At 39.5% G+C, this 72,089-nt stretch overlaps 1 protein-coding gene and 1 long non-coding RNA gene across 2 annotated transcripts; one reads left to right on the top strand and one right to left on the bottom strand.

The window, feature by feature from the left end:
* Nucleotides 1-8,551: 8,551 nt before the first annotated feature.
* LOC146555565 (uncharacterized) lies at nucleotides 8,552-9,357 on the top strand. The gene is made up of 3 exons (XR_014889167.1): nucleotides 8,552-8,639; nucleotides 8,828-8,920; nucleotides 9,330-9,357. It is a non-coding gene; the product is annotated as an uncharacterized LOC146555565 (long non-coding RNA).
* Nucleotides 9,358-48,575: 39,218 nt separating this feature from the next.
* On the bottom strand, nucleotides 48,576-69,213 carry mtpn (myotrophin). The gene is made up of 4 exons (XM_085252390.1): nucleotides 68,803-69,213; nucleotides 65,567-65,680; nucleotides 64,619-64,702; nucleotides 48,576-49,982 (listed from the first exon to the last, which is right to left on the bottom strand). Exons 1-4 carry the CDS (start codon nucleotides 68,872-68,874, stop codon nucleotides 49,896-49,898), a joined length of 357 nt encoding a protein of 118 aa, XP_085108516.1. The 5' UTR covers nucleotides 68,875-69,213; the 3' UTR covers nucleotides 48,576-49,895.
* Between the last annotated feature and the right edge of the window lie 2,876 nt (nucleotides 69,214-72,089).

The following is a 72,089-nucleotide window of genomic DNA, read 5'->3' as shown; positions in this document are numbered from 1 at the left end:
TTTACGACTAGCTGGGGGCCACTAGAGACTATAAAAAGCTGAGCAACCCGTCACCATTTTGAGACATGTGCCTGACCCTCTGGTAGCATCTCTCCCGTCCGGACGTTGTAATGCTCTTACTGTTGAATTGTATGGAAATAAATGATTGTTGATTGAGCATTTATACACCGAGTATTGTCCTTCCTTCAGCCCAAAGATTCAAAGAATTGGGAGAATTCAACAGCAGAGAGGAACATGAATCGTAAGTGTTTAGGTTATTTAACCTTTCCTTTGCTAAGAACAGGAAACTGATGCGTTTACCAAAATTGGACGTCACAAAGCTCAAATCCTCTCAAGCTGCCTTGTTGACATGACAGTGAGTTCACTGTACTCAAAAAGCCTCCACAGTCACCAGATGTCAATCCAGCAGAGCATCTTTGGGATGCGGTGGAATGAGAGATTGTCATCAGGGACGTGCAGCCAACAAATCTGCAGCAACTGTGTGATTCTAACATGTCAATGCCGACCAAAATCTCAGAGGAATTTTTTCAAGCAAAAATGAAAATAATAAAAATCAGTGGCTAACTTCCTTTGAGGAAAAAATGTATTATAATATCAGACCTCCTCATCCTTTTTCTTTCTGACTTATCCATTAGTATAAACTTGCCTGCAAGCACACTGCATCAGAGGAGAGGCAGAGAGGCTGTGCTGCTGGGATCACAACACTGTGCGTGTGTCAGATTGCTTTGAACACAAAAGATTCAGCGGTGGTCTGAGCTCATAATTCATTCCCACATTTTGCGAGTAATTAAAGATCCATTGTTGTAAAAAAAGGACACCGTCCTGTTGAAGGCATTCTTGCGTCGCTGAGGGAGGTTTTAGTGTTTTTTCTGAGTAATTCTGTGCTTTTTATGTTCGAATAATGCTGACTATTCTGACTATTCCCTCTGAAACCTATGGTTTCAGCCTCAGATGGAATCACAAAATCCTTATACTTAAAGATGAAGTTGGGTCCATTTGACACAGAAGTTAAAGATGGGTTTAAAAGTGAGCTTGGAGAAATCTTATGTATATGTCGTAGTTCCACACCCCATATGCATGCATATACATAGCTAAAACCTATTTTAAGGAAGAGCAATCAACAACAATCACAAGTTTTATCTATTAAGTGCCACTTTTTCAAGTGACCTGGATAATATTTTTGATAGAGAACATGTTTTTTTAAGGAAATCTGAAAAAATGGTATTGTGACAACCTATGAATGCAAAGTCTGATAAACTAAAAAACACATCTTTCCAATGTGTTTCCTCTCTCAGCTTGTGACTGGATTTTCTCTTTGTCATTTCAGCCTCTGACAATGCTCATGCTTTGACTTTCTGAAGGCTATCTGATTTCAAAACAACATCTGGAGGGAGCTCAGCTTGAACCTGCTTTTCTTTCTTCATTGTGCGCGCATCTTTGTGACTGTCAAGCAGACACAAAGCCAACCAAATCCAAATCTCTTCCTTGTTAAAATCTCACACTTCCTTTTCCCTCCAATCCTCTCAAAGCTGTCTACCACGGCGCAAAGTGCCTTGTTAGATCTGATCTGTTGCTGCTTATCCTGCAATATCCCCAGCTTACTAAATCTGGATTATACAATTAAACTCCACAGTTTTGCATTTCAAAGCTTAAGCCCTTCATCAAAGCATAAACAACATACAGAATTATGAAAATGAACAACAGCTTAAAAAAAATTGAAGCCCGCCTGCACTGGATGTACACGTACAGAGGAGGAGCATGTATCCTCATCAGAAATACAAGAAGCTGGCTATTAGTTTACAATTTTGTGCTCATGAGCTGTTTCTCTTTTCTCTTTGGTTTCTCTTTTCAGGTTATTTACTGTGAATGCGATTCTTTCCCCTTGTCTGCCGGCTCATTCATTCGTCTCATTAGCAGTACCACTGTAAAGTCAGCTCTCAAAGCTTCCTCCATCAAGGCTTTTCCGCTGGAGCAGACTTGCTCTGGTTGCCTTCCTCATTCCCTCACATCCTCAGGAGCAGTCAGTGACAGTAAATAGCCGGGGATCTGCCTCGCTCTGCTATAAAAAGAAATTACACTGTTATGTCCAAAGTTAGGTCTTGGTCTTGATTCCCTTTGAGGTGAATTGTTTTTGCTTGTTAAAGAAGAATTGGGACCACCCAGTGGAGCAGTAAAATGTCCAGATGTCATGATCTAACGGTTATATCTGTAGTCACAGATTTTGCCAACAAATCAGTGCCTTAGAGAGCCATTGTGATTGCTCTGGGCACAAAAGTAAATGCACTAAGACAAATGTAACTTGTTCCATTTTCACAGAACAACATGCCTGTGGAAAACAGGAAGCATTGAGTTTGTGTTATGTATGTTAAGGCTGTCAGTGCGCTTCAAATAAAGGGATCAATAAACTCTCTGAAATTTTCCAATAGGTGATTGGTTACTGGAGGTTGTTGGCAGTTTCTGTGAAATTAATTGCCCGCGCCAGAATCATGCAGGGCTTGAAACCAGACATGTACCCCCCAGGTCGCTAAGGAAGTTTGTGACCAGATGCAAAAGCCTGTTGTCAGTCTGTAGCATGAAATTGGCTCTTAGGGATGGGACCCAGTTCTCTACAAGAACCGATTCCTAGTAGTCTAATTCCTTGGAATCATTAGTCTGCTTACCTATCGATCACGCTTATCGGTTCTTGTACTTGGGCTATAACGAGCTGACTTCAGTTGTTGGAGGAGGAAAAAGTAGTGGAATTTACAGCCTGGATATCGACATTGCTTTCATTTTTATTACACAAAAGGACAAGAGTGTAATGTTAATGTTCAAACTGCATCCAGGACAGAAACAACTGCATTATGTTGCTAACACAAATTTGGCTCATTGCAAGCACTCAGGTAAACCGCATGCTAATACTAAGCTAGCCAAAAAGTGAAGCGAATTCACTGAGTGAATGCCGATCTCAGCCCAGCACTGGGGTCAATGAGCAGTCATTGGTGAGCTGCGGTGAAGCCAGCCTACCACTGAACTTCATCAGGTAAGAAATGGATGAGCAGTCAGGCTGCAGTCTTTGTTTCTACCTGCACATGTTTCTACAGCAGAATCACCATGGCAATCGCTTTGTAGTTTCGTTGTGCTGGTTCTCATCACTTCTTTGCGCTCTTGGCTTTGTGTTCATAACTAAATACTAAGAAAAAAATCACATGTGTGTTCTCATTAGGGATTTGTGTGTGGATTGTAGTAGACTGTTAAATAGTAACTATGAGACGATGTGTTGCAGGTCATTTTACAGAGTAAGATGAAAGTAATGTTATGAGTAATTTATTATTTTCTCCTTGGAGTAATTAAGTAACACACTTACTTTTAATAAAACTGTTCTATGCAATATGTGTAATTCATTACTTTTTTGAGTAGTGACCTAACAAAGAGAGGAAATCCAACATGCACAAACATGCAATTTACACAAATGTAATATCTTTGATATGCTTCTTAGTGATAGTGGTAACTCAGCTGCCAGAGTGGCTATGACTCAGGAGGTAGAAGGGATCGTCTGCTTACCAGCAGTTCCTTCGTTCTGCATGCTGCATCCTTGGGAAGATGCTCAACTCCAAGTTGCCCCCAGTGAATCCATCATAGAGTATGTGGATGAATGTTAGACAAGGCTCTTGGGGATCAAATAGGAGCACTGTATAAATATGTGTGTGAATGAGGCTTGTAGTAATCGTCACTATATTTAAATGGTAAGTGTTTCTACGCAGGTCGGTGTCCTCCTTTTAAACTGTAGGAAACCGTGGGAATCAGCTTGAAAGCTGCTTTCATTAGTGTGGGAACCTCCAGCAAACACATGCCAGTTAGTTGGAGAATACATATTTTTTCCCTAGCAATGGGGTTTTGTAGGGTCTCTGACTGGTTTCTAGGTCTGTGTGATGGGCTAGTAAATTTTTTTTCAGCTGCTTTTGTTTCTCTCCAGGTGTGACCCATGAATAATTTTGAGAAAACACTGTCCAAAAATCGAAAGCAATTCCAAAGTAAATGACTTCTGCAATGGCCAATTTCCCATTGATTAGAGGTCTAAAAGATGTCATTAACATCTAGATGACATTTCTCTGTTTAAAAAAAACAGCAGCCCACATTTAAATCCCCACTTTTTTAATATGACCTACCCTTCAGAGCTAATCAATTGTTGCACAGAAACAGAGGGTTATGTTAGTTATGTTGGATTGTTGGGAGATGGTCACATACTGTGATAGTGCAGGGATATGTATAGTATTGCTTACTATGCAAATAATAATGATGGAAGCTAATTTACATTTATATAAATAGCCAAAACCTACCTTTCTTTCTTTCTAATTCTACATGGTTTTGGCTTCACTGGGGGGTGGGGGGTGCCAGTAAAAGTGACTTAATTAAGCCTTTCTCTCAACATGGGGCTGACAGGCACATAAACTATGTTAATTAGTAAGGCTTACAAAAGCTGGTAGGCATTTTTAAAACTTTGGACAATGCAAAGTAAGCTGTCCCTACTGTGATGCACTTCTGTTTAATAAAAAACTGTGCTAACGGCTTCTTATCTAAGAAATTAAACTATATTGATGTGCCTCCATTATCCCAACCAATTTTTATATACAAGCCACATCATTAAACCACTGACAAGTGAAGTGAAGCGCATCAATAGTCTCGTTATATTCCAATGTTAGCTGGAAAACTTTAGGTACTGGCATTCATATATTCATATAGTTAGGGCTGGACCAGGTGACCCTGAATCCTCCCTTAGTTATGCTGCAATAGACGTAGGCTGCCGGGGATTCCCATGATGCATTGAGTTTTTCCTTTCCAGTCACCTTTCTCACTCACTATGTGTTAATTGACCTCTCTGCATTGACAGAGACAGAGATTAGTAACAGATATGAATCTGTTACTAACCTCTGTCTCTCTTCCACAGCATGTCTTTTATCCTGTTTTCCTTCTCCCACCCCAACTGGTTGCAGCAGATGGCCCCGCCCCTCCCTGAGCCTGGTTCTGCTGGAGGTTTCTTCCTGTTAAAAGGGAGTTTTTCCTTCCCACTGTCGCCAAAGTGCTTACTCATAGGGGGTCATATGATTGTTGGGTTTTTCTCTGTATCTATTATTGTGCGATCTACTGTACAATATAAAGCGACTTGAGGCGACTTTTGTTGTGATTTGGCGCTATATAAATAAAATTGAATTGAATTGAATTAATTTGGATACTACTTTGACATGTACCACCGACATCTGACATTCTCCCGCATACACTTGCTGCAGAAGTGAACCTATTCTCACAAATTTCTGTAACAACATTGGGTCGCAGCTGTTGTGGCAACATGAGGATCTACCCTTTATTAGCTAGATGGCTTTTAGGTTGTGGCTGTTTGGTGTGTGCCTACTGCCTCTAATTATAGTCTTCCACATTTCTGCAGTCATTATACCTGCATGTTTTTTCTATTCTGCCATATAGTGGACATTGCCTTCATAAAGAAAAACTTGTTAATCAGACTATATGACAACTCTGCATCTTCATTCCCCACCTCTTTATGAAATTACTTCCTAGATTTGCTTCTTCTAAAAATGATCTGCATTGGTTTTTAATGATACTTATGAAACATAAGCTGACTTTTCTTCAAGCACTTTGTTTCCTTACTATACGGGGGCAGGTGAAGGAAATAACAACAAGACAAAGACACTGGACACCGAGGAACTGTACACCGATTTTTTTTCCACTTAAAATCCTCAAACTATTGAAACCATGCATTTTTTGTGAGGATAATCTTTGGGATTCATTGTAATCTTTCTGTGCTTGCATACTAACCCAGAAAGTGAAAAGGCACTGTCCTAAATGTGTCTCTGCTCCCCAGCATCTCTCCCTGCTCTCTATCTGTCCATCTTGCCTACTCATAACTTATTCCATTATGTTTCTCGGTTTCCTCCTCGCCCCAGCCCCCTGAGCGTTTCCCTGCCCTCTTTCCTTTCTTTGTCTTCTCTTTCATTTTCTGTTGATTTCCATCCCTCTAATCCTTCTTCTTGGTGTTAGGATGCAGGGTTTCTCAATTGCAGCTTCAAGGACAGTTTTCACGTCTAATCACAGACAATGCCTCACAGATATGACGATTGTGGGGATGACCCAGCCAGTTGTTTCTGATTATTTGTCCTCTACTGTCACGCCTCTTGCTCGGCCCTCCAGGTTGTGTTCTGGTGACCCATGGCAATGACCGTTCTCTCCCCAACAAACAGGCTCAGATACTGCACCACAGTCTAACATACTCATACAGTAAACTCATCTACATGTGTGTGATCTTGCCATATGCAAGGGATTTGCAAGCTTGTGTGGCATTTCCTATAAATTTATGCATGCTTTTGTGAATCAAGAGAATGAGGCCACCAATGGGGTTGTATAGATTTTATTTTCTCTGCTGATACTCCCCAGTGCTCAGGGGAACCCTGACCCTGGCAGTTTGCTGGCAAGCCGAGGCTCCCATTGATCACTTCTCACACAGTAAACAAACAAAGTCCCATCATCCCTTGCAGTGTCTCTGAGCAGAACAGACTCCAGGGCACAGACTGGCAACATTGGGCCTATAATCCTGCATTACCCGGCTGAGGTTTACTTTGTGCCGATAAAACTTTACTACCGTATCGTATATAAAATAAATCAAATGAAGAAAATTTATTAGATCCAAAGGTGTTATCAGCACAGACTACAGCACACACAGTATCAGAATCCCAAAAGAATTATTTTGCAATAGATGAGAAAAGATATTGGATTAGAAATAGAGTAGCTTATTTATTTATATATTAATAAAAACTCTGTTATGATCAATGATGCTGGTAATTTTAAATGATGTGTCTGGAGATGTGAATTTGTTTTTCCCTACGGGTTTAATGCTCTTCTCCAAAGAAACCCATGGGGTCAATGATTGCATTTCATGCCTTGAACTTCTCACACTGTTAACATACCCATTTAATCATACCTGAAAGTATTTTATAGGCAAAGGCAAAAATAAGAAAAAAAACTTCAATCCTTGGGATTCAAAAGACCAAAGTAGAAATCATATGATAATGACATTCAAACAATTTCTTTGTGATGTGATACTGGGCAGGTGACCTGCAATGCAGAATTGCTAAAACTGCAGTTCCTTAAATGGCCACCAGACCATATGCATTAGTTCAGGGGTGGCCAACTCCAGGCCTCGAGAGCCGGTGTCCTGCAGGTTTTAGATATCACCCTGGGTCAACACACCTGAATCAAATGATTAGTTCATTACCAGGCCTCTGGAGAACTTCAAGAAATGTTTAGGAGGTAATTTAGCCATTTAAATCAGCTGTGCTGGATCAAGGACACATCTAAAACCTGCAGGACCCCAGCTCTCGAGGCCTGGAGTTGGTCACCCCTACATTAGTTAATGCCCATCTTTACTCAAAAATACATATTTTCAAAACCTAGTAAAACTCTGGTATTTACATTTAATATGGATTAACATTACACATTTAATAGGGACATGGCTGCATACATTTAGACTGTTACTCTTTGAACATCTTAAATTTAATAACTGAAAAATAACATTGCTTGCTCTGTGATTAATTATAACCATTATTAACTATAACCAGCTTCTTGTGCCCATGAAGTCCACCCATAGAGTCTTTGGATGCACTTTGATAACCAAGCTTGCTAGCTTTGGCTGATGATTAAACGCTCAGCTCTTGTCTAATTATTGTCACTTTTTCTCAGAAAAGGCCAAGATGGTGACATACATAATGATGTTTTGAGGCTTCAAAATAGGAATTTGGAAAGGGTTTTCATATGGTCGTTAAGTGTCTCTTTTTTAATTTGACTCCATTCCAGGTAACTCTGCTCACACATATTTTGGACTAACCCCTCTATCTGAACACCAAGTTTGCTTGTTTGTGGGTGTACTCCCATCCCCCCAAGAAACCCTCACCAGCAATACGCAACATCATGCACTTACAAATGTACTTTCAGCCCTTGTACTTACATGTAAAGCAATAAGCCTATCCATCATGGGGTGGCCAACTCCAGGCCTCGAGAAGCGGTCTCCTGCAGGTTTTAGATATCACCCAGGGTCAGCACACCTGAATCAAATGATTAGTTCATTACCAGGCCTCTGGAGAACTTCAAGAAATGTTTAGGAGGTAATTTAGCCATTTAAATCAGCTGTGATGGATCAAGGACACATCTAAAACCCGCAGGACCCCAGCTCTCGAGGCCTGGAGTTGGCCACCCCTGCTATACATCTTTTAAACAGAGAATAAATATCTAATTCAAACAAAAGTCTTTATATTCAAGCAAGTGCAGAAACACCAAGAAACTTTACTTTTTTAAATTTTAAAAATTAACTGCTACATCTAATGTTTGATATACTACTAAAGCAACCCAAGAGTTTCTCAAGGCAAAGAAATTGAATAGTTAGGGTTCCTCCTCTTCTCCAGGTGCACACCTGCCTTCTCTCTGTTTCTCCTCTCCTGCTCAATCTGTCTTTCCCTATCCTGTGTCCTCCACATCTCGCTACAGATTTCATCCTGGTCCATCAGGACTAAACTGAGAGCTGAGCTGAGCTAATTGAAGAATTGGAATTGTGGAGTTTTGGAGAAACTCAACTGATCAATGAGTTGAATCAGCGCGTGAGTATAATAAAGAGACTTTGGAGAAGCTCACCCTGCGAAAGGACTTCATATAGGACTTTATTATGAACCCTTGAAACTTTGTACAACCTACCTGAGTTAATTCCAGAAAAGTTTAAGTTAGAATTCCAAGCAATATTCTTGCCTATTGTGTTCGCAAAATTTTTAATGAAATGTGTTTTTTCCAGTGCGTCTGTCTTTTGAAAATCCTAACATAACAGGAACATTTTCAGTGGCCCAGTCAGTCACCTGATCTCAACCCAACTGACAAAGCTTTTCAGGTATTAAATACAACACTAAATGCAGAAAAACCCACAAACTTGCAGCAACTAATGGCTGCTGCAGTAAAGGCAGCAGAACATTAAAAAAAAAACATTTGGTCCTATTTATGGGTGCTAGAATTGAGATTTCCCTCCAAGTACTCAAAACATTCCTTATATTTAAAGTTATATTTGTCTAATTACTTTGGGGCCTTTGGAAATGGGGGACTGTGTATAAAAATGGATGTAATTCCTAAACAGCTGATGTAATTTGTTTTTTTAAAGCTCTTTGTTTAAAGATGAAAATCTGCCCTTCAATCATGTATTGATTGTTTGCTTTAAAATCGACTATTGTGGTGTATGGAGGCAAGAGTACAAAAACTGTCTTTGTCTAACAAATTATGGGTCTAACTGTATGCTGACATTACAGCGTCTCCTTTGGGTACCCATTGCTCAAGAACCTTCATACCTACAGGTAGGAAAATTACATCCCGGAAGACACCATGTGACGCTATGCGACAGCTTGAATTGTTTTTCCTTTGAATGCCAACACATAAATATTAAGTTGTCTTGAGCACAAAAGCAAAAACTTCCACCTGTGATGATGAAGTAGCATTAAGGTGAAACTGTCTGGATGATTGGAGGCAAACTAGACATAAACAAAACACCATATAATTAAAGGTAACTATATGGTAATTAAGCCGTATACTATCAGCTTTCTTGACAACATGATGCAAACCTTTTATGTTATGAAACAAAACAACAGAGAATATACATTCTCTTTGTGTTGCTCTATTTCTGGCATAGAGGAAACTATAGTTTCTTTATTTTCCACAGTTTCCTGATTGCAAATGAGGTGACAGTGTTCTTTGTATCCTCAATTGCTCCTCGGGTTGCTTTTTTCCTCATCTCACAGCGATGTCTCCCTGCGATCAAGACGGATCAGCCTTGCAGAGAGAGGGAGAGAGAGAGAAAAGAGAGAGACCAGCCGCTGTACCATTCACACATTATTTGCACTCACTACTCTTGCACTTGACAACATAATTACCAAAGCTCAGGCCCTGTGCAATTAAAAGCCAGTGGCTGCTGACAAACGGGGGTTTGAGTTAAGGGAACATGGCAAAGATGAGTCAAGATCTCAGCAAAGGTGTTCGAAGATAGCAACTGTCCCAGTGTTTTGACAATGCTGACAGTAATAGAGGAAGGATCATGAATAACAAGGAAAAGTTTTACCATCTTAGCAACAGATGTTAGTTGCCAGACTATTTAGATTCCATTCATTAAAAGTCCTTCCAACCATAAACTTTGTTTATGAATGTGCTGAGAGAAGAGGCTGGCTGAAGGAAGTGAGGAACAGTTTGGGGGGCTTTAAATAGCAGCTTCTAATGGTTTGGCTTTTTTTGCACTATTCAGTTTAATATGACCTACAAACATTGACTTTTCAAATTACCAGATGGTCAAGGCTCACAGAATTAAACTAATGAATTATTCAGGCACCTCTCATTAATTTTAGGTCAAACATTTTAAGATTTTTCACTTACATGCTGGCCTCGGGCACTGATGTTGTGAATTGAGCATTGCCTGGAAACTGCACTACACAGCTCCATTTGTAATTACTGCAACTTGAGGTCAGGTCATTGTCAAGAACTGTGACGCTTCAACATGAGCTGTTTCTGTTTTTTCCCTCATTCAGGAAGATGAACTGGTGACCTGTCAAAAACCCAGTGTCAACTTGGACAGACCACAACTCCACCACATGAAGATGAATGGCATTTGATCATGAATTTTGAAATGCTAATAACTAGTATTTCAATGGGCAAAATCAAACACTATATCAATAAACCCATGTCATACATGCAGTCAGTGGACACTTCATTAGATACACCTTGCTTTTAGAGTTGCATTCAATTTCTCAATGCCCTGTTTTTCCTGAAGGTCCAGAATGTGCCAGGAAAATAAAAAAGGTTTTGTGTTGTTTACACCAAAGTCTGTCCCTACCATTGGAATTTCACAGGACTCATGAGTCCACGCAATGATTTTTCAGTCTTCTACTGTGTAATTGTGATAATTGCGTTGAGCCTGTGCTCATCTATTCAGACCATTCTCTCTAAAACTAATAGATCGCTGTGAAATACTATGACCAGCTCATCTTAGCAATAACCATTTCACTTTTAGTCACTTAAATAACCTCCCCCCCAATTTTGATGCTCCCCACTTCAAAATCTTCAAATAGCATGATTAGGCTTGTCTGCATGTCTAAATGCATTGTGTTGCTGCCATGTGATTGGCTGGTTAGAGCTCTGGGACGATCGTGGCTATGGGGCGATCGTGGCTATGGGGCGATCGTGGCTCAAGAGTTGGCAGTTCATCTTGTAATCGGAAGGTTGCCGGTTCGAGCCCCGGCTCCGACAGTCTCGGTCGTTGTGTCCTTGGGGAAGACACTTCACCCGTTGCCTACTGGTGGTGGTCAGAGGGCCCGGTGGCGCCAGTGTCCGGCAGCCTCGCCTCTGTCAGTGCGCCCCAGGGTAGCAATGTAGCTTGCCATCACCAGTGTGCGAATGTGGTTGTGAATGGCTGGATGACTGGATGTACTGTAAAGCGCTTTCGGGTCCTTAAGTACTAAGTAAAGCGCTATACAAATACAGGCCATTTATCATTTACTCTGTATTAATGAGCAGTTGAGCAGGTATATCCAACAAAGTGGGTGGCGAGCTTAAATATATGTATCCTGGGACTGTGTTGACTGTAAATCCAGCTTTATTTCCAAGCAAGTACAAAGAATTATCAATCAACTCTGCAGTCTCCATGAACTACGTACCACCCTTCAGTTCACTGTTTATGGTCAACTTCACTTTTTTGGTTTTCCTTATTTATTTATTTCATTTATTTATTCTTTTTGTAATTTGTACTTATTGTAGCAACCAGCCCAGCATGAAACGGCATTAGAGGATGAAAATGAGGACAGGATACCATTTGGCTAAAGCTTAAGTTGGGAAATTGGTGGTCCCCAAACAAAGCTAAAAAAAGTGTATAATTTTTTTCTGTTTGTAGGCCAATTCTGCTCCATTTTGTACAAACTGTCTATTTACTAACCTCTGTCTTTGTAATGGGACATACCTCGATGATCAAATGCAGACACTAAGAGCATCTAAGCACTCAGGCTACTGAGAAAGTATATCTATCTATATACTATCTTATGCGAGTCCTTAATAAAACAAGCGCAGGGCAGTTAAATTCATTCTGCAGGTCAGATGACTTTGTTACCAGCAGATAGAAAAGTCCCTTGGCTTGGGGGCTATTTAGATAAAGAAACACAAGCACTCACATAGGTTTGTCTGTGAGCCTGAGTGCACGAATGCAAGGCCAGGGGAAAATGACTGCCACCTGTGATGTGTGTTAAGTCTGACTAATTATGTCCCTGTATCTATTTTTATGGTAATATGTGCAACCCTTCTGTGCACTGAACATAAATCACAAATATAGTTTTTGTTTTTTAATGAAGAAAAATTACCAACTTGTGGCTGCACAGCTTGTTAGACAAACAAAATGACTCAAAGTTCCCGGTGGGCAACGTGGCTCCAACCTTTCCAAATGAGCTCTCCATCACATGTAATCAATAATTGTCAGCCCTTGCTCTGCTCTGAGTACTGCTGCTTTCAACTATTCCAAACTTTGCATTTTTTCCCTGCCTTGCCCACTGAGTCCGCAGTTAAACATTAATCAGGTGATTTGGGCCAGCAGGGCCAGTCTTTACAAATTATTTAACTGTAAACCCTTAAACAATATTTTAGAACTGAAGAGAAAATATAAGAGAGATGAAATAATGGCAGCTTTTATTAACTAAACGTTTGTGAGCAGTGAGCTCTATAATTAAGCTGACCCAATGTAAGTTTATATATCTGATACTCTGCCAGAAGTTTTGTGCTATTTTGTACTATTTGTTTACTTTAGTACAGAATCACTTCTGCAGTGTCAAAATATTCCAAACAATCAGCCCTGAAATAATATAAATTACAGTATTTCACCCCTTGAGAACTGGCTCATGATGCAGAAAGAAGAAATGTAGAATTTTCATTAGTGAGTTTATTTGTTTATTGGAATCTTTTGGACAGATATGATATTTGTTTAATTATAAAAAGGGCGAGAATTACAGCTCGGGTTGGAAAACAGCTCATCAAATGAAAAGGTAGCCAGGCATTAAAAACGAGATGTTTTGCAATATCTGGCATGCTGGTGCTTTATTGTATTTGTATCAACAGAGGAAGTTTCTTAGCGGAGTCTTGGTGTCACGTCGGGAATGGCCGATGTGTTTGAGGAGCGTGGACCCGAATGCAGACACACGAGGGACAGGACTAAAGCTGATCAAAAAGCGAGCTGTTTATTTTGGCCAATAACTACCACAAAAAGAAAAGCAAAGGCACACAAAGGTGCAAAACTAAACAATAACCTAAACTGGGAAAAAACTAACGCAGGACATGGAAAAGTTCTAATGATCACCATAAACCTAAACACGAGAAAACCAAGACTAGAGAACTATGACAGCCATAAAACAAGAGGTGAGAATAACAGACAACCTGACACCAGACAGAGGTACACAGGTCTAAAATACACAGAAAGGTAATGAGGGAAGTGGAAACACCTGGGGAAACACACCTGACACAAATGAACATGACACCACAGGGGAAGCAAAACGAAACTCACTGAACATGGAAACAAGACTTTCAAAATAAAACGGGAAACATGAAGGGACATGAACTGGGGCACGCAAGCTTGACACAAGAGACAGAAAGAGGGAGCGAGAGAGGGACACAGGAGAGAAAGGGGGAACCACATAGATGTGGAGAAAACACACGACAAACAGAAAAGACTCATAAACAAGAGACAGGTGAAACATAAACTATACTAAAACTCAACTAAATCCTAACTAATAATAACAACACAAGAACTTAGCATATTTCCAATATAACATAAGATTTAAAAAATACAAAATAAACTCAAAATGCTGGCTCACAGACCCAGCCCCTGACATTTGGCCTTCTATTCTTGAACTACACCTTTTTTCTGAAGCTGTCACGACTTTTCAAACTTGCAAGAAAAAAGAGAAAGAAGACATATTTGTTTTCTCCATACCTATTTCAGAATCTTGTAAACAAGAGCACAGATGATGTGCTCAGCTTAAAAGCTCACTCCCTAAGCAAAACTCTCAGCTGATATTTTCACACATTGCCTGTATGTTAGATGCAGTTTTTAATCAGTGGGTGACTTTGGATTTTTTTTTTTTTTTAAAGCATTAACAACAAAGCAACACTGACGATCTCACCACTTCAGTCTGAGGTTATTATAATTTAAATGGAAAGTTTAGCAGTGTTTACTCCAGAGGCAGTGATAAACAACAACAAATGACCTGCTCTCTGGAGTTAATAGAAATTGTCTTAGAGGTGAATGTGGTCAGCCCAGTAGTATGCAAAGTATTAACTGAAAATGATGAAATGTCACATAGAAACAACATTTACATCCTGAGATAAAAAGGCACGTTGCCAGTGTTATAACTGCCCCCTACTTGTTTACATCTATCTCACTTCACAGCTATTTCTGTTATTTTGTTTTTGCCAAAAGCATAAGCCAATTCCATATTTTAACTAGTTTTTTTCTTTACAGTAAAGTTTTGCTAAACAAATTTCCTGATCATACTCATACTTTAACAGGTATTGATACCTGGAAGCTACCTAGTAGTAGCAGCACGATTTGCAGGTTACTCCTGTGGAGGGCTAATAGGAACATGGAGCATGGAGCTTGCTCAAGGAGCCACAACCCTCCCATTCAGATGATCCTTTTGCATTTTGACAATCAAGAAATATTACAGTACACTCAACATGAGTGCAAGTTGTCATATGCTGTCAGGCTCACTCTCCACTTTTTGCTGCAGCGTTAAGTGGCAGTATTAGTTGGGCCACTTAGTCAATTGATGATTTATTATTTCCCTGCTCACCTTAGCTGTGTGCTTACCTTTGCCCTTCTTTGTCGCAGAATCCGCCATAGGTGTGCCAACCTGGCTCACTTCTGGAAGATCTTGCCTGTCCCACTCTCAGCCACTGAAGAATACCTACCCAAGTTCATACATAGACATCCTGAGAATCAACGGCTGAGATATTACTCTTAATATACATTATATATCCTCCCATACAGGATCCATCTTATCTTAAAATAATCAGGTCCCATCTTATCTTAATGACCTCATAGTACCATGTCTGTTGAAGGTTTCTTCCTGTTTAAAGGAAGTATTTCCTCCTCACTGTCACCAAATGCTTGGCCATAGGGAGTCATGTGATTGTTGGGGTTTTCTCTTTATTATTGCAACATAAAGTGCCTTGAGGGGACAGTTGCTGAGATTTTGTGCTATATAAATCAAATCAAATTGACTTGTTATCATTTTTAAAAGTCTGCTTCTTGTGGTGCTGAATTGTAATGTAAATCATCTGCGGTCCTGTTTTAAAAGCATACTTGAAGTCCCTTCCTTGAATAATAATCTCTGTATTTTCTCAAACTGGTGCAGTTGTTAAACTGAAAGCGTTCCTTATAAAAGACTAAACTCTTTCCAGTATGTTCTGCAGTTGTCTTGTGCACAAACCAAGTCAATGCACATTTAGGAATTTGAGTTGAGTGCTCTATTTGTAGTCAGACTGATTCTAGTTAATAAAAAAATAGCATTTTGTGATTGTTATTAACCAAAGAAAGATGGGAGTATAATTGAAATCTGATTAAGACTTTTCAGACTTCTCATCTGTGGAAATGTTGTGCTCTAAGCCTGTGCTGCAGAACTGTTAAAAATAGGTATTCAAAAGACTACCAGAACAATATTTGCGTCATTAGTTGAGCTGTCCCAGCTTGTAAATATATTTGTGATATGTTCTGGTAGTAGCTTGCTAATGAAATATTTGAATAGGTCAACAAACTTTAAGGCATAACATAAACCATAGGCAAAATAACTCTGACAGGTCCAGATGCAGATATAATGAGAGCAAGGACAGGCAGTACAAGTAAACTATTTCAACCTGTGCGTCATCCTCACCCCCACTCCTACTCCTACCTCCTCCCCACCATTAAAACCTTCTAGAAAAGGCAGATATTTTGAATAAATGGAGTGTAAATAGTTGAGATTTACAGCAAAAACAAACAAACATAACTAGAAAAATTTGCATTTCCTGCGAAAATGCAGTGTGGATGCTTTAAAGCTGAAGCTGCATGCAAAAAGTAACTGAAAAAGCTGAAAAGTTGCAGAAATTGTAAAAACTTTTCAGAAGCAAAAGAACTTTGCGAAAATGTAATAACTTAGCAGAACTGCAATATCTTAGAGGAAACATAATACTTGGCAGAAATACAATAGCATAGCAGAACTTAGCAGAAATATTGTAACTTACCAGAAACATGATAACTTCTCAAAAATACAAGAATTTAGGAGAAATAGTATAACATAACAGAAAGAATATATTTAGCCAAAAATACTTAAACATTACAGAAACACTATGATTTAGAAAAATAGTACAACATAGCAGAAATACTGTGATTTACCAGAGACACTGTGATGAACTATGAATATTGTAATTTTAAATTAATACTATGCTTTAGCACAAATACTATCATTTGACAGAAATATTATAACATAGCAGAAATACAATTATATAGCAGAAATGCTGTATTTAGAAAGAAAACTATAATATAGTAAAAATAGTATGATTTGGCAGAAATACTATATTTAGCACATATACTGTAACATGACAGAAATTCCTCCAATTAGTAGTAATACTTTAACATAACACAAATGTTATGATTTGGCACAAAAATCATGATTTGTCAAAAATACTATGATTTAGCAGAAATACTATGATTGAGCAGAAGTACTAAGATGTAGTAAAAGTACTTTGATTTAACAGAAATACAATTATGGAGGAGTAATACTTTAAAATGGGAGAAATATTGATACACACACACACACATACACAGAGCCTAAAGGGAAGAGTATTTGTGCCATGGAGTGTTAACAAGAATGTGAGGTCCATATTAGAAAAGCTGGTAAAATCATAAAGGTTTGCAAAATTGTAATAAATGATGAATATGAATAACTGGTCTGTGACAGTGTATTAATTTGTAGGGAAAAAACATGTTGACCAAGGTGGAATCGAACACACAATCTTTGGCTTGCAGACCCGTGTCATTACCAACTACGCCACTGGGAAAGAGAGCAGGCAACTTGAAAAACAGGGTGATGAGCAGTCAGAATTAGATCGCGGTAAGAGGCAAAAAACACCGTTTTTTGGAGTTACAAAACGTTGTGTAACTCAAAAACTACGGACTTTGGTGTACTTTGACTGCGATTTTCATTGCTCCTTGTACAACCGTTGCTGAGATATGACGAGAGAGGAAACGGAAGACCTCAGATATGATTGGCTGGCTGGGAAGCCGTGCAGGCCCTGATCTGTATATTTGAATGTCTGAGTCCTCACAGAGGATTGGCTGCCTGGGGACCTGGAAGAAATGTATAGAAATAGTATGATTAAGCATAAATACTACATTTAGCAGAAATACTATATTAAGCACAAATCCTATAAAAAGCAGAAATACTATATTAAGCATAAATCCTATAAAAAGCAGAAATACTGTACTATGATTTGGTAGAAAAACTATAATTAATCAGAAATACTATATTTGGCAGAAATACTATGTTTTGGCAGAAATACTATATTTACCTCAAATCCTATAAAATAGCAGAAATAGTATGATTTAGCAGAAATACTGTATTTAGCACAAGTACCAAAAAGTAGCAGAAATACTATGATTTAGCAGAAATACTATGATTGAGCAGAAGTACTAAGATGTAGTAAAAGTACTTTGATTTAACAGAAATACAATTATGGAGGAGTAATACTTTAAAATGGGAGAAATATTGATACACACACACACATACACAGAGCCTAAAGGTAAGAGTATTTGTGCCATGGAGTGTTTTTGAAACTTAACTACTTCCTCATATTTTCACATGGAGCAACCATTCAAAACTTTAAAATGGTCTCAAATTATTGGGCTATTCAGGTATAAATCAGCTTTTTCAAATCTTTTACCGTTTTACTTTTATGCCTCTTAAAGTTTTCAGTTGCAAAATTGTGATTTTTCACAAAATACATGTGTCGTTATGGTTGCTATGCTCTTGGCTTCCAGTGTGTCACTGAAGGTTTTGCAGTCTTCTCTTCATGTCTGAACAACTTCTTGCTACTTGCTCAATTTTCGCTCAACTTCCACAAATTATACATCAAAACGTAGGTATTTTTGCTGGCTTTCAAGAAATGTCACCATCATTGTTGTGGGATTATAGAATTTTTGCAAATCTCCTCAGACCAACACAAAGTCGGAAAACTCTCCATAGAAAGTCAATGGAGAGTTTGTTCAAAATCACCGCTTGATTTCTGTAATGAGAGGCATATTCGAATCGTCATATCTCCTTAACGAAGCAAAGTTAAGACATGAGGCTTGTCCCAGTATATCTTCAGACACTCCTGACGCTCACAATTCAAGAATTTCTTTCTCACCTATTACCATTCTGAAATGAGTTGGACTTGTTTGAGGGTAGGAAATTCGTCCTTCGCTCAGATTTCTTCAGATTTCAAACCCTGGAAATGAACCACTTTTTTCTCTCGTCATAACTTTTTGTTGGATTTCCACAGAGACCTGAAAATTTCCATGACTGTTCACCAAAGCCTGCTGTCTCTTACGGTGAAAGATGCTCCAAATAGATTTAGAGTTACAAAGCGTTGTTTGAGGGCAGGTCAAGGCTGTTTTTGCTTCGCTTTACTCAGTTATGGTGCATTACAAGTCAAATATCTTTAATAATTCATATTTTAATGATAAATTGTTAACACTTTAAGATTCCCCCATCTCTTCTGAACAAAACGGTGTAAGAATGACCGTTCTAGCCCCTACGGTTAGGAAATTATGGTCATTTGTTTGAGGGGAGTCGTCACTATGAGAAATAGACTGCAAAAATCCTGTGTCTCTCTGTGCTGCGTGCACCTGTTTTGGTGGGAAAAAGTACACAGCCTCTGTGGATTCAAATTCAGCAGCTCCCAGGCTGCTTGACTGAAAACATGCTTCTCTCTCCCTGTGTGTGTGTGTGTGTGTGTGTGTGTGTGTGTGTGTGTGTGTGTGTGCATGAGAGAGAGAGAGAGAGACCCACTTTAGTGCAGCATCTCATTGTTGGAAAAAAATACAATATATTCAGACTGGTTGACTGGCATAGACCCTCCGTGTGTCTCTCTCTGTGCATTTGTGTATACATATTTGATTTTGTGTGTATCTGTTGGCTGTTCCTTCTTGTTTTTTAAATGTATTTTTATTTCTTTATTTTTTTTTCACAGGTGAACAACAATTAGTTTTGTGGGAACTTAACCATGTTCCGTTTTTTTTTTTCAACTTGTCATCTTACTTTTCCAGTATTTTCACTTAAGTTATTACTATTCTGCTCAATCATAGTATTTGTTCTAAATCATTGTTATTATGCTATATTGTAGTATTTCTGCTAAACCATACTATTTCTACTATATTATATTTTTCTTTCTAAATATAGCATTTCTGCTATATAATTGTATTTCTGCTATCCTATAATATTTGTGCTAAACCAGAGTATTTGTGCTGCATCATAGTATTTCTGTCAAATTATAGTATTTGTGCTAAAACATAGTATTGATTTAAAATTACAATATTCATAGTTCATCACAGTGTCTCTGGTAAATCACAGTATTTCTGCTATGTTGTACTATTTTTCTAAATCATAGTGTTTCTGTAATGCTTAAGTATTTTTGGCTAAATATATTCTTTCTGTTATCTTATACTATTTCTCCTAAATTCTTGTATTTTTGAGAAGTTATCATGTTTCTGGTAAAATACAATATTTCTGCTAAGTTCTGCTATGATATTGTATTTCTACCAAGTATTATGTTTCCTCTAAGATATTGCAGTTCTGCTAAGTTATTCCATTTTAGCAAAGTTCCTTTGCTTCTGCAAAGTTTTTACAATTTCTGCAACTTTTCAGCTTTTTAAGCTAGTTTTTGCATGCAGCTTCAGCTTTAAAGCATCCACACTGCATTTTCGCAGGAAATGCAAATTTTTCTAGTTTTATTTGTATTTTTGCAGAAATATATGCCAACTGCATCATATAGTTTTTCACAAATAGCAATACTGAGATTTCCACAGCTTAATTTGGTTCAGCTGTCCGTTCTGCTTTAGCCATGTTTAGCCATGCCAATAACAGGGCTATAGAACTGACCCCAAAGCAGTTCAGACTTTTTACCTTTTAGTCTACAGTATGTAACTGGGCATGTGGAATGCTTCAAGTAGGAAATGGTATTAGGTATTTTTCATTTAATCAGGTCTTTAATTCCTTTTCAGGAATAAAACCAACTTAAAACAAACAGCCAAGGTACACTTGAGAGGACATGCGCTACTGCTGTTATTATTGTCATGTTTTGGTAATGTTGGGGTAGTAAATTGTGGAAGTTTCCCAGCACACGAAATCTCATAGCTAATCACTTTCTACAACTAGTGCAATTTACCATAATTTTCAGTCCTCGTAGCGGATGCTATCTCTCCATTTAGTCATCTTAAATTCTATTTTTAGCCGACACAACCTCCTCCTCTTCCTCCTGCTGCTCTCTTCTCCTTACTTCCTTATGTTATCTCATCTGAAAGCACAGAGCAGTGATCAACACCAGGAGATTGAAGCCAGTCCCCATTTCCGTCAACAAAAAAAAAAGCACTGCCTTCTGAAGCGAGGATAGAGGAGTGAAATTTATCTTTGTGCCACCCACTCCTCAAATACAAACTTCAACATTGGAACTTTCTGCCTTTATAGCACCATTGCCATTTTTTCCGAGTTATGCCGAGGTTTTAGCGTAATTTGTTTTTACATGAAATAGCAGCTGTTGAGAAGTAATGGTGGAGCTTAATGGACCAGTTGTAGTGATAAATGTGACACATGTAAGGCAAATGTCTGGGCAGAGAGACCTACACCGTGGCTATAAGCCCTAATTAGCGCTCCATTAGTTTTACAACTAGGATAGAAGGCTGATCATGTGTTAAATTCAACAGCCTGCTTACCATAATTACACCTGATGATGTGTCATGGCCTCAGCAGTCAGAAATCTGGGCAATACTGACGTCTTCCCATCAGTGCACACATTTTGCATTGAAGTGGAGCGCAAAGCTTCCTAATAATCCATTTTAATACAACATTAATGTAAGATTTATGTATAAAATGAGTCAATACTTTTTATTAAAAAAATGCCAAATGGGCCACAAGTACACAATAGTATTAGGCATGTAAGTCTTACACAAACCTTAAGCATTTACTATATGGTTTTTCTACTTCTTTTCCATATGGGAGGACAATTCTGGGCACCCAAAAGCGATAACAAATGTGAGAACAAAACAAAATCCTGCCAGAAACCTATGCCTGCTGTTCAGTTCTGTCTACTACTTGTAAAGATAATAGCCAGATGGCAGGACCACGAGGAATTAATGTGAAGTTATTTCAGAAACTAATAATCTCAAAAGAGAAGGGTGGTTGGGAAAACAGCGTCTCATCCCTTCTGTCTGTGCCACTCAGAGTAAAGTCGTTGCACCAAAGTGAATAAAAGTTAACAGAACACCAAGAGGAAACCATGTTGAGGATGGAGAGAGAAGCACAGTGAGAAAGTCCCTTTGAAGTGTCCTTTTAAGAAAAATAAATGTCATACCCAATTACTTTCTGTGGAGCATCTTCAAATAGCAATACAGGAAATGTAAATGAAGATGTTTCTGTCACCAGTGCTCAGAAGTTCGCTCTGTTTAAAAGTTCCTCAAATCTCTCATCAGCCTGAAAGAAAGGCTTTTGATCATCAAACCCGAAGACTCTGATTAGATGAAAATGGCAAACTGACTCATAATTTTGACTTGTTGCGTCTTATTTTATTATCCTGGTATGATGCTTCAGAGGGCCTGTTAAACACAGTTTGTTGTAATGTCAAACAAGTTACAGACTTCACTGGCAACATTTTCTACATCATCATTCTGAACTGGTGTTATCCTGTATGATAGCAGTTTTGCTCTATTCAAAATTTGGTTAATTAACTCTAAGATTTACAAAAGTGATAAATTTACAATTTATCACATCAACACACCAGTAAAGATATAAGAGTTAATCACAGCTGCACAAACGGAATGAAATTGTGATTGACATTTGTATAATTTGTCATCAGCACCAAATTTTAGTGTATCGATTTTACTTTCTGACTTATCTAGCTCTGAGCTGATGAGCTTAGGCCAAAGAAAGGAGCCTTTCATCTGTTAAGTTCACTACTTCTCCTGCAGAATTTCTCAGAATTTAATCAAACTTACACGAAATGATCACACGATTGGTCTTTACCCAAACTGTGCTAAACGTCAAGGTCAGATTTTTAATGTTACGTCCATTTTCAAAGAATCACTACTCCTAAGAGTATTGATGTGGATCTCAATGTTCATAAAATGAATTTAATGTAGGCCAGCTCTGCCATCTAAATGCTGTCATTGGGTTTATTCATCGCATAATAATGTCATACTGTAGGTGAGAGCTGGCCAAGTTCTAGGGCCATGGCTTTGTTTACAAGATTCTGTTTGTTGATAAATTTTGCATGTACAAAACTGAAGAAATGATTGTGATCTTATTGGTCATGATCATGGAGGAACTGGTTTTCTTTTTTGACTCCCACGTTATGAAGATCAAACATCAGAAACAGAGTCAATGCTTTGATACATTTATATATTTTCATACTTCCTCTGACCATACTGACATGTAGTAATACTCCTGAACCCAAACTCTTTCCATTGACAGTGAACAACATTCATTTCTCCTGCATATGACTGTGTGTGAGCCTCTTTGACTTCTCATTGGATTTTAACTTTCATTAGTTTGTGCAATTCAGCCAAAGAATGACAGCAAAACTTATCACTTTCTTTCTGTACTTCACACATTACAATAACCTGTGAATTGTGATGGATTACTAGCCAGATGAACTACTACGTCATTGACATTCTGGTTTGTTGTAACAGTAGTTCAGTTTCTTCTTTCTCTTTTTTTTGCAACACTAACAAAAAAGAGAAATTTTCCAACTAATTTATTTCTAATTATCTCATATACCTTGCCTGGTTGCTCTGATCTACATTAATGTCAGTCCTCAGCTAGAAAGATGGCAGAGATGCGACAGTCTTTACATTGCCTATGTAGTTTAACCGATTCGCACTACAACCTGGTTTGTCTCTTACCTGTAGTTATTTTTATTTTATTTAATAACTTACAGTACTCTCTGTATATAGTAACCATTGTCCTTAATGTAAATATGTAAGAAAAATTGTGTATGTTTCTGTTCTGTGTCCTGTGTACTGTTTGTTTGTATATGTGTCTTTTTGGCTGCTGTTACAACCAAATTTCCCCTTGTGGGACAATTAAAGGATTATTCTATTCTATTCTATTCTATTCTATTCTATTCTATTCTATCTAGTCACATTATTAGGAATTTGTGGGTGAAAAGGACAAGTCTAAGAGGTCTACTTTAAATATGAAGAAGCACCTGCAAGCTAAGCACACTGGTGGCCCACTGAGGAGGTTAATGAGGCTGGCTAAAGCTGTCACCCTGAGGGAAATGAACATATTGATGGTTACGTGATGCAGGAGATGATACCAATATTAACCAGCTATGCAATTTGCTAGAAGTTTATACATTCAGAAGTACTGTAGATGTACAGCAGGCGAACCCCCCTTGGGGCAACAAAGCATGCACAGTTATTTTTTTAATTTGCTTTTGCTAATGCAGAGGAAGTCTAAAATTTTACTTCAGTAGGTAATGAGAAAATGTAACATATTACTTTTTAATGGTCTTAATCCGGTAATGTAACCGGCAAGTTTTAAACACCCGTGCATTATTAGACATATTTGTCACCCAATTAGAATATTAGGCATAAAACAATTCAAAATACATTAAAGAAAACCTTTGATTTCTATTGATCCTACAGAAGTTCATGGTGCATATGACATCAAGTTTAAGCAACTTTAAGACAGGAAAATAGATTATTCGCTCCTGTAAAATCTTTTTCAGTCTCTTTTTAAAATGTGGTTCTTGATGGCATATTGTGCCACACCTGGGTGACCATTTCTTTATGCTATTCTGAGTTTGTCCAAAAAACCTTTTGCTTAACATACTTTTTTGCTTGATTGCCTTTTTGCAACAAAGTAGTTTCCGTTTCTGAAACAGTTTTGCTTCAGCGTGCCTCTTCGGGTTCATTTAAGGAATATTTGTAGTGAGGAGAACAAACAAATTCACAGAAATCCATGTCTAATTTGCATATCATCCATTAAAAAGTGATTAGCGGTTTAGTAACGCACCAGCCCTGCACTAATAACACTCCTAAGCCTCAGTGATGATAACAACAGCAAAATTATGTGATTAAAAAAGGAATTTCTTTTAAAAAATTTAAACACCCATCCAATGGCCCAAACCAACACATTTGCTCCTTTATAATCACGTAAAACCCGAGGCTTTATAAGAAGCAGACATGCAACACTTCTGACTTTAATTGCTAAGCACAAGATTCCTAACCTGCAGACCTTTTTCCATTAGTCATTGATACAGAAAGGTGATATTTTATGTCAAGTTTCTCAATTTTTCTCCTTTTTTCTTCATCTATTAGCTGCATTAAAGTTAGTACTGAGCTAAGATGCAGGACTGATATTCATAAAGTGTACGGTAAGAGACTGGGGTAAAGGAAAAGGTTAATAGAGTGCACGTAATCTATTCATCTCTAAAGATTGCAGTTGAATTACCCCCCCAAGTCGGGAGGAAAAGCTCAACTCTCAGCGCCGAACAAAAGGGAAAACTGGTGCACAGGTATTTCCAATGCTGTCACATTGTGCACAGTGACCGCTGGAGCAAGTAAATACTTTACTTCCTCCTTTTTAATTTCTGCACCCCAAGCCAATCGGGTGGGTTTGACATTGTAATTCCGGTCCACCATTTGGTTGTCTGCTACAACACCCGTGACATGTCTGCATAGCGGTTCCCTCTAATTCCACCAGCAAGTAAAAGAAAAAGGAGACAGATACAAACAAGCATAATCAATCCCCCTGAGAACCTTTTGGTGATGGGTTAAACAAGTGCCCCAGCTGCCAGCAGCCATTAGCAACTGTGGCTAGTGCCAGCTCTGACAGAGCATGGGGATGTTTTGGACTCAGAGATAATTTGAAAAAAGCCCTATAATTGGCTGCAAACTGTCTGACAGCTTTGAGTGGACGTCCTTTGGGCCTCTGTATCGATGAATCTTCCTGATATGAGCCTGAAACCTCACTATCTTCCTCTGGAATAGGTGGTATATTTTGGAAATCTAATGGCCTTTGCTAAAACTTGCTTAATCGACAAGTTCTCTAAACTTAGAGAAAGGCTGTCTGGTAAAGGTGATCTGAGAGTACTGAGGGGAAAGATGGAGTGCAGTGGTGGCGATGCGCCTTTTAAGGTCTGGTTCCACTTTCTCAACAAATACAACTGCAGGAAATGATTAATAACTAGCCCCTGTGAAAATCCCTCTCTCTGACTTCACAATGGCTCACTGTTAGCTCAGTGATTCCCAAGATCCTGCAGCTTCCTTTCTTCAAACTAGCAGGTCACTCTGACATTAATGCAGCATTCAGCTGCTGGACAATGCCCATTATGTTATGGAATGCTAATTAGGTAATAGAAAGCTGTTCAAACACCAAATAAAATATCCAATAAACATAACGTAAAAGGGGTTCAGTTAAAAGGACTAGATGTTACAGTCCCTGCCCACATAGCAAGCAGGTCTGGCCCGGATCTGGTATCAAGCCGGCACTGCTGGCTGACTTCTGGCATGATAAGACGTATGTCATCCAGATATGGGCCAGGCCTGGCAATTACGCCACTGTTTATGTGATGGCATGCCATATCTGGGATGGTTTGGTCCTGATTATGCTTGTTTGCACCCTGTTTTCTATGGGCTCAGGCCATAGAAAATAGGGCCGTCATTCTTTGCTATGTGGGCTCAGGCCCATAGAAAACAGGTCTCGGCGGGATCTGGCATCAAGCTGGCACTTCTGACTGACTGGTGTCATGGCAGAGTGTATGTCAATCAGATGTGGGCCAGGTCCGGCAATGATGCACTATTTATGTTCCTATTTTTCTCTTTTAGTTATAAGACCCAAATGCCATGTTGCAATACTATACTGCTATGGTAGCCAACGTTTCAAATGCAGCTTTGACAGGTTTGTGAGTTTACACTTTATCCAAAACCTAGTGAGAGTTTACCGTATTTCCCGAACTACAAAGCGCACCTGAATATTAGCCGCACAAGCTAAAATCAGGGGAAAATCCTGTTTTGTACATACATTAGCCGCACCTAACTAAAAGCCGCAGGTGTTTCAATGTTGACTTATCATATGTAAGAGAATGTGCACAAAGGGAATTGTCAGGAAAGAGATGGCTGTTTGGAGACACACCCCTTTTATTAATATTTTGAAAAACAAGTTATGGGTACATATTTGCACATGTAGTACATAACAGTAGCCTACAGCACACCAGAAAAATAGATTCGGACTACCTTTTAGGCTCAGGTGCAGTGACACGGCTTTAACAAGAAGAAAAGTCAGTCATTCACCACCATCTTCCTGCGCACTAAAACCACCAAAGTCCTCTCCTCCAGTGTCGGATACGAACAGGCTCAGGATGGCTTCGTCATCCACTCTCCGCTTCTCTCCTTCGTTGTCACTTTCAAAACCAAAGAAATCCTCGCTGTCAGTGTCAGAGTCGAACACCCTCAGAAGGGCCGTGGCGGTGTCCTCCTCTTCATCATGCAGCAGTCCAGCCCTTCGAAATCCGTTGGTGATCGTGGATGTTTTCACACTTTTCCACGCTGTCAGAATCCACCGGTGGAGTTGAGCATAACTTGCTTTTCGCAAGTTTATCGCCGCTCATCATCCACGCCTCCCGCTGAACGCGTAGCGCTACTTTGAAATTAGTTTTTCGCGCTACTTCGTACGGCACTACGTTGCCTGGCGGACGGACATGTGACTAACATACCACTCTTGAACCCCGATCCTTCCGCCAGGCAACGTAGTGCCGTACAACAGCGGAACACACAAAACAAATCGTCTTACGATATGACAAAAGTCATGGACAATCCATAAAAAAGCCGCACCTGACTAAAAGCCGCAGGGTTCAAAGCTTGTGCAAAAAGTAGCGGCTTATAGCCCGACAATTACGGTACTCATCTTTGCCAGCGCCTGGCTGTAGCTCAGGAGGTAGAGTAGGTCACCTACTGATTGGAAGGTTAGTGGTTCGATTCCTGGCTCCTTCAGTCTGCATGTTGTAAGTGTGAATGTGTAAGAAAGTAGTTAGGAAGCACTCAGTTAAGAGAAAGTATGTGGTTGGGTGAATGTGGCATGTTGTATAGAGCACTTTGAGTAATCTGGGAGAGTTGAAAAATGTTATATAAGAATCAGTCCATTCACTGTCTGAACAGAGTTTTGTCATGTTACTTTTGCACTATTATACACATGTTGTTATTACATGGCTTAATTAAGGTACACATTAGGCTGACATCTGGGGTCAGCGCTGAAACTGTTCTGGGCCAGCACAGGGCCAGCAGTGTGTTTGCAACTGGCCCGTGGTTGCACACAACTTACTCATGGGCCACATACCACAGAGAATGACGGCCCTTTGGCGGCCTAGACCAGGTTTGCCAGAGGTAGACCACACATGGGCCAGCAAAGGGCCACCAGTGTGTCTGCAACTTGCCTTGTGCTGGCCCGTGTGTGGGCCACCTTTAGCAAACCAGATCTGGGCCCCAAAGGACCGTCATTCTTTGCGGTATGTGGGCCATGTGTAAGCACATTGTGTGGGCCAGATCTGGACCATACCAACTTTGCTATGTGGGTGATAATGCATTGCTTTAGATGGAGAGACTCTTGAGGAATGGCTGTTATGAGGAAAGGCAGCCCAGAAACTTTGCCAGCAGCACACATCATTTTGTGCGCTTTAACTTTCGGTCTTTTACCCAGGCTAATCTGCCATTTTCCTTCCTTGGTTAGGTTTAGGGATTAGAGATTGATCTAGATTATCATTTTAAATTTGGGACACATCATCAGTAGTGGACCTTGGATTCATCAGGTGTTTCGGCTATTATCACTAGACACCCTCATCCAAGGAGGCCCTGCCAGGGTTGATCAGGCCCTGGAGTGTGTCACTGGTTCATGTTAAATTGTTATTTCTCTTCTTCTTCTGTTTAGTTTCCTAAAGTTTATTTTCCTATATATTCACTGCAACTGAGAAATACTTACCTCTTTAGCATTTATGGGGCCTAACTTCTTCAAAGGGATAGAAAAAGTGATAGAGAGAAGTAAGACAAAAGGGACAAGACAGGAGAGAGCAGAGAGGAGAGCCGGAAGGGGGCGCCCGATCTGGCTTCCCACACCTCCCCGCCGGATTGGGCTGTACGCTCTACCTCCCCACTGCCTCCCAGAAAAGGGAAGGGTAGTATAGTTCATACAAATGGGGATGGTGGTGCACACTAAAAATCTCCTTTTGGACTTTAATGGCGCTGCATTGGAAAAATGACCAATGTCAAAAAATGTGTGTTGATCTGCACACTTTTTCACCTCATGGCATCAAGCATATGCCTGTCAGACTGTTCGTTTAGAAAAGTTAAAAAGTTAGCCTGAAGCACAATTTCTCTTAAAGATGCAGCAGATTTGATTTTCCTCCAAATGCATTCCTTTCCCTGAAATGATAGTGACGTGTACAGTTTTATATGTTTTGCAAAGGAAGAAGTACAAATGAAAAAGGCTTAGAAGCATTTTCACTCCACAACAAACACAAATATGCCACACAAGGGAGTCTTCATTGCTGTAGCACAATGAGCAACTGGAAATCTGAGCAGTTATGATCAAAATACTAGACTGTTTTGGGGTTGTTGGGTTTTTTTTTTCTTCGTAATTTCATCTTGCATTTCACAGGTTTTCTATCGTGGTGATTTAATGTGTTGCAGGTAGCATTAACTCAAAAGCGTGAGGACAACAAGTCTACACTTTTCCAAAGATCACATGGAATAGAACTATGCCTCATACCTTTGTGGTTTTTTTGTATGTGAAGATATGGGAATTGATAGTCTAAGCTTAGACGGTTTGGTCCTTTGACACACACACACACACACGCACACACACAAAATAGCTTCAGTTTTACTATAAGCAGCAGCCTCTGTTACTGGCCCCAGTGGGGCCACATGACAGAGATCTTCCCAAGATTGAGCTTGACATAAACACGCTCTTCCTGCAAACGTCTAATTTAGTCAGCTATCGTGCACCCTGTGCCAACTAGTGTAGTGGTTTCCACTTTCACCTCACAGAAAAAAAAGGCTCCCAGGACTCTGCTGTGTGGAGCTTGCATGTTACGTTCACAACCAGCCAGGGCGCTCCCTGCCTCTCACCTCATATTTATAAGCCTGTCATTGCTCCAATAAAAATAAAGATTCTGATTTTGTATTAATGATTCAATACCTTTTGCTTGTTTATCAAGGTTAAGATTGAATTATTTTCATATTTTTGTCATCAGTCATTTTTAGATTAATAATCCCCACGCTGTGGAGAAAAAAAGCCCAAGATCCAATCTGAGTTTTCTAACACTTTTCTCCCACCGCCTGTGCTTTCCTCATTCTTCCCACAACTGTCAGTGTAACTTCATTTTCCTCACTCTCTTTTCTTCTTTTAGTCTCTCTCACATGTTTTGATCACTATCTGTTACAAAGACACACTCTTGCTTACAGTTTAATACTATTTTCAACTTTTTGGTACTAAGGCCTATCAGAAGTCAAACCAGGTCACCAAGGAAACGCCAAAATACCTGTAAATAATTTAATAATCTTTATATTGTGAAAGTTCATGTCCAAACATTTTTAAGGTTTATAAAACTTTTACGCTATAATTACATTACCATAGTTAAGTAGGTTTAAAAGCAGCAGAATACATTAGATTTAATATTATTTATAAGACACTATGTTGCCAAAAATATACTCTCTTCTGCCTTCATACACATATGACCTTGAGTGATGTCCCATTCTTAATCCATAGTGTTAAATAAAAAGAGCTTCAGCTCTTCTGAAGGATTTCCACAAGGTTTAAGAGTGCATTCATGGTGGATTTGACCATTATGCCTGAAGTGCATTTGTAATGTCAGACACTGATGTTGGATGAGAAGGCCTGGCTCACATTCTCCGCTCTAATTTATCTCAAAGCTGTTCTATCGGGTTGAGGTCAGGACCCTGTGCAGGTCAGTATAGTTCTTCCACACCAAACCCACTCATCCATGTCTTTATGGACCTTGTGTTGCGCACTAGTGTGCAGTCATGTTGGAGCAGAAAGAAGCCATCCCCAAACTGTTCCCACAAAGTTGGGAGCATGAAATTGTCCAAAAACTGTTATGGTATAATGAAACATTAAGAGTTTTTCTTTCACTGGAACTAAGGTGCCAACCCCAACTCCTCAAAAACAACCGCAAACCATAATCCCTCCCCCACCAAAGTTACACTTGGCATAGTGGAGTCAGACAAAAGTATCATTCTCCTGGCAAACCCAGACTCATCCATCAGATTGCCAGACAGAGGCGAGTGATTTATCTCTGCAGAGAGCATGTCTCCACTGCTCCAGAATCCAGTGGCGGCGTGTTTTACATCATTCATTCAACAGTTTGCATTGCATTTGGTAATATAGCAGCTGCTCACCCATGGAAACCCATCTCATGAAGCTTTCTACGCACTGTTCTCAAGTTAATCTGAAGGCCACATAAAATTAGGAGATTTGGAGCAACTGACTCTTCAGAAAGTTGTCAATCTCTGTGCACTATGCACCTCAGCATCCACAGATGAGTTGCTGTCCTTCCAATTTGCTTCTACTTTCTTATAAAACAGCTAATACTTGACTGTGGAATATTTGGTATCAAGGAAATCTTATGACTGGACTTGATGCACAGGTGGCATCCTATCATGGTACCATGCTGGCATTCACTGAGGTCTTGAGAGCGACCTGTTCTTTGCATGCCTAGGTGATTGAAATTAAGACACAGTGTCATGGTGGTATTTTAAATTCCTATTCTATCGCTCTCAAACACACTGGCTTCCTCAAAACACTTTTCTTACCAAACAGTTGATGCAACATACAGCAAAGGATAATGCTACTTGATGTCTGCTGTGCTTTGCTCACCTTACTTTTGAAAGGAACTTCTTAAACACTGACTCAGTGTCCTCAGTTTACTTCTCCCTCCTCTCATTCCTTTTCTGTTTTGATATCCTGAGTTTGCTTTCTTGGGAAAAGGCAAAGACAAGCGCAATCACCTATATAGAATAAATTAGCTGTGTCTTTACAGGCGAGCCAGAGTGCAGAGTGGACTAAACCATTTAACTTTATTTTTAAGAAGTGAAAGTGGCATTAGAATCAAGGTTCAGCCACCAGCTGATTTATTTAGGCAATTTAATTGTGACACTAATGACTTAATTAAATTTAATGAACAAAAAACTGAAAGCAAAAACAAACTTTTCATTACAAACTTGCAAGTACCCCTCCCACCACTGGGGTCTTGGACAGTCAGTTTTTTCCCCACTATTATGCCCCTGGTAGTATTTCTTGAAGTGAAATCACTGACCTGGACGGTGATCAGATACAGAGAATGAGTGTGCCACAAGAAGACAAGAGAACCAACTGCAAAGACAAAGTTCACCATACTTTAATTGATCCGGCCAGTATAAAAGGAAGTGAAACATTGGAACACTTTATTAACATAATAACTATAATTAACTAACTTAATTAACTAACTAACTAATTAACTATGAGCCACAGTGGGTGACCGTGGCTCAGGGGGTTGGGAAGCGTATCTGTAACCGGAAGATGGTCGGTTCGATCCCCGGGCTCTCTGTCCTGGTCGTTGTGTCCTTGGACAAGACACTTTACCCTACTGGTGTTGGCCAGAGGGGCCGATGGCGCGATATGGCAGCCTCGCTTCTGTCAGTCTGCCCCAGGGCAGCTGTGGCTACAACCGTAGCTTGCCTCCACCAGTGTGTGAATGCGCTTTGAGTGCCTTGAAAAGCGCTATATAAATCCAATCCATTATAATAATTAACAAAAACCTCTGTTTACAACTGAATTACCTGATCATGAAGTGATGTCTGAGACTGCCATTAAGATCCACTGCTAAGGTTTAAAACTTGAGAAATTTGGATAATTCTCCGTGGTGTTGTCTGTGTATTCATTAGAAAGAAAGAAAGAAAGAAATTAAATCCAGACCAGGCTTTTGTTATGTTTGTCAGAGTGTCCCATTACAAGAGTCTGCAATTGAGCTACTTTATTAAGAAGTGTATCAGTGTCTGAAGGACATTAATGTGCTTACTGAGCTGCTCTTAATGAGGCAGCACTCTGCCATGGAGGCCACAATGGTCCTTGATGATTAAGCTCCAGAAAGTTCTTTCTGTCATATTGTTGCATATCCTGAGTGTTGTCTCGCGCGCTCTCTCTCTCTGTCTCTGTGTTGCACGAGTATTTTCTTTGTTCCTTAGCAATTTCTTTGTGTGCTTTTTGCATTGTGAGGACCACAAACATCAGACACGCCTATTAAAATAGAAGGAATATGTGTGGATTCCTAATAATTAAACACAGTGGATAACAGGGAGTAGAGAGCCTTGGGAATTCTGTTTCTCTATTCCTTAGTTGCTCCTTAGTAAGACAGAGGAGAAGACGAAGACTTACTGTCATCTATTGGTGAGAAGAGACGTGATCATAATAGATGAGAGCATGGCAGATGCAAACATTAGTCAAACCAGACAACACAAGTGAAGACATAAGCCCTGTCGTTATAGACTTGGTCTCAGCCTCAAGTGCTACCTGTACTATTAGTCACTCAGTTCCCTCTAACACTGTGCCAAGGACAGACACCAGTGCCCTGAGAAAATAAATGAATCAATAGGAAAAACAAAGAAGATCTTTCAAAGATTTCTCAGTACCACAGGCTACAGTTACTAGCACTCCACTGGAGTGTCCTTACTCATTGTGACTAAGAAGAATGGCTGATAGTCCGAAGTCCTTCTTAAGTCTTTGTGACAGAGTATGGTACAGCAAGTTGCCCAGGAAAGTTCACAGCCGTTGTAAATTACTCGGAATGGCCACTTTTTGAAGTTTCATTTATTGATTTCTGGGCATTAGAAAGTAGAAAACTTTAAAACAAGCCAACAGAAGCAGAGCCAGCTCACCAAATGTCTGGTGTTTGGTGCTTGGCAGGCTTGGCGTGAGCTTTTCTGTCTAAAAACCCTGCAGATGAGAACAGTGAAACAGAAGTGTGCATTTAAATCTGTCATCAAAACCAACACAGCCAAACAGCTATAGCTGAATACAATTTGCACAGCCGCTCAGTGACCTCCAAGAGGTTTCTGTGGTGGCAAGTTACATTTTTTGCTTCAAAGGCAAAGACTTTAATTCATTAGGTGAGGTAGCTGATCAGCAGCAGAGTTGAGGTTTTTATGAGTGTGCTCTAGAGGATCTGTTTTGGGACTGGAAAAAACCCAACCTGGACCCTCATGTATAAAAGTGTTCTCCCATTCATGCTAGAACTATGTTTTAAGATCAAGGTCAATGATGGGCTTAATATAACAGCTGTCATGAAGAGGTTTAAACACTCAACTCCAGAGACCGGGTAAAAAGTAAAAAAGGCAGACTTTACTTATGATAAAAACAGTTTGACACACAGCTGATCAGTCGAACAGAGCAACGAAACAGAGTCAAGAGGCAGAGTCAATACTTATGACAAGAGGAGGAAAAAAGAGTCAGGTGCACAGGATTTATGAGAGGAAAAGAAGGTTTAAATGCTCAACACATGGTATGCTGATGATCTGACAAAGAAAGAGGGAAAATGGCGACTAAATTTACACACAGGACAATATGAAACAGGTGCAACACATTTGAGCAGGGCAAGCAATCACACTGGCAAGAACCACCTGAAGGCCTTGAAACGATAAAGTACATTTAAAAAGTTAAACAGGAAACAACAGAGGTGAGAGATAATCATAGCTTGAGAGCTAGGTGGAAACTTATGCTTACATTTCCATTCATCGATCCATGTTCTGCAGGCCAGCCCAGAGATATAATCTCTCTAGTGTCCTAGATTTACCCCTGGGCCTTCTCCCAGTTGGATAAGAAAACCTCACCCAAGAGGCACCCAGGAGGCATCCTAGCCAGATACCTGAACCACCTCAAATGGCCCCTTTCGATATGGTGGAGCAGCTCACCACAGCATCCCTCTCAAATGACTTAAGTCTTCACCCTCTCTCTAAGGGAAAGGCCAGCCACCCTTCAGACAAAGCTCATTTCTGCTCTGTGTGTCCGTGACCTTGTTCTTTCGGTCACTAACCAAAACTCATGACCATTGTTGAGGGTATTGGATATGTATAAACAAGAAAAATTGACAGATACGCTTTTATGCTCAGCTCTCTCTTCTTCACGAAGGCCAGTACAGCGTCTACCTTACTGTGGACCCTGTGGGCCTTCTCTTTAAACTTACATTTATTTCATAAAATACTGAGCATAAAAAAACACATGCCATAGCGTATTATATCAGCTAGTTTACCCTCCAAAGCGGACATAATTTATGATATGAAAGTCTTGCTGTATGAAGGAATACCTGAATTATGATAAGACATGACAGGAAGATAAACTCATTAGTACAGTATTCACAAGGATATAAATCAAGTGAACCAAAGTGTCGGCTTCTGTGTATCAGTGTCTGCTGATCATTAGAAAGAATGCAGGTTTAAGGCACATCCACATTGATCCTTTCAGACCAGAGGCTGCTTTTGTCTTCTATATACAGTTTATGCACCAGACAAAGAAAACCCATTGATTCATGCTCTTCATGACTAATTTTCACCCCGCCATTAACCTGTCACAACAGCAACCAATATTTGGAGCAGGTGGCACTTTGCTTCATCTTCAGCTATCCAATTGTGGTGTCAGGAGTAAAAGTAACCCACTTTGGCTTTATTTTTTTGTATTTTACGTGACAGAAATGTGACTCAGAGCAGTCTTTCATAGCCTATAGCCTCTGCACTTCAAGGTTCGATTGTCTGAGTCTTCTCTCTGCAAATGCTTTTTTATTTTTTCTCAGACTATTGCTATAAATCGTATGCCCTGCTCATTCTAAAATGCAGTTTAACAGCAATTCAGCATTGTGGTCCTGTCTCCAGGCTCCATGGAAGTGAAATACTATCTTGACAAGTAACTTTTAGATAGATAAGGTTTCATACTCCTCTGTGACAATCACAGAGGAATTGGACCCAGATGCAGGACATACAGAGAGGCAGAGGAAGTTCCAAAAAAATCTAAATCTCCAATCTACTGTACAACAAGCAGGAATCATACATGAACAGTAAAGATTATCAGTCATCAACCGAAGCAAGCAAAGTCAGCAAGGGGCTTTCATAAACAGGCTGAACCCATATGGCAGAAAGTCAAACAGAAACAGAGATGTCAAGATAAAACAGGAAGTGACTAAACAGAAACATCATGAGAGTAACATATGTAAGGAAACAATTGCCTTAAATTAATGGGTGAGCCTACCTTGTTAGACCTTGCAATCAGGAATAATGTTTATTTAAGACATTACCTGATGTTTGATTATGTAGTTAAGATACACAACCTATACAAGCAACCTTTAAATCTGCTTATATTTGACTTATGTGCGGATGAATTACTCCACATTGTTATTGTGTGGCATTTTAACACATGGACTGCAGCCAGAAATGTTTCTTGGCACTACCCAACCGAGTCTGACGCTATCAAATTAGACTTGATGGGACTTGAACTGATCCTGAACCTGCCAGCTCCTTGATCCAAAACCCATGCAATGACAGATTGTGCTGATTTGGGTGATCCGAAGGGCCAGCTCTGTTCTAGGATGCCCTCTGGACCCAGTGGAGGTGGTGAGTGACAGGAGAATGGCGGCTAAGCTGTCATCCCTGTTGGACAATGTCTCCCACCCCATGCAGCAGACTGTGACAGCACTGAGCAGCTCCTTCAGTGGGAGACTGCGGCACCCACGGTGTGGGACGGAGAGATTTCGCAGGTCTTTCCTCCCCACTGCTGTCAGACTCCACAACAAAGACTTTAACTGAACAAACACACACATCCACACATGTGCAATAACACTAAGTGCAATAATCTTTTCTGGCATCGTTGTATTTTTACTCAGTTGTATATAGCATTCGTATTCTAATTTTATCTTATTGTATATTTTTATTCTATTTTATTCTACTGTATATAGTATATTATTTTATTCTATTCTGTACAGCTGTGTACTGTATTTATTCTTATTGTATTCTAATTTTTGCGTCATAACTTTTGCACTGTCCACTTCCTGCTGTGACAAAACAAATTTCCCACGTGTGGGACTAATAAAGGTTATCTTATCTTATCTTATCTTATTTGACCTGATGTAGGAAGTGCATGTAACATTTCATTACAAGCAAGTGGAAGTGAAAGTGTGCTCTGCATCTTGCATGCCCTACTACATGGTATTCCCAGCAACGATAACATGACTGAAGCTGATGATGTCCTTCTCTTCGTGCAGGATCTGTAAAAGGTCAACTGGTCGTGACCTGGTTAACATGACATTGTCCGGAGTTCATGTATGAAAATGGCATTAGGGCAGTTTGAGCAGAATTGAAGGTGAGCCAGTATGATTGAGCTCCGATAAGTGGTGAAGGGGAGAGTGGGGATAGAGGCGGGGATCAATTTGCATATTCATGATTCACACATACTAATGAAGTGTAAAGTTACATTTAAGCCATTTTAAAGCCTGAAGGGAAATGTAAAAACTCCAATGTAATCTGATGAAGAGATGAGTTTGAGATGAGTTTTAAAGCTTTTAATGAATACTAGGCAAGGGACTTCCACACTAAACCATCTTATTTATTGAAATATGAACCCTGCAAAAGATTTTCCTGTACTTATTATATTTGTTACAGGATCTTAATGCTTCAGAGGTTTATTGCATCAATGTTTACCTGGATCTGTGGAGAGAGTCAGCTGGATTTGCAAACAGAGGTAAGCTAAATACAGAAGAGTATCAGTTATCAAGTATTAATGTTTATTTTACCGTTTAAAGCGATCTGTTTTATACTCTTGTGTCCTAGGTTCTTGACTCCTTATCTCTACCTTGTACAAGCTGTCTGACTAAAACAATATCACTCCTTTTTACATTCACTGGCCACTTTATTGCAGATTCATTTGGCTGGATATGTAGTGAAACTGTAAATATATTGTTCCACTACATCTCAAAAGTGTTCACTGGATTTAGATATGGTGACTGTGTAGGTCATTTGATTACAGTGAATTCATTATGTTCAAGAAACCAGTCTGAGATCATTTGAGCTTTGTGACAAGGTGCAACATTCTGTTGGAAGCAGACATCAGAAGATGGGTACACAGTGGTCACAAAGGGATGGACATGGTCAGCAACAATACTCACGTAGGCATGTAAGAGCTACTCAGTTGGCTCAAATTGGCCAAAAACATAAATGTCCCACACACTTACACCAGCATCAAGAGTTAAGTCGACAAACATAATAATGACTCTCCTATTATTTCCAATTAAAACTTTCCTACAAGCATTGTGGTTACATTGATTTTGCTGCAAATGGCTGTTCAGCTAAAAAAAATATGCAACAAGGCATCTTGTGGGGTTTGGATCCAGCTCATTGCTCACTGGAGTACAAACAAAGAAGGGCTGATAATTAAACAGTCTGTAACAAAATTATGGTTATACAAATGTATATGAGAGCACTACAGATTGCTTTAAACGTCTATTGCAGTTTTCTGTGGAGAAGCCCACTTTTTCATTTGACATCTGACAAATGAAAATTCAAAATGCAGAAGTTGACTTCAGATAAATTTTAATGAAGACAAAATTCTCCTCCACGCATCAGTTCCTCTACTCCTCAGTTTCACTTCATACAGATGCAAGAACAAAATGCACACAGTAAATTTGCATGACACTATCCACAGCTCCTTTAAGTTCCTCTAAATATAAAAATAGCTGGCACTTACAGTTTCGTAAGTTTACTGCCAGCTTGTGGCCACTTAAAGTTTGGAGAATATGCAGCACTTCAGTAGGCTCTAAAGGCTTGTTGGGTGACTTATCCTAAACTACATATGGGGGATTAGTTTTCTATTACTTGGTCAGCTTAAGATGGTTTTTCCTGTTGCTGAGTGGGTTTTCCATCAGGTGCTCCAGTTTCCTCCAGCAGCCCCAAGACTGGCATGTTAGTTAATTGGTGGTTCTAAATTGGTCGTAGGTGTGGATGTGAGTGTGAATTATTGTCTCAGTTTGTTAGGCCTGTGGGTGACTGGTGACCTGTATCCTTGCCTCTGAGCTCCACTGCCCTAGTTGGAGAAGATGTTATTAAAAAGAAAAAGTGTAAATGAGAAGAATAAATGGTGAGAAAAACATATGAATGTGTCTGTGTTGCATTAATTTTAAATAGAATCTCCTCTAAACTTTTTACTCACACACCTTCTAGAAACAAGTCTTTCGCCTCAGCAGTCATTTCGGCAGTGCCGTTTTGGGGGAGGTTTTAGTTTTTGTAGACCCTATCTAAATGAATTAGGGGGAGAGCCAAAACTTCAATTTCAGTGGTCACTGGGACATAACAATTAAACGTCTAGAAGAAATGACAGCTTTTGGGGCCTAAAAATGAAGCCAATGCATTAGTGCCAAAAAAAAATTGCACTTAATCTAATGGCCACTTGAATCAGGTTCGAAACATAAATCAGTCCCCATAGACTCCGAAATGACCAACTTTAGAGCATTTTGAGTGGACGGCTTGTACAGCTTGATGCAAAAATGGTTTTAGCATCTATATAAAAGTTCCCTCTTTAACAACAGGGTTTCTTTCTTCTTTTTTTTTTTTTTTTTTTTTTTTTTCTTTTCTAAATGACATCAGAAACAGCAGTATGCGACATTACGTGATGGCAGAGCTTCAGTTCATCCTTTGTCTTTTTTTTTTTTTTTTTTTTTTTTTTTTTTAATAAATAGGACAGGGGGAATGAATGAGAGAAAGAGGGGGAGAGAAAGAAAGAAAACCAAAGGGGAGAAGAGACGGTGAGAAGGGGGGGGAAGAGAGAGAAAAAAAAAAAAAGAACTCCTGGGTCACCTGTATGGAGAAAAAAAAAAAACAAACAAACAAAAACAAACAGAGGAGACAGCAAACAACAAAGAGCAACATAATAATAGAGAAAACAAAGCACCATCACAATAAACTAGCTAGTCATAGATATCAATATTTACTAAATAATAAACGATATTGTGCAGCACGCAAGATAGACAGCGCACAGTGTGCTTTGAGGCAGCAGCCAAGAAAGCTTTAGTCCGCGTCTGTGAATACCCATGTGTGCATACCTGTGTGGATCAGCATGCTTGCATTCCAAAGGTTTCTCCATGAAATGATCTGCTAGGGAGTGTGGGGGGGCCACAGCCCCGTCCTCCAGGGTGTGAAGCGGGTATGGAGGAGATCAAAACTCCAGACATCCAGAGGCCCCCAGAACACAAGAGACCATGGAAGACCAACAGAGGGGCAGCCGCGCCACTGTTCCAGTAAGAGCTGAGGAGAGTCCCAGATGAGGGCTCGCCCAGCAGCCGCGGAGCAGAAGTCAGGGGGAGTTGCAGTGACGCGCCCGTGAGCTCCGCCGGCCCCCAGCTGTGCCTGAGTGACCGAGCCCCAGGCCGAGAGGCCGGGGGCACCCCACCTCCAAAGGGGCCCGAGCGAGCCCCAGGCCCCAGGCCCCAGGCCCCGACAAGCGGCCGCCAAAGAGTGAGCCGGTGTGTACCCGGACGCCCACCCCCAGACACAAAGAACCACCAACACACCGACACCTGAGGGAGTCCGCCACCGGCAGGGGAAGTGGTGGTGGGTGGAGATAGGCCTCCAAACCTTGGAGGGCCTGAGATGTCCCCAGAGAGGTGGCGTCTGATACCCAACCTGACATATAGACACAGACATACAGGCACACACAGACACAAACATCCATTCCCACCCTCATGCTCTCATATGCACTCACTCCACACTCAACCAACGTGGAGACAGACATAAAGAGACGCTGTACACACGATCACACTCCCCAAGCGTACTCTACAAACCGGGTCTAGGTACCCTTGCCCCTGGAGGGGGGAACTGCACCCAGACCCAGGTGGTGTTACCCTTTTCCCTGCGGTGGGGAGAGGCAGACCACCCCGACTCCGCAGCAGCAGGGAGGCCCCACACCCCAGACCGCAGTCGGACGGCCAACTCCTCCTACTAGCCCTCCCGCTCCAGCAGGCCGCAGAGAATGGGGGTGGGAGAAGACTCCAAACCTCCCTCCACCCGCTCATTGTAGTGTTGATGCATATGTGTTCTAAGGTGCAATTAAAACCCAGGAGGGCATGGAGCTACCTGCCAAGGAGCAGCAGGTAAGCGCATAGTCCCTCCTGCTAGCCCTCAATGACTAAGTGTATTTAAAATTGAGAGGTGGGCAACGACGTCAGGGGTGAGGTATACACCCTGATGGTAATTAGAGCATTTTGAGTGGACGGCTTGTACAGCTTGATGCAAAAATGGTTTTAGCATCTATATAAAAGTTCCCTCTTTAACAACAGGGTTTCTTTCTTCTAAAAACACATCCATTTGAATATTAGTGAGGGCGCGGAAATTAAGGGGTATGACTGCTTTGACTGTCAACTGTCAAGACAAGGGGAGACGTAGCCCATCCTAAGACTCATCTGCTAATTTGCGTCACTGACCTTTCTGCCTTGTTTCTACTAGAGCTTTCTGAACACGTCTCTAACTTGTGCTTCAGTTTTGGTGAGTGAGATCATCTGAAATAATTGGAATAATCTGCTACATTTTATTTGTGTGCCATAAAGATTCAGCAACAGTGAAATTTATGAATACAGTTTGCTAACCAACTTTGCTAACCCTATTAGCTCTGATTAGCATTCCACCTTCTCATCCAAATGTGGTCATTTCTAGCTTTGAAAACTAACAGAGCAGCAGGCAGAATGCAGCATTAAGACTTTAAAACCAACTAGTAAACATGGGGCTATATTCATCAGCTTAGGATCTACATATGCTAGTTAAATGTTTTTAAAAAAGTGATTTACTTCGCCCAAAATTAAGTTGAAAGAATATCCCTGCAGGTCTTCCTTCTACTGCACATACTTATTCATACAGTATTTCCAGAAAAATGTACACCTTGGAAATATTAGAAAGATACACCTGCTAACAAATGGCTGAAAGTCTGTGTATGTATCACATTTGTTTATACTTTCTCACCTTTCCAACTGAACTGATTGTATTAACTATGATGAACTTGTTCTCAAGCAAAGTTTTACCTTTTTTTTTTTAGCTAAATATATACAAACTAATGTTAAAATCAATCTTTGGTGTATTTCCTGTTTTGTGCTTTTCTTTGTTAGTTTTTTTTTTACTCGAGAATCCACCATTACTAATAAACTTAGCTAAGAAATTACTATTAATTCAAGGCAAACAAGTAAGTGACTTCAATCAGGAGTTTGTTTCAACAAAACAACAAGTTGCTGACAAGAACAAATTGGAGCTACAGGGAATAGACAGTGAACCATGAATTGAAATACTGCCTTTTTATCTTTAGGCTGCTGGAGACGACATGCTTTACAATATAATTTAGTTTGCAACCAGGGGGTAAAGCCACTTCTCAGTGCAAAAACCTTATGAAGCCTAAATGTCCATTAAAAACTGCACCTAAAGCTAGATTAGTCTTCTCAAAAACAACATACACAGGATCACCCCAATTCAGTTGTTTAATCAAAATACACATTTGGTGAGTGAGCATCAGTTTATTGCATCCTTTTGATCTGATAGCTGATTTCATGGTTGGCTTGCCTTCAGGCCATGTGACTGCTGAAAAAGTACAAAGAACTTATAGATTTGCTGAAAATCAGTTAAAAGCTAAGATAATGCATGAGGCATGGAGTCAATAATAGATTATAAAAGAGAGAGAGAGAGGTACCCAAAAGGCAATCAGAGTCTGTATTAATTATGCTAATGATTTGGATTTGCCACTTCATTAACCACCATTTTGAGCTGGTTGATCACAAGGGTAGCTCTGCATAAATTCTCTGTGTGTGGAAAAAACAAACACATGACAGTCAGAGAGACTGTGTGTGTCATTGTGTGTACTTGTTCACGCGCATACGTGGGCACACATGCTAATTATCGTAATTACTGTAAAGACGCTCGGATTTCAATTAGGTTCTATCCCTGAATGTACGTGACTGATACAGTATAAATTTCCCCTGACTGGCAATCCGTCATTATCACAAATGTTTTTAATTATTTCTTACGTGTTGCTTTCTATTTAAATGCAAACACTGGTTGCATAATTATTCATGGAAAAAAATCCCACTATTGGTTACGTTAAAAAGAGAGAATTCAGTTGAACCCATGTATGACTTCCAAATGCCTTTTTCTTATACGTCTGAGGCAACCTAGGTCAAGCAGTGAGTTCGTGATTTTTCTGACTTTTGGAAAACTTGTGTGAATTTTAAGTTACATTTGTGGAATAAAGAAATACAAAAAATGAAATGAGGGTGACAGATTAACACATTACAGGAGCACTGTGCCACATACAGAGTGACAAGGCCAAACTAATAACCCTAAACAGGATTAGTGTTGCTTTGAAAGCCCGTGGATTGTCCGGGGATCTTGTACAGCGTGTAGCGAACAATTCAAAAATCAAATGAAAACGTATTGCCGTTTATTCATTTGACATTTATTGCAAGCCTGAATCGCATGCTTTCTTTTGCAGCCCTCAATATTATTTGCTGGCGCGACAAAGACAAAGGGAAAAATTGGCTCTTTTAAATTACAAGAATGTAACTGTCAGCCCTGAGCCAAGAGCAGACCTCAGTTTTTCCTGGTCGTTCACTTTGAAAGTGATTTAAATGAGCAGAAATAAGATGTTACGGGTTGGAGGGTGGAAGCATGGAGATGAGGCTGTCAAAATGTGGCCAAGTCATTTTATCTTGACGTTTGCCCACACGGCAAACGTCGCAGGCGTGAGCATGCAAACATGGAAAGTGGCCTACAGAGGCATGTGCCTTTCCTGTTATATAAAGCACTGCAGCTTTCAGCAACATCTCTCAGTCTCCACCTTCCCTCCAGGTGTGCTCATTTGACAGGACCTGATCTCTTGTAGCGCTTCAGTTCAGGATACAACTCAGTTACATACTCACTTGCTCTGTCCCCGAGGTTTTTCCTGCAGGTCCATCATTACTAACCTTTGTCGTGTAAACAAGCAGTGTTTAACCTTGCATAACTTTTCAATTCTGCTTGAGCTCAAGTGTTTCACATTAATATAGACGGAAATGTGTAGTAAATAACTCACAAGACATCTAGAAATGTCCACTTTTTATGAGTGATGGTTTTCTTCAAAATTTTTGTCAGTTTAAAGTTTATTCTACAAGTAATCTTTAAAAAAAAATCAATCAAGTGCTGTGAAAAGTAGTTACTATATATACTTTTTTTTTTTAAATGTGAGTGAGAGATTGTCATACAGAGCCGATGATGTTTAATTTGAATATACCCCGGGGAGTTTTTGATACCAGTAGCATAATGGAGCTGTTTTTATATGAGGATCCTGCTGGCTGAATGACTGAATGTAAACAGTTTGAATTTCATTTACATGTAAACTCAGACAATACCTTAGATGGAATTTAACCCACGACGTGCACTTTGGTTGCTGTTAATAATGAGGAGTTAGGAAAGTAGCTTATAGATAGGCATATGAACACCAGTGCCACGTCACACGAAGGCTGAACTTAATTTATATGTAGGAACAACAGCTTAGTACTTTCTTGGAGTAGTTTTATGTCAACTTTGGGTAAGGATTGTGATCCAAAAACCTTTGTTTTACAGACAGTGGTAGATGCTGAATAATGTAGCAGTACTCAATCACAATTAAGGGTAATTTCACTGACATTTGTGTACAATGGTTTGGCCTTTGGTATGATGAAACATTAATTTAATTTGTGATACGGCTGTCACACTAAATGATGAAACTGACCGTGACAATAGTTGGTATGATTGCTATAATTTGATGGTGGATGACCGGATGAGTGCATTTTCTGTATCAGAACTGCCTGTCCTGTTATTATAAAGAGTTTATTTGAATCCAGACATTCAGACAAATCTAGTGGGAGTCAAAATCAGTCCATGATTCATAATGGAATTGCTCGAGGCGATAGATTGGTATGGCAACAAAGATTAGAGTGTGCAGTTTTTTATATTTGTGACAGAGTTGCTTAAGTTCACAAATACTGATTAGATTGCCCAAGGCTACAAGAAAAACCAAAGGTAAAATTTGTCAAACAGCATGATATTCCTTGTACTAGAAAATTACCGCAGTTATTCATATAATCCCATTATACTAAATAACAGTGGAATGACAGTTTTTGTTTATGTAAAATAAATAGACTGGAAAAAGGAAAATTAAAGTATGGCAAGACCCCTTTTCTCACCTAATAAACCTATACGAGGCTTGCCATCCATCAATCCATCTCCTGCCAGGGCCAGGCTGCAGGGGCAGCAATCTAAGCAGAAAAACCCAGACCTCCCTCTCCCCAGCCACCTCCTCCAGGGGAACAACACGGTATTCTCAGGCCAGCAAAAAGATATATTCTCTTGAGCATGGGTCTGCCCTGGGGCCTCCTCCAAATAAGACATACTAGGAACACTGCCCAGGAGGCATTCTAAACTGGAACCAACTCAGATGGCTCTTTTCCATATGGAGGAGTATTGGCTCTAGTGAGTCCCTCACCAACTTGTGTAGATCAACAGGTAAATAAATAGCTTTGCTTTTATGCTCACTTTTCACCACAACAACCATGGCCTCAAACTTGGAGGTGCTAATTCTCATTCCTGCCCTTTGACACTAGTCTACGAACCACTCCAGTGCAAGCTGGGGGCCACCACCTGATGAAGCCAACAGAACCACATCAGCTAAAAAAAAAAAAGTAGAAACAAGATGTTGAGAACACCAAAGTGAAAACTGTTGACCAACCCATAAAAAATATGTACAGGACTGCTGACATATATATATATACATACATATATATATATATATATACATACATACATACATATATGTATAAGGGTCCTAAGGTCTAGCCTTAGGACCCTTACTGGATACAGACACCCCAGGCAGGAATCGAACTTGCGATCCTCTGTCCCAAAGGCGTGTAGTCTAACCACTACGCTATCCAGCTGCTGATCCAACTGTCTGTCACACATGAAGCCCTACCTCGACAGCAAGGGCCGCGAGCTGCCGTCAGCTTTCGACTTTGTCGAATTCACTCGCTCGCTCTTTGTCAACTGATCCTTTCCCCTCATGTGTGACAGACAGTTATATATATATATATAACTGTCTGTCACACATGAGGGGAAAGGATCAGTATATATACTAGAGATGGCACGATACCACTTTTTTATGTCCGATACCGATACCGATATCATAAATTTGGATATCTGCCGATACCGATATGAATCCGATATAGTGTTTTTTAATCAACAAAACTGTTTTTTAAATATCTTGCTATGGATTCTTCGATACCCAACATCCACAATGACGGCGAAACAACTAGTAGCTCAGTGTTCCAACATTCGAAAAGGCTGGGGTCTATCACACCAGGCAAGACCCCAGGTGCAGGCTGTGTAAAGATGCCCCAGAGACAATCCAGCACATAACAGCAGGGTGCAAGATGCTAGCAGGCAAGGCATACATGGAACGCCATAACCAAGTGGCCGGCATAGTGTACAGGAACATCTGTGCCGAGTACAACCTGGAAGTCCCGAGGTCAAAATGGGAGATGCCCCCAAGGGTGGTGGAGAATGACCGAGCTAAGATCCTGTGGGACTTCCAGATACAGACGGACAAAATGGTGGTGGCTAACCAACCGGACAAAGTGGTGGTAGACAAACAGAAGAAGGCGGCCGTAGTGATCGATGTAGCGGTTCCGAATGACAGCAATATCAGGAAGAAGGAACACGAGAAGCTGGAGAAATACCAAGGGCTCAGAGAAGAGCTCGAGAGGATGTGGAGGGTGAAGGTAACGGTGGTCCCCGTGGTAATCGGAGCACTAGGTGCGGTGACTCCCAAGCTAGGCCAGTGGCTCCAGCAGATCCCGGGAACAACATCGGAAATCTCTGTCCAGAAGAGCGCAGTCCTGGGAACAGCTAAGATACTGCGCAGGACCCTCAAGCTCCCAGGCCTCTGGTAGAGGACCCGAGCTTGAAGGATAAACCGCCCGCAGGGGCGTGCTGGGTGTGTGTGTATATATATATATATATATATATATATATATATATATATATATTTTGCTGGCAACGCATACTAACCTTTCAGTCTGGGGTACAGGGATCAAAAGGCTCATAGCAACAGGCCAGAAACCCCATACTCCTATGACATATCCCACAGATACCTTGAGGGATGCTGTTGAATGCCTTCTCTAAGTTCAACTAATAGGCAGATGCCCCTACTGTAGATCTTTCCAGGCAGGCTGAGTAGTGTGATCCCCCTATAATCAGCATACACCCTCCAAACTTCCTTTTTAACCTCCTAGGACCTGGCGTCCACATATGTGGACATCACATTTTGGGTTAGACTAAAATACTCAATTTTGCTCTACATGGGCCTGATATCCATTTATGAGGACATTATGCTGCTACTGTTCTATCAAAATTTTAAACAAATATCCTCATATGTGGATCTTATTTTTCTTAGAAACAAAAATAAGGTTAAAAAAAATCTGGTAATTCTTTGTTTTTACATTCATCAGGCCCTAATATTCCCAAATATCAAAGAGAAATTAAAAATGCATGTCGTGGAAGAGTTCGGGTCTTAGGAGGTTAATGATGGGAACCACCACCCCAGAAGCACCGTCCCCAGATCAGAATACTTTATTAATCCCTGAGGAAATTATCTAATTATTGTTTAATTATGTTATGTATTTATCTCCATGCAGTGTTGCAGAGGTGTGTCAACCGAGACACTTGGACAACATCCTAGACCTTAAGGAAATATGAGCCAATCTCACCCACTCCAGTGGCCCACCAGCAAGTTGGCTAACTATCTCAGTAACCTCGCTGCTAGTGATGGGCGAGCCATCCCCCTTACTTTGTTTCCTCTATAAAAGGAGTGTCAGCAGATCCCTGGGAGTATTTCTTTCACCACCTGTCTATATCCTCATTCGAAGTCAACAACACCACACATGCATTATACACCATGTGAGTAGAACACTGCCAAAAGTTTTGAGTTGGTGACCTCTGTGCACTATACACTTCAGCATTCACTGATCCCACTGTTATTTTACATGGCCAACCACTTCTTAGCTGACTTGCTGTCATTCCCAGTCACTTCCAGTTTGTCAAAATACCACTAACAGTTTACTGCAGAATACTTAGTAGTGAGAAAATTTCATGACTGGAGTTGTTGCAGCTGTAGCATACTATCATGGTACCACACTGGCATTCAGGCTATGAGAGCGATCGACTCTTTCACAAAGGTGCTTGATTTTATACACCTGTGACCATGGAAGTGATTGTAATACCTGAATTCAATGATTTGGGTGAGTGAATAAATAATTTCACAATATAGTGTAGCTGCCTAAGATGATGAGCACTCTAACATTAGCTATTAAGGAGAGGCACACTAGTTTCAAATTTTTAGCTCATTTTCCAATTATCCCACTTTGTTTACAGATCTTCATTCATTCTATTAACCAATTATCACAAGTTAGAGAAATGAGTGCAACTAGAGTTCATCCTGTTTACTGTGCTTGTACTCTATTACAGCCATTACTTGTGTAGCGCTGACTCTACTGCCACAAGGATTTTAACACATGCAGCAGGTAATATTTAAGGTAAGGTAGTTTTACCAGGACAATCAATGACTGTTTGATTACTTGGCATTATACTGTGAAAGCTCTTTGTGCTGATTGCGCAAATCAGTAAATTACGTTAAGTTTCTGCAAGTCCCAAGATAATGCATTTAATGTAATACTAACTTTCAAATCCTAAAAACACCAATATAGAACCGTATCACTTTGATGTTTGCTGAGGTGTTGATGGCTGCATCACACATATAAATGTGGTTTTGGTATCAACAAGTCTGTGAAGAGCATCCCTCTTGGTAAAACATTCTGCTGAAGTCAACACCTCAACAAGATTTTGTTACAAGCAGCACTGTGGTGTCAGCAAATCCCATCTTGAGTGAATTCAGCATAAAAATCACAGTAATGCCCTCATCTAATCCAACTTAAAGGTCACCACAGTGCACAACAGAAATGTGACAAATTTAAGGGAATGCGTTTTGCCACAGAAAATGTGCTTCTGCTTTAGATAATAAAGAAAGCATTCTCACAGCTGACCCATCATTAATCTTAAACATCTTTTTGACAGTCCTTCGCCCTTTCCCTCTCTAGTTTACAAGGAAAATGGATACTGATGACAGATGTGTTTTTTTATATTTTTATTTGTTTTTACAGACTTTTGTCACAACAAAGTCAGCAAGAGCATTCTTTTTTTTGTCTATTGCATTGTTGTAATTTGTTTGAAAGCAACCAAGAGGACAGTGACCATTTCATAGCATAAAAGCAGAGGCAGTTTTGACATGCAGCAAAACAGGCAGGGCTTTGAACTGAAAAAACGAACAAGGCAAGGGGAATAAAAAAAAAAAAAACTAAAAAAAAAAAAAAAACCCTACCAACAACTTTCAAATCTGACTCCCATTAACCCATCACTTACAACCCCTAGAGCCCATTAGTTACGAAATACTCAGAGAAGCTGCAAGAAAAGAAAAAAAAAAAAAAAAGGGAAAGGGAGTTTTTGCTCTGAACTCTCACCCAGGGGCGGCAAAATGAAGAAAGTTCTAAAATATCTAATCCTATTATGTGCTGTTAACATTGCTTCAAAAGGGATTGAGTAACACGTTTGAAAATTGCAACATTCAAGTCATTCTAGTTAGCCAGCATGGTGATTGGTCAAAGAATAGAGAATACCTTAATGATGTAAAATTTGTGGAAAAAACACCATTTGATATGTAAGTGATACATCACCAAGTAGAAAAGAAAAATCTGACCTCTGCAGCTCCCTCAGCCAACATCTCTAAAATATTAAGCTTAGATTTGAGGGACAATTTGATCTATCTATAAAAAAAAATTAAAGTACAGGAAGAGGCCACACATAATGAAATGTTAACATAATTAAACTTAATCTTTTTAGTCTTATCAAGTATAGTGCAGTGCAAGTAATGTTCATGAGAAACCCTGGCCATAAAATACTTAAACTGTGAAGTTGTAAAAATATTAACACACTACTGATCCATTACAATTTAATTTCAGTATTTTTTTACAACACAACTGCAAAAAAAAAAAAGAAAAAAAAAAGAAAAAGATGTGCATTTATGAAAGCTTTGTGTTTGTGTTATAGAGTCTGTTACTAATCTGAGCAGTGTTAAGATCCAGGTTCAAGAGCACTCCCCAAGTGTTTGGTCCCTAAGGGAGACATAACTGACAAGTCCTTCTGTTAAATGGCTAAAAACAGAGGACTAAGGGGAAAAAAAATCCTATCCCAAAAACCTGGGGAAAAGAGAAATTACAATGTAAGGAAGACCACCAGACAGACAAAATGAACCTCCAACAAACAGACAAAAGCATTGTTGAGACAGAGGTTGATCAGGGTCAAAGGGGCAAGTCCATCTTCTCTCAGGAGATCACTGCATCCATTTGAGTGCCCGTTCATACAGCTGCCCAGCCACCTCCCACACTGTGGTGTCTTACTTGAGCAGAGCTTTTATGGGCTCAGTAGCAGCAGCTTCAAGGGCAGTCATGCCGTCTGGTGACTTTTGGTCTTTGTCAGCTCCCTGTGGAGGAGAGGGGACACAATGTTTACTTGGTGCCTCAAACTTTAGTGACATCTGCTCAAACGTGACAGTCAAATAGTGCATTGATAACGCCGCCGTGAGCAATGTCCAAAGCTTGCGTGGCTACTTAAGAGCCGTACAGAACTAGTCAGACCCAAACTCCTTCATACACACTTCTTATTCGTTTTACCCACATCTGAAGAACTGGGAAGATTAAGGAAACCAAAACAAGGGATTAAAATCGAAGCATAGTTTTTGGACCCAAATTGCACCAGCTGTGATTTAGTTTTCAGAGCTGAACTGTGTACTCAAAAACAAAACTGTTGGCCAAGCACTGAGCCTTGAGTAGATGCATTTGGAAGCCAAGCTAAAGCGAAATCAGAAGAGGTTTGTTCCAGAAATGGGAAAAGCTCAGTCTGGGGGGGGTGCATACACATCCCTAATGAACAAAATCATTAACATCAGGAATCAGTTGATAAGATTCAACTGGAAAGAGGCCATGTTAGTTATAAAGTATCTCACAGGTTCAATTGTTCTGGTGTACAAATGCATCTTTCACTTTTTGAGAAAGATGAGTGAAAAACTCATAGACAAAAGTTACGGTAGTTGCCAAAGGAAGAGAGACAAGACTTACTTTAGACTAGCCCCTTACTCATTTGAGCTGTGATAATATGTGTATGCTGACTCTGACACTGTGGCTGTGTAGTTATTGTTATACTTTTCTTTAAGCTGCAGGGAGTCCACCCGGAAGAGGCATGTATATTTGGTTCAATTATAGTGCAGAACCAGCACAAACTGGCAGGCATGCCGACGTCCAAACAAAGCCTTGCATTCATGGTCCGATTATGAATTTTACATCAGCCAAACCCTTGCATACTCAGGGACACAGGAAAGGTATGTAGGACAATCATGAACACAACAAGGACAAGACTTTCCCTTGGTTGACTGCTTTAGGGACGCAGAAAGGCTGTGGCATAAAAGATCTTTACAGAAAAGTGAGGGTGGTCGTGAGGGTGGTCATTCAGACATAAAGCTGCCACATTCAGAGGCTATCAGATCAATGGAAAGGAGTCCATGACTAAGAGGGGCTGAAGTCACACACACTGAGACACAAATCCATTCAAGCTTTGAGGGATAACAGAATCAATGTGAAGGAGATGGGAGAAGAAATAGCCATTTAGATTAGTATGGACAAAAAACACAGACACACACACACACACAAAAACAAAGAGAGAGAGAAAGAAACAGGCCACATGTTTTAATGCATTTGTAGTGACAACAGATTTAATGGCAAAGTAGGAGTGGAAGGCCTTGCAGTGGAAACGCGTCCCTTTGTTTAGCTTGCCAAGTTTAGCCTCTTAGCAAAAGAGCTTACAGAACCAAGGCAGAGAGAGGCTATTGTTGCGTAGAGAAGCAGGGCATCAAAAACAATGTGCCCCAGTTCGAGTACCCGGTAGCAGGAGGATGGTTATCTGGGAGCAAATTCCATGCCACAAGAGCAACAGAGCATAAAGCGAGGAGAGGGATTTACCAGGGTTGAGTTGGTAACCTGTCACATCTACAGCTCTAATTGGTAAGGAAATGGAAGACAAAATGAGAGATAGCACCCCCCCTATCAGAACATACTTCACATTTCTTGGCATAATGCTCCTGTCAACACTCTAGTTAAACATGTTAGAGCTCTGTTATGCAACACTTGCGGTATGAAGACTAGTGAGACCTGTTCTCTCACTTTTTCAATGTGAATTTTATACATTTTATCTGATTATTCTGATGGTATCAAACATGCCTGTTAGAGATACTAAGTTAAATTTATGAAATTGTCTTTTTTTTAAGCATTCTTGCAAAGGATTACATAATAAAATTCACATCACTCCCATGTCTGTTAAAAATGATGATGGTTGACAGCTAACGTGTCTTAGCTGGGACATAAAACATGGATGCAAGGAGAAACAGTGGAACAGCTCTTTTCAAGGGGAATAAAATCTGACAACCAGCTTCTATAAAGCTCACTAATTAACAAAATGATAACTGTGCAGAAAATCTTTTTTAAGTGGGGCCAGTCTTCATTGTATAATGAAGAATTGATCTCACACAAAAGCTGTACATTATCAACTACAAAATAAACAATGACAAACGTTTTTTTTAAGTGAAGTTGTGTGAAATTGAGTCTTTAATCAAATCCTGCAGTGTTAAAAACCCCCAAAACAAAAACAAAACGATGGCTTTGGTAGGCAGATCTTTCAATTTCTAAATAAATGAATAAATAAATAAAAATACTTCCCTCCCCTACCTTACCTGCAAATAAACAAAGGGTTTCTTCAGTGTAATTCATCTTGTCAGAGACAGGGCAGCTTGCCAGGCAAAAAACAAATTTTTTTTTCCTGATAATAATGTTTTAATCTTTTTTCATTTATCTCAGTTTCAAAGTCTACTCCTTCTAACAAGTTAAACAATTTTTGTTCTTCTGTCACTTAACTTTCCCTGAAAATGCAGATTCATGCATACCAGGTACCTGATAACCAATTACCATAATCTCTTACTCTGATGTAGGGCTGCCACAAACGATTATTTTGATAGTCGACTAGTCACCGATTATTTATGCGATTAGTCGACTAATCAGATCATCATCCACTGGACGTAAAACTACAGCTTATTGCACCAGCAGCATCTGCTCTTATATAACTATCATTAGCTTACAGCTTTAAGCTTTTAAGGTGCTAACTAAAAATAAAGACAAGATGATAGTTTATTCAATTTTAATGAAATTTGCAGATTGTTTCGGTAAAGTTTAATAAACTCCTTGCTATCTAAAATATAACAGGACACCGGAGTATATTCTCCAGCATCTCACACTTCTGATAATCAGCTGTCTGCTTGACGTTTATTCAGCTGTGTAAAAACTATAACTTTAATCTCAGCAAATAAACAAATAAAATACTAAAAAAAAGCCAAACAATAACATTTTTAATTTATCTAAGTGACTCATATATATTTAACCTGAGTTGCGAAAGACGGCGGTGGGTTTGAAAACAATTTGCCGGGAGTCCGGTGTTCTCACGGCGCTGGTGACCTAGCCCCCGGCTAGCTATCGAGCTAGTGGGTAACAGACGTCTCCGAAAACGTCGGAGCGCTTTTGAAAATATGTGGTGTCCTGATAAACTGAGCCGATATTTGAGGTTTACACAGCTACATTCTCGCCTGAAAATATGTTAAACGTTTATTTTGTGACCCAGAAAGAATAATAAGAGTAATATTAAAACTAACTAGCTACCGCCATTGTTGGAAACTAAGCTGGGCCGCGCTATGAATTCTGGGACACAGCTGCTTCTTCTTCTTCGGGGTTTAACGGCAGCTGGCATCCTTGTACATGCTGTGCTGCCATCTTCTGTTTCAGTCCGTTATTACACTCTTAAATCCTGCTATTATTCCTGCGTCTTTTGCGATCTTACAAAGCTTCAAACGACACGTCGACTATTAAATCAGTCGTCGACGATTTTGATAGTCGACGTAATCGTGACTAGTCGACAAATCGTGGCAGCCCTACTCTGATGTGCTACTGGGTAGAGCGATATGGCCCAAACTTCATATTTCGATATTGTTTAGCTGGATGGCGATATACGATATATACCTTGATATTTTTTAAACCAATAAAGTAAGAACAAAAAGGGAGTTCTTAGTCAAAGCCATGTGTCGCAGATGTCACACAGGCACTTTTATTAACATACAGTGTAGATGTACATTTAAAAAAAAAACAAAAAAAAAAAAACTCAGAAATAAATTATCAGCATCTTGATGCTGGCTGCAGGTGAAGCGATGGGGAGGGGGGAGTTGTTTTCAGTGAAGGAGAGAGGCGGGACAGAGTAACGTTGCGTAGAGACAAAAGTGGACCAAAGAGAGGCAAACCAGCGGCTCCACAAGTGTAATTATAACGCAACATAGACTATATCGACATAAACGATATTGTCACATCTTATCTCTCGTATAAAAATCTATCAATCTTTTTAAAAAACAAGATATATTGCCCAGTCTTACTATTGGGAAAAGAGGAGAGGAATGGAGATGATTCTCTTTATCCCTTCCCTTTTCTCCAGCTCTGGAGAGGACATTAGTCGTCGGTTCAGTCCAAACTTAATCAACCCTACAGACTAGAGCTGGGCGATATGACCCAAAATTCATATCTCGATATTTTTTAGCTGGATGGCGATATATGATATATATCTCGATGTTTTGTTTTTTTAAAGCCATAAGGTAAGAACAAAAAGAGAGTTTAGTCAAAGCTGTGTCCCAGATGTCAATCAGGCACTTTTATTAACATACAGCATAGATGTACATGAAGAAATTACTCAAAAATAAATTATCAGCATTTATTAAATAATAATGCTCCATAAATAAAAGAACACAATGTTGTTTTTGTGCATAACAAAAAGCTCACAATTGTGCAGTCAGAATGTAAACTAAAAGACGCTGAGCATAATAACAAAGACAGACAGATTTCACAGCTGCTCTGTTCCCAACTTCTACTGCATGACTGACAGCCTGGAGTTTGAAATCCTCTTTGTAACCGTGTCTCTTAACAGGTGCCATTTATGATCCTTATACACACACACACACACACACACACACACACACACACACACACACACACACACAATATACGGTAATATTACGTTGAAGCACAGTACGTATTACTCCGCGAGGCTCCATTACGGTAGCCGTAATGCTAACTTGTGGTAACTCGTTAACAGAGATTTGCAGTGTTCATCTTGTCGTTGCCTGCAGGTGAAGCTATGGGGGAGGGGGGAGTTGTGCTCAGTGAAGGAGAGGCGAGGCCCAGTAACGCAGCGTAGAGACAAAAATGGACGAAAGAGAGGCAAACTTGCGGCTCCACAAATATAATTATAACGTAACATAGACTATATCGATATAAACGATGTTGTCACATCTTATATCTCGTATGAAAATATATCGATATTTTTTTAAAAACTCGATATATCGCCCAGCCCTACTACAGACCTCATCAACATTGCAAAAAAAAAAAGCATTACATGTTGACTTTAGTAATAATCACTGCCTTCATGGCGACAAATAAGCCTTCTATATAGGGCTGTTCGATATAACGATATATATCGGATGATGATATAAAAACGTCTATCGTTTCATTTTACGCTATTGTTTCGTGGTGTCGCAAAATAAACTCTTTGTGGCAATCTTTTTTCATTGTTCTGATGGTCACTGTAGTGGCTATATTAATTTCTTAAAGTTCTCTATTTCTCTTATATTTTATATAACCACACTACGGACGGACAAGCACCTGTTTTTATGCGTTGTGTTTAGCAATAACGACGGTAAAACCATCGCGTGTCCGCTTGTTTATGTACCACATAAACCTTTCACAATAAAGCTCAAGATCCTGTTGAGACTTTTCAAAATAAACGGAATCACGTGAAAGAGAAGATTATTTACGGATGAGAATTAAAAAAGGAGCTACCAGGTGCTAAAAAATAAACCTTAGACTCAAACGTTAGAACAGGCTTTTCCCCGCAGCACGCCGTGTAATAAATACTCAAAGAAAACGGCGGCCTTTACAACTTATATCTAAAAATTAGGGGTGCAACGATACACAAAATTCACGGTTCGGTTCGATACTTTGGTGTCACGGTTCGATATTTTTTCGATACAAAAAAAATGTTCATGCCTTTTTAATTTGTCATTTATTAAAATTATAAATATATATTTTAACTCAAAAGCACTTCTTCTGGGCTATATTCTCAGCAGCATATTAAACATATCAGGTCCCCATGAGGAGAATCATGTGCTAACAGCTGTCTAAATGACTCTGGTAAAGTTTGTAGCATGCCTGCTTGTTGTTTTTGTCTGCTTCCACTTATCTTTGCACGAGGATGATGTCAGCGTAAATGTGCAGTCATATTCGTTGTGTTTAGAGATGGACCGATCCGATATTACGTATCGGTATCGGTCCGATACTGACCTAAATTACTGGATCGGATATCGGAGAAAAATAAAAAATGTAATCCGATCCATTAAATATCACGAAAGCACCTCACAAAACTTGCAACACCCCGTAACTCACCTCAGAACGTTAGCACGTTGGAGCAGTATGCATCACGTGATAGAGCGGCTGTGGCATGCGGGACCTGTCGGTGGTCTGGATAGCATGTGGAGCTTCGCTAGCAACCCGGCATTTCATCTCCGATAAAGTTATCCCGAGAGAAGTAAAGCAAGTGTGTAAGTCCATCTCTGAATGTTTGTAAAGCATTCCTGCGTTAAGCTTAACAAACGACTGCCTCTTCTTGCTGCTACTTCAATCATGAAACTGCTTAACGATCAGCTGATCGGCTTTTCTGTCGCGAGTCCGTGACTCTAGTTTGCTTTTGGCCCACTTTGTACCAGAAAGAGGAAACCAGCGGCTGAACAACAGCAGCACGTTTAAGCTTGATCAGCTATTGTTAGAATGTATTTAATATTACTTTCTACTCCAGGATCTTTTTCTACGTAGCTGACGCTGGTAACTGTGCAGGGGCGGATCTAGCAAAGTTTAGCCAGGGGGGCCGATAGGGCATTAACAGGGAAAAGGGGGCACAAAGACATACTTTTCTTTCTTATTCTCATTTAAAATGTCTAGCTTTTAATAAATAATTATCTGACACCCAAAGTTTTAATTTGATGTAAAATGAATAGAAGTCAATTACTGTATATAGTAACTATTAAGTCTAATATATATACCCTAGTAAGCTATAGTACTTTTTCCTTTGGGAAGGTACCATCTGTGCAGTCTGCAATTTTGTTGAAGAAAGATGTTGAATCTATTTAATATTTCTTGAAAAATAATTGATTTCTGTGCATTTTTTTTTTTCACACTGCATCAAATTAAGGTTGATTACGTCGATTAAGCATCATGAGGTGGAGCGTGAGGGGTGGTTCCCTATTTTTTATTTATTTATTTTTATTGTTGCTGGGAGTTGGAACTCTATTAGTTAGGTTGCTTAATATATATGCTAAGTACTCTTTAAAATACCAGAATAGGGAGGATGGTGTAGGTTTAAGTTTATTAGATTGATCAGTATTGCTGAACTATGAAATATTTTTTTTTGCATACAGGTATAACAGAATAGCTTTAGTGTAGTTGTTGTTTTAAACTTGAGTATGAACATATACAAAATGCAGCAAGATATTTAAAAAACAGTTTTGTTGATTAAAAAACACTATATCGGATTCATATCGGTATCGGCAGATATCCAAATTTATGGTATCGGTATCGGACATAAAAAAGTGGTATCGTGCCATCTCTAGTTGTGTTCCCACTAGTGCTGTCAGCGTTAATCTGGAATGACGTTAACGCCACAACACGGCAAATCTTCGTTAACGAGCTACCGCGGATTGCCCCGTGCGTGGGGCTGGACGGCGTCAACGTGTTAACGAGCTAACTGCGCTAACGCAGTAGTTCCCACCCATGTAATTGAGCATTGTGTGGCACATCTGACATACTGTTTTACTTTTGTCCATGACGCGGTTACCTTCAGGGTCATACCTCACATGAAAACCAAAATAGTTCCAAAGGCCACATCTGAATGAGGGTGGGGGAGGTTCAATTTGCCATGTTGCAAGGAGAGCTTAACTTCTGTCTCGCTAGCTTGTGCCGCACTCAGTGGATCTGTGATCGATTACTCCGCCTAGGCTGCACTGTCGAGCGCAGATCCACTGAGCTCTCAACACAGACAGCATCGTCAGAAGGAAAATTGATAAAATAAATTATTACATATTACATAAATCGATACATATGCGTACCGAACCGAAAGCACTGTATCGAACGGTTCAATATTGATACGAGTATCGTTGCACCCCTACTAAAAATGTATAGTTTCATGCATCAGTTAAAACACTCGACTCCAGCTACATGACACGCAGCCGGAAACACTTCCCGCAAGACGAGTTGCCCGAGATTCACAGAATTTACAGAAAATGTTAAATTTTTGTGATTTATATCGTTATCGGGACGATAGAATTCTTATATCGGGATATGAGATTTTGGTCATATCGCACAGCCCTACTTCTATATAATAAACACAACTGCATAATTTGTACCACTATATTTTAGGTTCTACCATTCTCATAATCATTACCTTCTCGTCACCAAACATACTGTCAAAAAGTGTATACTGGAGCCATGCCAGAGATAATGCTTCAAATCCGTATTTATGGTCGAGTTCCAGTAATAGTGCTGGCACAGTCTTCCTTTTTTTGCCTTTCAGGATACACCACGCTACCCCAACGGCCAAGCAGCTCACTGGCACGCTCCTGACACCACTTAGAGTAATGAGCTTTACTCAACTTGAATAATGACCCCACATGATCACCTCACTGTCCAAACACTAGCCAGTCAAAGACGTTGATGGCCAATTGAGACACAGACTAATGAACAAGAATAGACTCCCAGCGTGTCTCCAGTCAAAATAAGATACATCATCACCCTGGATTATACAGCTACACAAAGCAGCAGTGGGTCAGTAATATAATGCCACCAACATGCCAAAATGTCCATTAAGTTTTCATTATGACTGTTGTGAATGGAATGCATAAGTCTTCAAATATTGAGCCAAAGCCTCACTCAAAACCTATTTGAAGCACAAGATTTTCAGACTATTGACCTGCTGTCCGCAATCAAACATTACTGAGCAGTTAAAAGGGCAAATTTTTAACACCCAGCGATAAAGATAAGATCAATACATGTATTACAACAGGATGTGCCAGAAAGGCTCTGGGTGAGATACGGTGGGGGGTGGGAAATAAAATCTAGAGGTGGGGGAAAAAAATCGATACTGTGTAGTATCGTGATATTTTGTTTGCTAATAATGTATCGATACAGGGACAGCAGAAATCGATATTTTGTTACAAAAAAGGTTTTTGTGCTCTGACTTCAGAGCATGAATCCTGACATTCCTTCACTGTCCAAATGTGTTTAACTTTTTTTTGGCAGCAATAAACATGACAGTTTACTTATTTTAATTTAAGACATGTTTTATTTTAATTAAGTTTAAAACTTTTTTATTTAATGTAAAATTATATTTTGTTTTAATTTACTTTCAAATTCTTCAGTTGCTGAAGGGGCTGCATAGTTTTCATAAATTGCATAGTTCAGAATAGCTATAATTGTACCAGATGGTTGCATTCAGTTAAGTTGGACTAGACTGTAATACAAACTGTTCAGTTTGTCAACAATAAAACTGACTGAAATGAGAGAAAGACTGAGTGTGAGACTTTGATATTAGATAAAATGAATATTGATAAAGTTTACCTTTATGTACAGAATCTGAATATCGCAAAATATTTTAAAAAATTGCAATAATATCGTATCGTGTGTTAAGTATTGTGATAATATCGTATCGTGGGATGTTTGGTGATTCCCACCTCTAATAAAATCCTTTTATAAGTTTATGGTAATCTCAAAATATGAAGCAATAAAGACCGCAAGTGTGCACTTTTACCCCCCTCAAAAAACAAAAACACTTCAGTGACAAGTGAAAGATGTTTTATACTAGAGTGTGTATATATATTATCTATATAGTTAGGATAAATGTTCCATCCATTCTTTGCATAAAGGGCAGAGAGAAAAAAGGAGGAAATCTTTAGGGATGTAAAAGACACAAAAACAACAGGTACTGACTTCAAACAGTACTGTACTTCTTCCTAGACAATAGCAAGTTCCCATTAAAAGAAAAATGTGTGTGTATGCCCTTTTATTGCTGACCTAAAATTTACTGGCTGGTCTTTGCAGGCTGTAGTCAGCACTCTTGGCCAGGATCTTACAGCTGGGTCACCTTTGGGGTAATAATGGCCTTTCATAATTCATTAACAACAACAACACGGCACACAGTTGGGGGCAGGGGTCAGCTTCCATGATGCACAAGGGAACCACGCCATTTTTAATCTGCCAACACAAGAATGTCTGACAGTCCAACAGTCACAATTCAGTATTCTCAGTGGGCTCCTTTTATCCAGTGTAATGTGGCAGCTGTGCACAGCTACAGGTGCTGCCAGACAGAGTGGATTTACACTAGCACTATCATTGGTGTAGCTCTGAAATATCTATTAATCTCATGTTGGGATACATGGGAAGTTTTCAAAGCTTTCATATGGATATACTGAGACCTGCTCCCTGTGGCAACTATTAGCATCTAGTGTTAATTATTGATGGTACTTAGTTGGAATTATTATAAAATCAAGAACTGTGATGAATTAGGACCACCTGTCTTGTCCGATATGATACTAGCTTTTTGAAAGTCTACCAGTAGCTGGATAATTCATGAGACTTCAGTTTAAATTTACAATTGTGATCTACAATGACTATGAAAACAAGACAATCAATGTAAAATTATTCATATTTCCTCGTCATAGTCCTTGTCATAACAAAACTCATTTTACTTGTGTAATAAATCACTCACACACTTTTTCTTAAGTTGCTGTGCTTTCATCCCTCTCTAAAACAAAACTTACCCAAAGGTCTTTGATTTACAAAGATGAGGCACTACATGATACAGCTGCCTATTTTAAATGCAGAAGAGCTTCTGACTCTCAGAAGGATGTTCTGTGACTGGCAGCAGAAGAAATTAAGGAAAATAAATGCCAATAATGAAGTCTTTTTTTTTAAAGAGACAAAATGAGCTTTTAAAACCCAAATTTCTCATTGTAATGTGAAAGTGAAATGTGGCTGTGTGATATTAACACTCTTAGGGACATTAAATGCATCATCTAGTGACAGCTCAGATCTTAACTTGAAGTACACCGCTTAGTTTCAGCAAAGAAATCATTCTATAACGTGTCATCTTTCAATGCTTAAATAATAGCTCATTGGATATAAATATGGTCTATGGTAGGAATAAAAAGCTCTGAGTCAAATGTATACTTAAGTCAGAAACATGCAATGTCAAATGCGTGCTGACATGCTAGCAACTTTTATAGCAAATGACTTGCTGTATATAGTTTCTTTTTCCTGTCTGTTATTTCCTTCAGTTTATCTTAGTGCTGATTGCCAGCTGACAACAGTTTTCCGCTCTTGGCTGACTAGTTACAAGATTCTGGTGCCTTTGTTGATAGGCAGGACAGAGTTTGCAGCTGCGCTGCCAAAAATGCAGGACTAATACAGCTGATTAACTGAAATCAGTTGGTGGAGCATACCACAACCATGCCTCTCTAACCAAACACTGAAGAAGGCATTTTAAAAGAGGAAACCATAATCTGTATATGGGGAAACAACAAAGTCCCATTCAACCTGTGAACCTATTAAAAAGTCTGTCTGGCTGCTGGCAATGAGATTGTAAAGACTGCAAAAAGTGACTTCCCCATTCTGTAGTGTGACCCCTCCCCACTTCCCATTACTTGATGCTACTGTGAAACAACTGTGTAGAGGAGCTTTCATTTACCCTGCCTCATTAAGCCTGGCTGGAAACAGACAGCTGCTCACTCACCCTCAGGCCCCTGATTCTCACTCTCTCTCTGAATTCTTCCCATATACACATAACAGTCTGGAGCAGCCTTTGAATGATGCTTTTTCATGACATGATGCAGTCTTCCACAATGCAAACTCCACTCAATCAGTGGTGGTGTACTTTTGTCAATTTTTATAGTTTGGCTTGAAATTTGGAAAATGACACATTTGTTTGAAGCACATTTACAAAGCTAAGCTGTCCGACTGAAACATCCATGTTCTTTGCATCATTGTTCAAATAAGCTTTTTTTTCCCCACTTAAATTTAATAATAAACATGTACCGAGATAGAGGACCCAGTCAACTATATACCTGCCTGCTTCTTTAAAACATCATGAGTGTTATAAGGTGGAGGGTAGGGCTGGGCGATATGGCCTAAAGTTCATATCACGATATAATTTGAAGCATGTGCGGTAACGATATATATCGCGATATTCTTTTCTTCTGTATAACGTATTTTCCACACTATAAAGCACACTTAAAATCCTTTAATTTTCTCAAAAATCGAGAGTGTGCCTTATGTATTGTGGAGATACAGAAATTATTTTATTGCTGCCATATAATCTGCATCATTATAATTGCATTAATAACATTCTTTACAGCATTATTTCATCTAATAATATTTCTCACAGTATTGATACTGCATTACAGTTGTTTATTGAAGATGTCCATTTGAGGATCCTTCCATTATGTTAACTTTTATTACAAGTACGGTTAGAAGTATTTTATACACATTGCATATCTGTGCTTATTTTGAGTTGATGTTCAGTTCATTAAGGGTCTTAAGCTTCACTGGCATGACTGTCCAGGTGATACATGCTGAGGGAAACTAGAACATAGAAGGATAACTGCAATGCATGCTTACAGTACATATAATACATATAATCTAGGAATGTGTCCGGCCTGAGGCCTCAACTCATTTGGTGTCTTACTATATTTTATTCTACTTGGTAACAGACGACCAGAGTCAATAATTAGCCTCAGAGACCCCGAGGGCTTGAAGTTTATTACCTTGTATGGAAGGTGTTATAGAAAAGAGAAGTTCTATGTCTGATTATAGCTATTAAAGATGTACGATTAACTGTGACTAATGTCTGGAACCTATTTTAATCTGTCATTGACGCCATGGGGGGGCGTGTACCCCACTGCTTTATAAGTATCCACAACATGTATTTTGGTTAGAAGACATATGTTGATGTTTTCTCCGGGCTGTTAATAAACTCATCGTTTGATTGCACTTTTCTGGGGCCTCCGTGGTTTGTGACACTGCTCTACATTGATTGATTTCACGACAGTATGAATTCTGGTTGTGCTTACTGACCTCGAACCGATTTCGGCGTGCAGAAATCTGTTAAAAAATATTTTAGTACGACTTTGGTAAGCCGCACTGCTTGATGGATTGTCAGAGCATTACGGCTGCCGTAGTGAGGAGCTTTGCGGAGTAATCTGGGTCCAAAACTCCCCCTTCAGGTCCCAAAGTCAAACGAACACTAAGAGTTAAAAACTGTCTAAATTCCTTAATCTTTAATAAAATCATCAGCGTTGCTGCTTTAGCAGGTGTAACAATTAAGTTTAACATCCATTTAATTTATTAAATTTAACGGAGTTAAAAGTTAGAAAGGAAGTTAGCTCCCTAGTTTCCACCTAAACATGACATACCATGTTCTGACTGAGAGATTTTTGAAACTAAATAAAACGTACAGCTCTGCTACCACTTCCAAAATAAATGAAGACAGAAAACTAAACAGCAGTGGCGTTTGTAGGGTTACTGAAGTTGGACTACCTGGTATATAATGTTGTGCTACGTGATTGCTAGCGACACAGCTATGTTAGCATAACATTAGCACAGTGAAGCTGAAGGATGAACACCAACTTTTTTTCCACTCATTAAAAGTTAACGTGAGGGATTCTGGTGGTCAGGGACAAATGCAATCGTATAGCAGGATGCTATACATGGGGCAAACGTCAGTCAGGAGAACAACTAAGACTATTCATCCACAATATGAGGTGAGTTATTAATATACTGCAACAACATGGGAATAGAAAAGCTACGAGAGAATTCAACATTAATGAATCAATGTTACGGAAGTGAAGGAAGCGCAGTTTTTGGCTTTCCCCATATTTCAAAAGTGCCTCATCTCTTTGCTATGACTGTCGCCTGGCATAATTTGCAGGTGATAATGGTTTTAGCCGCTGCGATGCTTTAAACCAAAACAGGCGCAGCTTGATGACATCATCAACATGCGCTATCGCGATAGAGAGGTATAGTCAAAATCTCTATCGTTGGCCAAATTTATATCGTTTCTATCGTATATCGTTTCTATCGCCCACCCCTAGTGGAGGGGTACACAGAAAAAGATATGTGTGTGTTAAAATGAATGTGTGACATTCATCCTCCACAGGGCCATCAATTCAACTGCAGTCGGGCTCATTTGGTCAGTAGTGAAACAGTAGCTACAGCTGTCCTGATGGGTAGAAGATGTGTCATTATGCCAGGAGTGCATACACTTTTGAGTCTAACATTCAGGTAAGACATGCAAGAAGAAACACTGACTTTGTAAAAGAAAGCTCACCACTTACAAATGAGTCTGTTTAACTGTGAAGGAACTGCAGAAATGTGTATTCTAAGGCCAGATGACGCTGGATAGATTGGACATTTATTATAGTATTCCTGTTATTATGTTGTAGTGTTACAGCCAATGCCAGCTGTGCCTGACTCTGTTCTGTGCCTCTCCTCACAGCTGTGACTAGATCTGCACATAGCAGCATGTATTTTTTTGGACCCAAGTAGCATTTAAGGTACTTCCAGAGCTAAACACCTTAGGGAGGCTAATGTGGAGGGATGGAGCAGAGACTTAGATGAAGCCAACGGCAGTGCTCCTATGAATGAAAGAAACAAACAACAAAAAAGCAAGTGCACAGCAGCGACAGTCTGCGATGCTCTATGAACATTCCAGCACAGCCTCCATAGAAATGTGTTAAAGGGCTTTTTGTCCAATGAGTTACCTCATCAGCACTCATGGTCACTCACTCACTGATACATCAGCATGCACTAGTGGGTGAAAGACACCAGTGCACTCCTTTGTGCAGATGCTTACATACGCATACATGAACGCAATCAGGGCACCAACCTTTTCTAACAGGAGCTTGACACATGAGAGATGACCCTCAAAACAGGCAGTCATCAGTGGAGTAAACCCATGTTTGTCTGGAGCCTGTGGAAGAAGAGGATGAGAGAGGAATGAGTGAGAAGAAGAAGACTTTTGGTCTTTGGAGGGAAAGCAAAGATTGTATATTGTTACACTTTTAAACTCTTGTTTTAAAAAGAAAAAAAAAAGTCTTTTGATTTGCAGATACCAATTTTCAGAGGGTGAGATGCACCGTGCTGATGTGAGTCTTCCTGTGCAATGAAGATTTAGAGACTTCCTACTCCTGATCATTAGAGTTAAAGCATCCATGTCTCATTGTAAATTACTAACACATGATGCTTTCAAGGTAAAAAGCAATTTAAAAGACTTTTGTTGAATCAGGCCACTACCACACCTTCTGAAACTACAAGCCTCAAGGGGCCATCAAGGTTAAATGTGAGAAGGGGTTTTCTAGCATAGAAAATTTGGGGCTTTCAAAGAGGTTTTAGCCTCACACGAAAGGAAGATTACCTGAACTACTACTGAACTTTTTTTAAGAGGGGCTTAATTTACTAAGCATAACAGGAAATGCATAGACCTCTGTTAAGTAAGGCAACACAGACTCACTGCCCTAACTGCAAGCGGATCAATTGTGGTTATGTGCGTCTCATGAGAAGCCCACTATGACCCATAAAAAAAACCCCTGCTGAGGCCTGGCCAACTCACTGGTAAAAAACAGCCAATGAACAGTGGGTAGAAATGTATATGATAAACTCCGTTTTATTAAAGCCAGGTTGCTTTTGTTTACACAAATAATGGTTTGTTTCTAACCAGACATTAGACAGTCAAAGGAAGGAGACACAGGCTCTGTTATTTTTGTGGTCACTGTAGTGCTGAGCAGTAGGCAAATTAATGCAAAAAGAATGAAGCTGAGATAGTTGTAACTCTTACATTGATATCTGCCCCCTTAGAAATGAGGAACTCCACCACATCTGTCTGACCGAAGTCTGCAGCATAATGCAGCGGCTTCCTCCCACCATCGAGGGTCCGGTTCACATGCTCAGCCTAGAGAAGGGAAAAAGTACACATTAACAGGGATGAGATCGCCTAACTTGGCATTGCCACAAGCCAGTATGGTGTCTCTTAGTTTAAAAAAACAAGACAAAAACAAAAAAGAAAACACAAATCAAAGCCCTTCAAAAGAAGGTAATATCTATTAAATCATTTTTTGCTGCTTGGACCCATAATAAAACACAAATTGGTCCCAGCGAGGGCTGTCAGTCCTGACTTTTTCCCCAGAAGTATATGAATAATTACTTGCCTGTATAAGGACGAAGGGAAGTGAAGCAAGAAAAGCATTCATCAGCTCAGAAAAATGGGTATACTATCAAGAATATAGAAGTATAGGAAGCCCTAGAAGATGCATTAATATCTTGTAACACAAGACCTTCATATTATAAACACCTAAGCTGGGGATGAAGGCTCAGGTGTTGGTTCTCCTGGGGCAACTAAGATCAACATTAATGAGATAGCAATAAAATGGACAGACTAGGCAAACAGCATTGAGAAATACTGTGCATTATTGATATCAAAACTGTATGAGATTACATATGACCTCAAGTTTTTACATTATTATTAATATTATAGTCATCTCCTGACTCTAATTCCGACATTAAATTTGCTACAATATTTACCATGAAAGCATAAAATGAAGACTCAACCTGCTACGGATCTCCAAATATGAATTTTTCGAAGCAGACACATTGAATTAATATGGCAGTAATGTCACATATATATTTAGTTTCATGAAATAACTGTTGTGAAAGGACTCAATATAATCTTGTACATAAAATAAATCCAGTTTTATGTAGACCTAAAACCTTAAGGTTACACTTTGGAAAAAAAACAAAACACCACATTTCTTTTTACTCTGCCATTTCTTGGGGTCAGATGAACATGGTCAGTTGCACACAAATTCTGTTCTATTACCACTAGATATTTCTGAAACAGAATCCACACCGCAGCACTGCCTTATCAAAAACATCCTTGTAGGTCAAATTCAACATACTGAACACAATGTTTGACCTTACCTCTCATCTTGCTAAGTCCTGTAGCTGATTGATATCAAACCTCAAACTTCTCTAAAAATGTTTAAATGTTACTTTCAGTGGTTGATAAAATTAAACGTGCTCCATTTATACTATAGAAAAAGGTTAGTTATTTTTATCTACATGTTTCGTCAATGACACAATTACAGCTGAACACAAGAAACCTCACTTCTCAGAAGTCACCAACTGTAATCATGAGCTCGTGTCAATCATTTGTAGTGGTGGTTTATATCAACAGTTCTTAAAGTGCGGTCTTCGCCTCCTGCAGTTAACACACGCACACAAAACTTCACACAGTCCCTCCTACACTGGCAGCTCAAGTAATTGATCTGCACAACACTGAACAACAATTTGTCAGGAATTTGAAGAGGTCACTAAAGCTGCCCTTTCAGGAACACTGAAGGTTATTCGGTATGGCTACTAATAAAATAATAATAATGGTAATGTGGGAACTAGGCAGCAAAAATTATCAGTCCGAGAAGCTTTTTCAGTTCTAAGGTCAAATGGCGGACAAATCTGGGATTCGCCGCCATTTGACCTTAGAACTGAAGAAGCTTCTCGGATGAGAGGTGAAACGTCTTCAAGCAACTTAAAGAAGTCCAGACGCTTTTCTTTGCAAGCTCCTTTGATTAATACATATTATTAACAGGACAGTTATTTGTGTCTAAAAACTTGTGCTTTTCTTGACGTCACAGACTCAAGGTGAAAAAAAAAGGGAAAAAAAAAAAAAGAAATCTATCAGTGACTACATAGAAACAGTGGCAAGCACTTTATGGTGCCAAGTTGAACAAGTATAGCGTTACCTCAGACAACCTAAAAAATAAATTAATTTTTTCTTCTTTTGCTGTATGTAAGAGAATCTTAAAATATGTCACATACTTGGAGACGGTATGTATAGTTTTGACCCTGTGTGGAAAATTGTATGCTGTAAAATTATTCCACCCTAGAAAAAGAACAGTTGAAATAAATAGTTAAAAGTACCAAATTACCATGACGATCACGATGAGTGTATGTAAACAGTCATTTATACAAACACGTGATTAATAGTTGATGACACAAATAGAACAAGACACTAAGAAAAAAGAAAACACTTCTGTCTTCCCAAAAGTCACCAACATCCTGAGCATTATCAGTCTTTAAGAGTTTGATCAAAAACTATATGTAGTTTATGTATATATATGTATATGACAATGACAATAAATAAATACTACTACTACTAGTTTCACGTATTGTAAAACTTACATTGGAAACTAGCATTTTACAATTTAAACACATTAGTGAGCTCTACTTTATGAGGAAGCAAATATAGATTCAGTTAGTCATTTGTGGGAAACAACTGAGTGTAAATCATGTGGCAGTAAAACTATCCAGCTACTACCCAACTACAAAATCCGAATGCAGGCGTGTTTCCTAAGGTAGCTGTTTTACAGAAACATCTCTGCGTGGTAAGCATAGGCAGAAACCTTCTCATCAGGCTGCTCCAAAAAGAGCATGCTGGCATTAACGAACGCTGCAGTTGCTGTTAGCCAAGCCTCCATCTCCTAGACTACAGCTGAGACCACCGCCCACTAAAGCTGACTAGACACTGGCCCTGTCTGCTCGATTAGCCGCTAGCATATAGCTAGACATTTGCCTCAGCTCTCTTAACAACACGCTTATAGAAGACTGTAATATGCGTTTTCTAGTAACGTACATACTGTGCTTAAAACACCCAGTTACAGTAACATTGTTACTGGTGTCAAGAGCCGTTACCCGTGTTACGTACCAACAGATACCATAGTTGGTTAGCTAACCAACAAGTTGCTCTCAGCGGAAAGTGATAATGGATTAACTTTAAACACGTCTCGTTACCCGTAAGACGAATTAAAGCCAGTTTAAAGGTGCACACATTACCGTTAATGTTACAGACCCAGAATGTCCCAACAGCTTTTCAATTCTGGATTACTAACTTAACATTGCCCAACTCCAGCTAACGCTAGCTCGCTAGCAGCTCTACGAACTAGCGTTGATTACCTTAGCTATGCTGACTGTAGTCAAAAAAAGCACAACAGTGGGCAAGTCAAATAACAGCTAAATTACCGTTTGCAGGGTGGCTTTGACCTCATCCAGGTCCCCGGTCTTCAGTGTCCAAATCAGATCTTTATCGCACATCTTTTTGTTGTCGGTTCGGTGTTGCACCTTCCTTGTTGTACTGCCGGGGGTTTGACAACTTATCTGCTAGTGTGTTAAAAGTTAGCTAGCTGAGGCTAGAAAACTACTACTCTCGTCGAGGCTAATACAGTTTCAGCTAAATAAAAATACTCAGAATAATAATTTTTGTTCGATATGGCGACTCAATGACGAGTGACGGGGAAAAATGGTTCACGAAAAGTTCTAAACGGCAAAGTAGCAAACAGGTATCCGCCTTTCTGCAATCCAGAAATATTTCCGATGCCGTTACCCGGAAGAGAATATTTATGGAGAAGTTTATGCTGTTCTGTGACGATAAGGAGTTACTTAATGCAACGCATATGACTCGTCAGGATTTTTGAATATCCTAATTTGTAACAATTATTTACAGTTCCTGAATAAACATATACAGAAAAGTATAATTAAATAAGCTTCTATGTTACCATGTAAAGTAAAACGGAAATTCGTTCCTTATCTGGTTCTGCATTTAAGTTTTTTCGCACTTTGTCTTCACATCTGAGTATACACCGTTTCACTGTTTTTCAGAAATGTTTAACTGAAAAAATTTAATAATAGAAATAATAAACAGACAAAAACATTCAACTCCACTACAGTTAACGATGTAAGAAAACAAACCCATATGCCTAGTTACAAAATCCAAATGCAAACTATATTACATTCTTTTTACATTGTCATGTTAAGCCATAGCGCCACAGTAACCAAGGGAAGTCAAAATTATAGTTTCACATGTCTTTAAATAGCTATGACCAAACACCATATTCGTTTTTCTCCAAATTGCTGTGAACTGACATGGCCTTCAACATAAGTTTAATTTTTATTCAGAGCACAGCCTGGGTTTGAGCTACATTATTTCCACTTTAAAGCAGTCCTTTTTTTTTATCTTCACATGTAAGTGGTTTATTATTAGAACACAAAAAACACCTGAAGATATGTAAAAAAGAAAGACGTCACATATACTTAATAGCCACTTTATTAGGTATACTTGTTCACCTGCTTACTAGCACAAATATTTAATCTGCTAATTATATGGCAGAAGCTCAGCGCATTTAGACCTACAGACTTGTTCAAGATGACCTGCTGAAGTTCAAATCAAGCATTAGAATAGGGAAGAAAGGTGGTTGGAGTGACTTTGATCATGGCATGATTTTTAATGCCATGACTGTTGTGAGTATTTGAGAAATTGCTAAGCATGTGTAGGACTTACAGAGAATATATCTAGTGGATGGCAGTTCTCTGGGCAAAAATGGCTTGTTGATGCCAGTGATCACAAGAAAATGGCCCTACTGATATAAAAGCAACCGTAACTCACATCTGTTACTTGTTAAAACCAAAGTATACAGAAGAGCAGACAACTACACTGGCCGTCAGCTAACAGGAACAGGAAACTGAGGCTGCAGTTGACAGGGGTTCAGCAGAACTGAACAATAAAAGATTGTAAAATCGTTGTCAGGTCAGCTTGGCATAAATAATAGGAACGCACTGGCCCATCCTGGCTTAAATAAATAATTAAAGTATATAATTCACTGTAATTAAATGGCCCCACAGTCACCACATCTATCTCCAATAGAGCACCGTTGGGATGTGGTGGAATGGGATGTGCAGCAGCCAAATCTGCAGCAACCGTGTGATGCTATCATGCCAATATGGATCAAAATCCCTGAGGAATGTTTCCTATTACGTGAGCATGGCTGTGCATGATTACTTTTTAAGGCAGTGGTGAAAACAAACGCAGCATGTGTTGCATATTTATCCGTATTCTGACCTATGCCATTTAAGGATAGCTCCATCAGCTCCTGATGAATAGGGTCAGCTGCAGAAAGCAACACTCCAAAGGGGTAGAAAGATCAATCATTACATAACCTTAATCTATAAAGGCTCAAGGTCAGAGCAATAAGTTCAAAGCCTACAACTGCCTCTTTGCCTATTAAGCCACTAGAGACACCTACATCTGCTTTCATTCTTCCAGTGAAACCAACTAAGTGTATAATCTCCAATGTACCATCTTTGTGAAATATAGGTGAGGACAAAAGTCTTGTCACACATTCATTTGATGAAATCACTTCCCTGGAACTAGTCTAGACGAAGAAGATAACAGTAAAAGATACAATTCTAAGAAAATGCTATAGTGAATTAAAACACCGCTGGTTAAATTTAAGTGCTCTGCCTTCCTCTTTCCTTTATCACTGTACCTCGCATAGTATCCATCATCTCTCCAATATGTACATCTATATATTACAGACCTTGTAGCTGAAACACAATTATTAAAACCGTTTTAAGTGACAATAAGAATCAGATTTTTCCAGTCTATGCAACTGATTTTAGACCCTAATAATTGATAAGGACAGAGATGAGTATTGCCCAGATTTCCCCATGCTAATGTGACACACAGAACTTGACTAAAATTAATCCCAGAATGGGCTACAAATTCATGTGAAGTCTAAATTAATTATAGTCAGTTGCAAGTATTCACGGTTATAATGATGACATCTGCATACTAATGGTGCTGAAGAATGTACTGCTTAAGCATTTCATCACATATCCTCAATTCATATGACCCACAGCTGGATAGAAAATTAATAAAATCCTCCAGGTTTTCGATTAATCATTATTTGTAATAAAGATCTAAATTACACTTTTACCATACTTAAAGAGAACATAAAAACATACTTTAGCTGTGTCAAAAGGGAGGCCCAAATTTGTGAGAGTGCTGCACATTTCTTTAATGTACAAGCACCAGAGTGGAATTTTCCACCCGACAGACATGTTAAAGTAATTCTATCCATAGGCATGACAGTATGGCACCTCCATTTTTCAGTCTATTAGCAGCCCAGGCTGCAGAAATACATTATGCAACTGTGTCCATTAAACTGTCCAGACATTCTCCCTCCTCTCTAGCTTTTCAAAACATTCATGGGGATAATACTCAGTCAACGGTGCACATATACCTCCCCATAACTACAAGAACACTCAGCCATTACAGTCAGTTTGAATAATAATTAATTCACATAACCTCTGCAGTAAGTCAATTAGACATTCCTTCATGGATCAAATGCTGCCATTTTATGAAGACTATTTTCCTCACCGAGAGATTATAATTGATGCTTTAAAGTTAAAATTGTACATTTTGGGTCTCTAATTGTGCACGAACACTTTGTTGAACGCTATCTAGCAAAGAA

Source organism: Mchenga conophoros, linkage group LG17 (assembly GCF_057382185.1).
Source record: "Mchenga conophoros isolate Kocher_MC1m ecotype Shallow Benthic linkage group LG17, M_conophoros_male_GT1.1, whole genome shotgun sequence".
NCBI lineage: Eukaryota > Metazoa > Chordata > Actinopteri > Cichliformes > Cichlidae > Mchenga > Mchenga conophoros.
Note: the sequence above shows the minus strand (reverse complement) of the source record. Positions and strands in the feature narration are given on the sequence as shown.

Excerpts from the sequence above, each read along its gene's own strand:
- mtpn (XM_085252390.1), bottom strand. The coding sequence starts at position 68,874 with ATGTGCGATAAAGATCTGATTTGGACACTGAAGACCGGGGACCTGGAT. Across the intron at positions 64,703-65,566 it reads CTAAGGGGGCAGATATCAAT|GCTCCAGACAAACATGGGTT; the intron begins GTAAGAGTTACA and ends CTTCTTCCACAG. Across the intron at positions 49,983-64,618 it reads TCAAGCTCCTGTTAGAAAAG|GGAGCTGACAAAGACCAAAA; the intron begins GTTGGTGCCCTG and ends TCTCCTCCACAG.